The following is a 70,169-nucleotide window of genomic DNA, read 5'->3' on the forward strand; positions in this document are numbered from 1 at the left end:
TCCACCCTTAGTGAGCCAAGCTCAGATAAACCCGTAAGACGAAGGGAAGTGGTCTGGTGCAGAAGATCTTACCCTGCAGTTCAGAATTGATTAATTCAACCCCTGGCCGTGCCGCCGCCACCTTAGGTAAACCCAGGCTGGCTTTTTAAACATGTGTCTCAGGAGCGAGAAGGGCTGAGTGACCTACACATTGCCCTGCTGTGCACATTAAACAGTGCATGCAGGTATAAGGCTTGGTAATAAATATTTCAGGGGCTCAGCTATACCTTTTGTGCCTTAAAATCTGATGGTGATAATAGAGTAGACACCAATATTTGAGGGCAAAAGGAGGAGTTCTTGCAGCTCATAAGTTACAATGCCTCTGGCGCCTGTGTATCTGCAGTGTTATTAATTCATCTGTCTAGAGGGCATCTAGCCCTCCAGGAAACAAACAGACCTTCTGACATTTAAAAGTAAGATACAAGAAGGAAAGATACTGAATGTCTTTAATATCTGCAGCCTGCAAAGTCTCCGCAGAGACGGGCAGGTAACCTCAATTTTGCCCAAGAAAAACAGGCAGAAAACTCTAAGCAATTTCATTCCACAACACAGCCATTCCTGCTCCTAAAATGTTTCCTGATAAGTAAAAAAGCAAACAAGCGTCAATTAGACACTTGTCAAATGACATGGAAAACAAAGGACTGGCAGGTCCATCAAGGGGCTCCATGGGACAGGAGGTGGCCGGTGTGGAGCAAAGGCAGGAGTGTGCTGTGTCAGCATCAGTCAAAGCATTAACGTCATGGGAATATTAAAGCAAAGGAAGACTCATTTCATTGCTGTGAATTCTTTTAAAATAGCTTGATTTCAATCAAATGCTTTGAGCCCTACCTTTGGGAACATGGCTGACAATGATTTTAGTCTCTGCTTGGATTTCAGGCTGCAGACTTTCTGAGATGCTCAGTTCACCAAGGCATTGAGGAACATGCACGAACATTGACTGCAGCAGAAGATCAAACCTGCCGCAGCACTGGGACCCACGAGTGATGCTCTGCTGAATCACCTCGACCAGTGACTGAGGCTGTGTGCCATCAGCTGAGCACAGAAGGTCAATGCTAGCCACCAGGGCAGCGTACAGAGAGAGCGGGGCAGTGAAGATGAGTGGCTCCTCCTCAGATCCCTTCCTCTTCCCCCTTCACCGAGCAGAGAGTCACTAACCCTGGGCAAGAGGAAAAGCCAGGAGGAGCAGCGGGCATCCAGCTTCTTGCCTGTCCTCAATCCAGAAACCAAGCAAGCGGTAAGGCATAAGTGGGCAATAGCAGGACCAGCTGCAAAGGGAAGAGTCTCTGTCCCCAGTCAGGAGGGTTAATAAGGATTATTGTTGTACAAAGGAAGGGTAGATGCAGCAGTTGTAATGAATCAAGTCTTAATTCTTCAACCAGTGAGTACTAGAGTGTTTCAAGAGGTTCTAGAGCATACCTGTAATTAAATAATTTGCACCTGGAGAAAGATAACACACCTGGGATTTTGCTGGAAATTTGATTAGACTAAACTCATAGCTTTCCTCTTTGAACGTACTTGCAGTTATAAAGCCAGTAATAATATGTGCCAGGCAAGAAAAATATGAAGATAATGAAATGACTCTTCAGATGCATGGGAATCTCACAGTCGTGATGAGAATGACTTCAGGGGAAAAAAAAAAAGCAGAAGCCTACCAGATGATCTTGTTGTAATGATAATAAATGTACAGCTTGTCCTTTCTACAGCCCTCAGGCCAGAACCTCCATATAGTAAATGCAAGACTTCATTCTGCTTCTGCTGAAAGCAACTGGAGTTTTGCCACAGCCTTGAACTGGAGCAGCTTTGAGACCCTGGGAAGCAATAAGTACAAAATTCTGAGCAAATAACTGGTTCCCTGGAAACACACACATCAAAGGTGCATATCTTCCCTCCCACAGAAGGAATTCCTATCTCTATCTAGGCTCTCTTTTTCTCCTATTTACTAGAAGGATCTTCACTGGTTTCTCAAAAAGCCTCTGGCTGCTGTGGTGCAAGCTGGGGTGCTCAGTCTGCTTCACGGCAAACAGATACCGAAACTGGGGGGAAAAAAAAATAATCTTTAAATTATCATCCCTGTTTACTTGCCTTGACAGAGGTTGCAAACGTGGCTGGAGACCAGGGTGCGTGCCAGAGGCAGGACAAGCGATGCCAGCAAGACTCAGCAAGGGGCTGGGAGCACAAGGACTGATGGCTCCAGCCCCACACGTGGCTCCTCGGCTGCCAGCAGCTCTGGCTTTGGGCAGTGTAGGAGAGGACACGCGTTGAGTTACCTCTTCCCAGCATCACTGCAGCTTCCCAAGATCGGGGAACTGAGCTTGAGGATGCTTCTGGATTATTGTTTTTTAATTCTTGGTAGTAACAGCTATGGGAGACTAGTCCATCTTCCCAGAGAAGAACTGGGGACACCCACTGCTGACTTTAACAGCACAGAGAAAAGGTGAACTTAATGCCAGAGAACAGGACAGATGTTAGGAAGCTTATGTATAACAATTTAAAATGCATTATTGATTGGAATTAGCAATAATTAGATCATTTGGAAAATAAAAGTCGTCTTATCATTGTAACAAACAGGACTACTAACAGCTGCTTGTTGAATTGGACTGGACTGTTAAAACCTTAGACTTGCAATTAATCTCAATTATTGGCTCCACACATCAGTGTGTGACCTTTTTACCTGTAAACAAAATTCTGAATCTAGCAGAAGGCATGTTCTCTGTGTCCCACGTCTCTCTTGTGCATTCCCCATCCCGTAGTTGCTCCCCTGCCGATGACACGTGGCCCGGGAGCCAGCCTTCACCTTGGCGTGACGTGGCTGTAGAGGTGCCAGGCAAGAAATGGACAGTGGGAAAGGAGCCATGGGCAGGATCAGGAGATCACAGAGGCTACTGGAATTGGGCAGAAAACAGAACCTTTTTTTTTTTTTAAATTAGGTGTGAGTGACACACACAGCATATACATGAGAAAGATGATAATATCTAGTTTAAAAATATATTGTCTAAAATCTTTGTCTGAAACCTAAACTGTCTCTTTTTTTTTTTTCTTCACATTTTGTGTCAGCATCTGTCAAGAGGAGTCCAGACGTGGGAAAAACACTTATCTAAGAACAATCTGTCAGTGCTGAGAATCCACTAAAAGAGCCTCATTTCAGAAATCTGGGCTTGGAGAGATTTGTGAGGATTTTTTTTTTTTTTTTCCTTTTTCCTTTCATTACATTGCCAGCGTCTTTGCACACACAGATGCTCTGTACTAGAAAAGGCAGTGAAGGACCCACTCTCACAGCCCACCCAGCCTGGTTTCAGGCCCGCATCCTGGTGGCTGCTCTTCGGCAATTGCCGCATCCTCGCTGGGAGGCTGCAGGCACCGCAGCTCTGCCCGTGGACTTGATCCGGAGCCCAGAGAAGTCAACACAAAGATCTCCTCTGAGCTCACTGGGCTTTGAATCAGGCTTTTCAACAATCCCCTTTCAGAAAGGTGGCACAGGAACTGACTTTCCATACCAGTTGGTCTGGGACTTAACGCGGGGAGGAGATCAGACTTTCGCCCTCAGCATCAGCGTGTATGTGTTGTGGCAATCCACATGGAAGAAAAAACCCGAGGTATTATTCTAACTCCCGTTAAAGACTTTTGAGACCAGCCAAATCTCTTAAAAGAACCTTGTTCCTTTTTCACAAGAACTTACGAACAGCTCGTCTTCAAAAGGAACAGTGGCAATTTGCACTACACCTATCGAGCATCCTATCTGCTGTTTGTTACGCTTTTAAAGTGTAAGAATAACGTGAAACTTGTATGCCACTCTTTGCCCTGCTGAAACGCCACGGAGGAACACGTGAGTTGCCATTCCCATCGAGCCCTTCCCTATGCTGGAAACTTCTGTCTGTGCCTGGACCTCTCTTTCAGTGCCTATGAAGTGTACGCGAACCCTCGGCGCGGAAATAAACGCGGAGAGAATCGCTAGCCCGTGGTGCTGCTTTCCGACCCCGTGCGAACCTGCCTGCAGAGAAACCGTGCTCCCTGCGGCGCGGCTCGGCTCGGGACGGGACGGGACGGGACGGGAGCCTTGCGGGGCACCGATCCGCGGCAGGGGAGGGGGCCGGCGGACCACCGATCCGCGGGGGGGGGCACCGATCCGCGGCGGAGCTCGGCGCCGCGCCCGGGGCTTTTTTTTTTATGAATGGAGTAGTGACCCCCGCCCCAAGCCCCGCCCCGCCCCCGGATTGGCGGGGCGGCGGGGGGAGGCGGGGGGTGGTGGTTTGGTGAGCGGAGCCGGAGGAGCGGCTGCTGCCCCGCGGGACCGGGACCGGGGCCGGGACCGGGACTAGGGGGGATGCAAACGGCCGGACGGCGGCGGGGTAAGCGATGGGTTGGGTGGGTTTGGTTTTTTTTTCCTCCTTGGGTTTTTTTGTTGGGAAGCTGTGTGTAACTTGTGCTCGCAACGTACGTGCTGTTATGTAAAGATTTATCTGCTCCAGGGGGTGAAACGTTGGTTTCTAGTCAGAATTCAGAGCGCCCGGCAGACCGCTGTCGGGAAGAGGACTTTAAAGTGTGTGTGGGTGGCAGGTGAGCGGTTCTGCATCGGGAAGAAATGACTGCTGAAGCAGCTGGAACGCTCAGCCAGACTGTGTGAAGCAGGTGCTAGAAGCGCTGCAAAAAGTTGTACTGAGGTAGGCTCTTCCTCTCTGGTCCTTCAGATTATATCGTTATAAGAACGGAAAGGTAGACACTCTTGCTGTATGCAACCGTAGTATTTCAACTCATTAGGATAACCTGCGTTTACACACACCCTTCCTCAGGAAAACAGGCGAGTCCTCTCTGCCGCCCCTGTGGCGTGGTCCAAGGCAGCAGCCAGCGCCGAGAGCTTCGACGGTTACTGAAAGTAACGTTTTACTCGGTATAGAAAGATCTGAGGAGAAATTCAGTGTTAGAAAATCAGTTTACAGCTCCATCACCTTAAGCTCTTCCATTCTCCTTGGGCTCCCCAGGGAAGTGGTCACGGCACCCAGCCTGTCAGAGTTCAGGGAGCGTCTGGACGACGCTTTTAGTCATATGGTTTAGTGTGAGGTGGTCCTGCGAGGAGCAGGGTGTTGGGCTCGATGATTCTTATGGGCCCCTTCCAACTCAAGATATTCTATGATTCTATGATTTGTTCCTAGAGCCTTCCCTGGAAAGAACAAGGTTCAGCCATGCAGTGGGTCAGGTCAGGAAACCGATCCAGCTGAAAACACTTTTTATTCAATTTTCAGATGGATCAGCTTTTTGATTTGATTGTACAGGGACCTGGACACAGGCACAAGAGAAATGGCTGTTATGTAGCAAGGAAGGAGATGTCCCCATTCATCATCCACATTTAAGGCCATGGTTCCCCAACCAGTGTGAGCTACTCAAGAGTGCAGGTCCTACAGGTAGTCCTTGAAAAACGGGCTTCTCAAACACACAGGCAATTGAGAAAAACCTCTTTGGCTTTTTTAAATTGAATAATCTGAACAAGGTTTCTTGCCATCCACCAGACTGAAGCATACAGACTGCAAATCTCATTTGACCCATGCATTATAGCAGTTTCTTGAAACTTGGCCTCATCTGATGGCAGCAAAGACAAGTCTCCACATGAGAACCTAATGTAAGTTGATGCAGGGAGGGCAATAGGTGGTTTCATCTGTCACACCACAGCATCCTCTCTCAAGCTCAGTGACAGCATTTCTGTAGCATGAATATCCCAGCTGTGTTTGTTCAAAGTGGTTCAGTTGGAGCTGGCTAAAATCATATTTCTTTGTTACACACATGCTGCATTACCCGTAGGTCCCTCTCACTGCCCACTGAGAGCTGCCGTGCACCATAAGGAATGACATCCTCAGCATATACCACAGCTGACAATAAAGAGGTGTAGAGTCCTGCGCACCTTATCCCAGCATGGGATAAACATCGCAGGGCTGTTAAGGCCCTCAGTGCCCATCTGCTCTCTCACCCCAGAAGCCCAGAGGGATGTAGTTCTGAATTCTCTCATTATCTGTGTAAGCATTAAGTCCTTCCTGACTCGTGCCAAGCTCCTGGTCTGAGATGTTTTGCTGCAGTGAGTCCCGTGTGCCAACCATCTTTTTCAAACAAGGTGAATGATCCCTTTCCCCAGTTTCAGCTCTGCTCTCAGTTTCACAGCAGCTCCCCAGGTTCATGTCTTGTGAGAGAGTCAGACTGGGACCTGGTCTAGGGCTGGTCCTGATGCTCCCAATACCATCACCATTGGGAGAACAACAAGGAGCTGAATTGCCTGCTGTGTTACAGCTGCTTTGCTCTAGCAGAATCTGCGAGTGTTTGTCATGCTCTCTGTCCCACCCAGGCTTCTTTCACTTATAAATTTGCCCAGGAAACAGCCATAGCCTCTTTTCAAGATTTGTTCTTCTCTCTATCTTGTGGGTGATTCCTCCCTCCTTCCACCCCCACCGAGTTGCTTTAACATCCACTTGCTTTTGAGAGGCATCCCCTTGTAGGTCCTCCGGTACTCCCGACACTCCCCAGAGCAAGCAGACAAGCCAAAGCAGATTGTATTATGGGAACGCATGGGTACAAACACACAGTGCCCAGCACCTTATTTCCGTCAGAAAAGAGTTGCTCTCTGACTCATGGTGGTGTTTGCAGCTGAGGCGACCATCGTGACTGAGCGGTGTGTTGGTTTGGGGTCTGCTGGATATCTGCTTCAGGCTACCACCCGCCATGCAGTGAGCTGGCTGCCCCTGGTAGCCTGCCAGTCTGCTGTGTGGGAAGGTGTCAGGGAGCCTTTCAGTGCTCTGCAAGCTCTGCTTATTAATCCCTCACAGCGTGTGAGGTCCATTGATTTGTGCACACAGCCACAGGGCTTGATGGGAATGGCGTGTACCAAACAAACCAACCACCCTCTCGGAGAACCCGATAGAGCTTCTAAATGACTTTCTGCTCCCATATGTAGCATATCTGTAAATACCGGTGTGCATAGTTAATAGGTTCCACCTAACATCAGTAGATCAATGCAATCTAAAATCACCAGAAATATCTGAAAATGGAGAGCGGTAAAGGTGAGGAAGCAGAGATTTTTGTCTCTAGGGAATTGCTCTTGTGTATCTAGTGCTGTGTGTTGGTTTGTTTGCATACGGTGTTAGTGGCTCCTCCGTGAGTTGCATGCCTCTACTGCTAAAAGTCTCGCCTTTTGCAGGAAAGACTGTTTTCTCACTGAAACTGAAACACTGGAAGCAGAATTCAGTTGTTGTTTGGAGGAGAAAATGTGAGATAGACTAAAGTCAACTTTCTGATGTGATTTCCAGGTTCTGAATCGCTTTAGGATAATTGCTGGGGTTAAATGCAGACAAAAGCTACCTCTGCTTTTAAAAATGATCCCTCAAATGGCTCTGCCTTTACATTTCAACAGAAAAGAACTGGGTGTTTTGAAGTAGAGGATGAAAGCATCAAGAGTGCAGCCTTCTGTGGAACTTGGAGGAAAAATGGACTCAGGTGAGAACAAAGAAGAAAAAGCTGATGTGGGATTAAAAGAACTTCAACCCCCACCTGAGGTTTTCTTACATTTGCTACATGTAATAACTAGTTCTTCTTTCCAGCCCGCCTGTGGAGCTATTGCTCTTCTTGATATATGAAGGGGTTGACAGCGTGCGGTCCCAAACCAGCCCCTTTCCAATGTGCCCGTTGGAACTGCTCCCCAGTGCCGCCTCTGCCCCCGGGGAACCCACCGCACCTCAGAGGCTCCCTCCAGCTTTCCGTTCTAAGGTGGTGTTTGTAACAGCAGCTGCATCTTCGCCAGCTTCCCAGAGAGCCAAGCAGTTGAAGGTGATGGATCACTTGCTATATCAGCTGGAGCTGTGATCACAGCAGCCTCGAGCTGAGTGAAGACTCGGGTTAACCCACCATGCCTCGCTTGCTGCTTCAGTCACACAGGTCACAGATGATGGGGTTTCTTGAGGAGTTAGACCATTACTCGTCCTTGGCCAAACTCATGACAATCTACCAAGCAACCAACAGGACCACCTTCAACTGGACAGACAGCCGCATTGTTGAGTGGGAGAAATTTGCTGAGCTGGCTAAATACGAGCCGGAATCCCAGAAACCAACAGTGAAAGCTCTCCTAATCATGGCATACTCGGTCATTATCATCATGTCTCTCTTTGGGAACATGCTGGTGTGCCACGTGGTGCTGAAGAACAAGAGGATGCACTCAGCCACCAGCCTTTTCATCGTCAACCTGGCAGTGTCTGACATTATGATCACGCTGCTCAACACGCCTTTTACCCTGGTAAGTGGCCCGCTGTGCTGTCCCTTCAGCCAGGAGGGGACTCTCTCACAAGAATGCTGTGCCTGGTGGTCACACCCTCTCTGTGCATGCTCTTCTAGGACTGAGGCGTGAACCCAACACAATCAAGTCTAATAGACAACTCTGCCAGGCAAGTAAAATGCTGTTCAGCAACCTGTGGGCTCCCTTTGCTCTGTTAGACTCTGTTTCTCCTAAAAGTCTCTAAAGTCTCCCCAAGTGTGCCACCAAACCACAGCAAGAGCTTCTTGGGGAATGCAGAATAAGTGCCTGGAGGAACATGTACCTTTAACATACATGCAGGAGAGCACTAGAGAGTCACACTTAAAACTTAGTGGGTCAAAACAACTCGCATGCCAGTCATATTCGGGTGACTGGAAGAAAGTAGTCAAGGTTTTCAGAGCTGCCAGTTGGGTAAAGTCTTCAGTGAAAGCTCTCCAGACATGAAGCGGGGGGGATGATGTGACGAAAACTTGGTCCACTTTTTCCAAATACAGTTGTTAGTATAATCAAAAAGTTATTACCGCTGTTCACAAATAGTGTTTATACGAATAGGCCAGGAGGGCTCTGTGGGTTTTGACCTTATAAACTCTTATGTAAAGGTGTTTCAAAATACAACATAGCTAATCTTTCTTTGGGTTTCAGGTGGAGCTGTCCAGCCAGCCAAAACCGATGTGCCAGCTCAGGTGCAATCCAAAGGGTTTCCCCGTGGATTTGTTTTCAGCACATTTGCTGGCTGATGACCTGTTGTTTTCCCCTCAGGTTCGGTTTGTGAACAGCACGTGGATCTTTGGAAAAGCCATGTGCCACATCAGCCGCTTCGTGCAGTACTGCTCCCTCCACGTCTCCACACTGACCCTGACGGCCATTGCCCTGGACAGGCACCAGGTAAAACCTAGCCTGCCCGCCGTTCCCTTGCAAGGCTCTTCCCAAGCCCCTGTCAGTCTCGGTCGAGCCATGGGTTCAAGGGGGCTGAATCTTGGGGATTAAACCCACATCCAGTGAGAAGGCTCTAAAGCTAAATTCCAAGATGCCCCTCATACATCAGGGGTAGGAAGGCTTGATGGACTTCTGTAGGCTCCCAGGTACGGGGCAGGAGGGAAAAACCAAAATGCGGCATCACAGGTTTCACAGGACACTCCCAGGCTTTCAGTGGAAAAGGGTGAGGACACCTTTTTCAGGTAGTTTGAAAAGAGCCAGGTCCAACCTAGCCCCCAAGTACGGCAGGAGAAGTTGATTCAAGAGCTGGGGGGGGGCCTTGAAAGACAGCAGAGCCAACACTGAGTGCAAAGTCTTACTTCAGCTGTACAGGGAACTTTTCCAAGCTTTTTAGTTTACCACCCAAACCTCACAGAACACCAGTCTGTAGCATCCTGAGCTTAAATTCTGATTTAGTTTCCTGTTGGTTCTTTTGCTCTTTTTTTCCCATTGGGCATTTGCTACAGCATCAAACTGCAGGACAGTTGGAGTACAAAGGAATTCTGAGACTAAAGTCCCGTGGTATAACTATGGGACTGATGCTGGAGCAGTATAAAGGGGAGCAGCAGAGCGGGAAGTCTCTGTTGGAAATACTGGGAGGAGACTTCAGAGCTGTGAGAAGACTGTACCCACTGTCTGCCTGCAGCCCGGCTGTGTCAGCTGCCCACTGTGATAAACGCTTGCTGCATTACCAGTACAGGAAAGAGAGGGCAGCCCAGGCCACACGCTTATCTCTAGCAATCATTCTCCTTTCCTATCAGCCAAATAGTATCTTCCAGACTCTCAGTTTTTTATAAGCTCTTTACCTTTTCATCTAACAAAGAAAATTTCATAAAAGGTGAGTTAGTGCCTGAAACGAGGTGGGGGGGGAGCTCAGCTTCATAGGTTCAGCTAGAACAGGAGACATTTATTTATAAAAGATTCATACAAAATAAACAGGCATACCCATAAGTGAAGAGACTTGTGTAGATATCTTCTTTTTTTCCTACCTAATGTAACCCACAATTTAAGGAAAATGGTCCTCACAGAACAAAATAGAGGAAAAAGTTTATTTGAAAGCACTTCTGAGAAGACTGAAAAGTGCAATATTTCCCATTTTCCAGGTCACTGTAATAAGCAGGACATTTTCCTAATCATGGCTGTAATTTTCTTAACAGCATTAGATCATGTCAAAAAATGCCTCTGCTGTGTGTATTGGTGGAGAGACTTTGCTTTCCTGTGCAACAAAAGTCACAGTGAACTCTCTGTTGCAGGTCATCCTGAACCCGCTGAAGCAGAGGATGTCGCTAACGAAGGGAGCGCTGAGCATCTCTGTTATCTGGCTGATGGCAACCTGTTTCTCCCTACCCCATGCCATCTATCAAAAGCTTTTCCAGTATAACTACAGGTGAGTTATTTCCCCTTCCAAGCAAGCATGAAGAGGTCCGATAGCCCTCTGTGGCAGTGGCTCTCGGTGGCAAGAGCTGCTGGAAGGGCTCCCAAGCTTGGGCAAGGATGTAGTGGAATCAGTGGGAGTTTGTGCGTGGATGAAATTTCACTTCCCACAGCAGAGGCTTGGCCTGCTGTAAGAGCTGCCTGGCTCTCTGCAGGGCATGTATGTCCTCAGGACCTGGGTTTGCTTTCGCCATCACCCAAACACCTGGATGAGGGGGTTAGGCTTACCTCCCAGCCCCATGCTGGTGGCAGGCTCCGGGCACAGCCTGGCCAGGGCACGGCAGGTTGGTGAGACAAACCTCCTCCAGTGTCACGATACCGTCAGGAGGAGCTTTGTCCTGAGAAGGTCATTTTCTCCTGAGAGCCTTTCCTCTTCCTTCCTCACACTTGTGCAGGTCCTTAGACCTAAGACGACCATGTCTAGCCAACTTGCTCAGGAGGAGGAGGAGAGAGTCAAAGCTGCAGTTTGAAAAAGAAAGAAAATAAAACTCATGGTGTAAACATCTGGTACTGACATTAGCAAGACTATACAGAAAGAAGAGGGAGGAGAGGACAACCTTTATGAGTCAGCAAGGCCACAAACCCCAGATCTCCAAGACTTCATATGCTGATTCACGTGTTTTAGCTCCCTTGCATTTCATCCATCTGGATTTATGAAAAAGCACCAGCCTTCCTTAAAGCTTGAGGCTCCTCTGCCCAATGTTACATAAACAAGAAAAGCAAAAGAGAAACCTCCACCTGTTCCTCTGCAGTGAAGGGCTGGTGAGAGGAACAGTGCTTTGACAGGGACATGACATTGTCTCCATGTGCTGCTTTGCCTTGCCCAGCAGAGAAGGGAGCTCTTTGCTTGGCTGAACACAGCAACAGGAGCTATTAGAAGGAGATGAAGTGGAATTTCACATCCATATGAGGACTACTGAAGTATCAGAAGAAAATGAAGGTTCTTATCTAGAGGGGAAAAAAAGAAAAGGGGAAAAAACAAAGCAGTTTATCTCCCCGCCCCTCCATTCCAGCTGGTTGAGTGATGGCATTCATTGCTGGGAAGTTACCCTCTCCACCAGAGAGAAATACAGACCCAGAAGATTTGGGGTGGTTTGCCCTTGCAGTCTTTTGTTCCTCCATGGTACTCAACCTGTTCTGGCCCTCTTGTCCCCACCAGCCTGTGGCACTGCTATGAGTCCTCCTGGCTAGAAAACAGTCCATAATGCTACACAAACTGGTGTTTTTTGTGGTGGTGTGCCATGCTGTTGGTGCCTGCATTTCACTGGAATGCCAGGCTGGAGGCCAAGGGGATAATCTTACAGTGAGTAGTATTTCCAACCTGAGAGCAGTGTCCCAGTGCGCCGGGTAAGGAGGCAGTAATAGGCAGCAGGAGAAAAATTCCTATTGTAGATACTGAGCTTCTGTATAAAGGACAAATACCTTTCTTCCTACAGCACAGTCACTTCCCTCCCATTAGCATGGCAGGGAGAGTGTTTAACTCCCCGCACAGGCTTTTCATTGCTGTTTGTATACGAGATGTTACACAAAATGGGAGTGTAATCTGGGGCTTTGCAGCTCTTCCTTACTTGTGCTCGTGATATTGATTTGACTGAGAGATACTTCTGCAGGGGATATAATATCTTCAACTGCTGAGACTTTGTAAACAAAGTGTTGGGTTACTCCTGTACTTGCATTGCTTTGCAGCTGTGTTTGGGGTATTACTGAACAAATTGCTTATGAATGAACAAACGCCGCTATCTGTTTCGCAGCACCTGTCTCTGTTCATCCTTTAGCATGGCCAGAGGAAACCGAGCCTCGCATTGGCATGAGGCAGCTCGGCAATATAAGGACTTCCAGGACGTGCTATTCTCATCCCTGCTTTCCATTGAATAAAAATTGCAGTTGTAATATTGCTCGTAATAGCTCCTGCAGGGCCAGGGGCTCCTGAGAAGTGCCACCAGGGAGCTGTTGGGGTTCTGGGGACAGGAGAATGTGGGCTCCACCAGCGTCCAACCTCCCTGGCTGCAGTGCACAGCAGTGTGGCCGAGTCTGTGGTCGTACCAGAATTCACCAAAACACGACGTCCTGTCTGGTTTTGCTCTCAACCAGCCTCTTCCCTGAAATAATTGTGAGCCTCTCCTACAGCTCTGCGCCCCTCCTTTGGAAGGGGGGCAGCGAGGGCAGCAGATGGTTTTTTTGATGAACCTATGGGCTCGCTCTGCTGCCTGCTCAGTTCAAATAGTGGTTTTAAGCTCCGCAAGCACCAAAGCATCACCCTTGCTCGGCCTCAGCTGCACTCCCATGCCAATGGCTGCAGCCTAGACACTGTCCCGAGCTCAAGCCAATTCCCAGGGGGGCGGTGAGGGGTGACAGCCCTGCTCCTGCCCCATCGCTTCTGCTCTTTCCCTACGGCTTTGCTCTTCAGCCATGGCGGGTCTGACCCCAGGCTGCGGTGTCACCTTGGGCGCTGCGCTTGCTTCCCTTGCCAGACCTCCGGTTGCTTTGGCAGGTCCTCTTTGGCAGGCAGGCAGGCAGAGCTGCCTGCAGGCAGGGGCTGGCCTCGCCCGTACGAGGTTCAGAAAGGATGATGTTCCTTTCTGTGTCAGTTTGCCTCTTGAGCAGCATCTCCAAGGTCCTCCACGGCCGCATTCGGCAGAGCTCTGCTCCTGCGCCCTTTGTCATCCCTCCAACAGCCGCACGCAGGCCCTGTTCGCAGCCGTCCGTTTTCAAGCAATCTTCTATTTGTGGCACAAAAGCTAGCTCCAGAGGTTGAAAACAGGATATTAAAGATATTAATCAATACTGCAATGAATAATGCAGCTTGATGGGGACTACAGTCTGTGCTGAATACAAGTGAGCAGAGGACGAGTGTTGAAGAGAGAAGGGCAAAATGGAAAAAGAGGGGGAAAAAAGAAAAGAAAAGGAGAAAACATCACCAGAAAGAAATGTGCGAGTGCTCCTTTCTCCTAATGTTTCATCACTTCCAGTCATCTGCTGCAGGATGCGGAGGGGACAGGCGATGCTCTGCGGAGGGTGCTGGGCTGCGTCAGCTTGAGAGCCGCTGCCAGCCCGAAAATGCAAACAGAGCCTGGATCCGCTGGGTTGAATGTGACAGATTGCTGAAGTGCTGTTAAAATAAGCTATCATGTGTAGTTAAACTCAGTTCTTTTGTCAGTTAAGCATCAGAAGTTAAACTGTCAGGCTTAAGTTAAACTTGACTTAAATGACCGTGTTTTCTAATTACCACTCCTGTTTTAAGATAGGTTTTAACAGCCAGTCTCCTGAAAAGCTGATGGAAACGGGATGGTCAGTACGGGAAGGAAGGAGTGCTGTCCGTGCAGGTGGGGTCATGCCTGCGAGGCTTTCGCATGGCTCCCAGCCTCCAGCAGCCCCTTCCCCTTCAATCCGTAACAGCTTTGACTTCCCAGCTGCTGCAGCGGTTTTCTGCTCTGGCCGAGGGGGTCCTGTGCCTGCTCAGGGCACAGACAGGCGGGTGCACCCAGGTAGGGCACGGGCTGCAGATCCAGCCTGGCAAAGACAAGTCAGAACTATTGCAAGCGTGCTGCAGCAGTGATCCCAGCATGTGCTGTGACTCTGCTGCGTCCCGGGAAGATCAGGTCAGTTGTGCTTGGCCAGACCAACAGTTTGCGCAGCCCACATGCAAGAGGAGTAACACATCCCAGCTGGATTTCTGGGTGGGCACTTTGAGGGAAACCTGGGCATAATGTGTCCTTTTTCCAGGTGCATAGGAATCGCCTATGGGACTGGAGAAAAGCAGGAGTTAGGTGGGTCTCACCCACTGCCCTCTTTCCTTCTGCACTGGGTTTTTGGGGAAGAGGAGACCGGTACTGCCATGTCTCTGTGCCCATGCACACAGGGAAGGGGCAGGTGCAGCTGGGTCAGGGCTTCTTTCACAGTAGCCCCTTTTGTGAGAATGGGCCATTGGGGTGACTTTTGCCACGTTAAGGGGACACGAGGGACTCATTCACTTAAAATCAACTGCAGCTTCTAAGAGGAAACTCCGGTTTGTCTCTCTAAGAATTTCTTCTATCAGACAGCACAGCTATTTAAGGGGAAAGGAGATAACAGCACACAGTAGCCTGGCTTATCTTTGGCGAGACAGACACAGAGAACATCATGAGAAGCCTTTCTGGGAAACAGAGGTTTGACTGAGCTTTGTCTTGTTGAGATGAGCAATACCTGGCTCTCCTCTGTCCAAACTACAAATCTGAGGAGGTGGTTGTGGGTGGTGTGGAAGCCCCGCTGTGGTTTGCCAAATTAGCAGCTTCCATTTGTGCAGCGATGGCCACATGCTATATATGTATTTCTTTGTTTTTCAAGGGAAGCCACTGTCCGAAGTTTGTGCCTCCCTGATTTTCCTGAGCCTGCAGAGCTGGTCTGGAAGTATCTGGACCTGTCTACCTTTCTCCTTCTTTACCTCCTGCCTCTGCTAATCATCACTGTCACCTACACACGCCTGGCCAAGAAGCTGTGGCTCCGCAATGCCATTGGAGACATCACCACGCAGCAGTATATCACCCACCACAAGAACAAGAAGAAGAGCATCAAGATGCTGATGCTGGTGGTGGTGGTCTTTGCTGTCTGCTGGTTTCCTCTCAACTGCTACGTCGTGCTCATCTCCAGTCTAGGCATCAAGACAAAGAACTCCCTCTATTTCGCCCTGCACTGGTTCGCCATGAGCAGCACCTGCTACAACCCTTTCATCTACTGCTGGCTGAACGAGAGCTTCCGCTCGGAGCTCAAGTCCCTGCTCTGCATGTGCCAGAAGGTGCCTCAGGCTCAGGACAACGTGCTGCCGCCCGTGGTCACATCCTGCCGCGAGGCATGGACGGAGCAGGCCAGGTACAGGAAGGGACCTGCCTCGCAGACCATTTGCTCCACCGTGAACATCCAGACGGCCGACACAGACCTGTGAGCGGCGGGGCTCAGGTGAGTTAGCTGGATTCGGTGGACACCAAAGGGCATGTCCCCGTTTCTCCTCAGGAACCGACGTTGCTGGTCTGGTGTTTTACCACTGACTTTTGACTTGTATCACCCTTTACTCAGTGCAGTGGGAGCAGAGCCCCTCGAACACCCTTCCTGTGAGCCCACAGCTGCATCTGCTCCAAGGAGCAGGTATACGTGCAGGGGACATGGAGGTCCACAGACAGGGTGATTTGCTTTCGAGGCTTTCCCATCTTATTACTAGCAGAGGGAGTGGGACCCAGGTTTCCATCATCGCTTGTGCTGTCCCGAGTCACTGGCCTGTCTCAGCACTTGTAACACATGCCACGACACGGGGACTTTGCAGAGCAACAGAAATGGACCCGTTCTGACAAGTGTTTGAAGAAGGACTTGGACATCCAGGTTGACTCCGTCCATATGGAGTTTCAGCAGATAATTTATCCCAAAGCCTCCCAGCAGAGGTAAGGGTCAGTTGATAGCAGTTTCCCCTTCAGATGGTGCTGCTCTTCCTCCCCTCGCTCCTTCTGCCCTGGCTCTGTCCCACCCTTCCCTCTGCCGCTTCTGGAGCTGCAGAGCCAGCAGCTGGAATGCAGCCCCCAGCTGCGAGGGGAGTGGGAATGCATGCCGGGCATTGGTGGCAGCAGACTCAGTCGGCACTCAGGTGGACAAATCTAGTCCATTGAGAATTTCTTTTTGTTTTTATTACAAATGTATTAATTCAGGAAATAAACCTACACTGGCACTAAACAAAAGGCCACAAAATATTTCATTAGGGCTGTAGCATTCACTAACTGAAGAATGAAATCATTCTCCATAACTACTAATTGCTGTAAAAGAGTTTCATTTAAACAACGAAATTGACTCAGACTAAGAGGGAAGATTTTGTTTACAGTCCTTGAAAAATACAGTTTAATTTAGCTATGCTTGGGAGGCAGGTGAAAAAAAGGATACAGAACAAAGGAAAGATTTAGTAGATGAGAGAGAAGTAAAAAAAAAAAAAAAAGATGGGGAAAGAGACATTAAAGGCAGAAAGAAAGCAGAATTGCTACATGATTTCACAAGCAGTATGGAGCAGTGCCTGGGCACTGGGGAGCAGGAACTAGAAGGATCTCCTGGCCTGGCCAGCGACATCCCTTTCTCCATCATACCACCCCTCTTAAAAACTGCACCAAGACCAGCAAGGCCAGACTTCTCCTCCCAGCTTCCCTGGTTGAGTTTGAGCAAGGGACTTCTCTTACTTGGAGAGGACAGACAAAAGATGGGAAAATATTTATTACTTACCCATCCAGACTTTGGGTCGAGTTGTCGTAAGTCCTTTGCTGGAAAAAAAAGTTTTGTGTGTTTTGAGCCCCGGCAGTTCCTGGATAATCCTTCAAAACTCGGTGCTGGTGACTGGTACGTGCTGTGATGGTGACAGAGGGGCTCTGGTACGGACGCGCCGGGGTGGTTACTCTCTTGTCCTCAGACCTGAAATTCAGAGGGAAACACTGTACTCATAGCAAAAAAAAACCCAAACTGCTTTGGATAAAAAGTATTCAATGTTGGTGTGGCCTAACCGTGAGTACTGTGTGCAGTTCTGGGCCCCACCATTTAAGGAGGATGTGAAGCTGCTTGAACGTCTCCAGAGGAGGGCAACCAAGCTGGTGACAGCGCTGGAAGGCATGTCCTGTGAGGAGCAGCTGAGGACTCTGGGTTTGTGTAGTTGGTGAAAACCAGGTGCTGGTTTTCAGTAGTTTAAAGGGAGTCATGGCTGCTGGGGGTCAGGGATGTTCCTGGTCTACCCTGGCGATAGCCTGGACTGAGCTTCTGCCTGGGAAGGAGGCGGGGGGGGACATGGGTTGCTGACAAGGACGCGCTCCCACCACCTTCCAGGGGGAGGATAAGACAGACCAAAGAAGGGAAACTAAGGATTGATTTTTTTCCCCCCCAATTTGTGCAGTGAGAAGGAGCAGGACAGCAAGGAGGGGAGGTCCCCACTTCCAGGCCACTTGACCCCACTCGGCCACATCCCTGCATCTCAGGTGTACATTGCAACATCTGCACGAGGAGAAGACAGCAGAGCATTGTGAGCGGCAGCAGAAATGGATGCATACACAATCCCTGAGGCACTTCACTTGGAAACTAACAATTATTTGAACATGGGAATTTAAGGCAGCCTGCCACTGGGTGCAGGCACTGCCTTCTCTCTGTAGAGAGCAGGGTCCATTTTCAGTTGAAAAACATCATTGTGAGTTTTTCAAAATGTTAAAGCATCTCTAATTAATGAGCATCACCTCATTTAATTATTAAGAGAAGCTGTCATTTGCCTTTTTACTGTTCCTCACTTTCCATCAGCTCTTAGTGAATGGCCCTGAAACTACCACGTATTTCACTTGATCAAAATATTATTTCTTCCCTGTGGAAAGGTGGATGTCAGTATGGAGCTTTCAGTTTCCACTACAGAAATGCAGCAGCCCATTTCTGCTCAACTTATCTTCAGAAGTTTAAGAGACTTTTTCCCAAAAGTTGCAAAACCCAACATCCTTCGGTTGCTGTAGCACAAGCTTTGAGCATGAGCTGAGCATGTAAATGAGACACAGTTATAAGGCACAGTGGACAGGCTTCTCCCAGCAACTGGAAACTTTCCTTCGAGAGTGGAAACATGAGTGATGGCAGCCTCAGGGCAAACCAGGATTTGGCCACGAAAAGCCTGTGGGATGCCGTGTCATATGGGCACAGGAAGGAAAAAAAGTCCTGGGAGGTCCTACTTTAAAAAGACTACCTGGAAGAAGCTCCCCCCTCCCCAGAGTCCAGGACAGGGATGAAAAATCAGCAAAGAGAGTTCAGCAAATGTTGGGTAAAGCGTGGAGTCACCCAGGGTCTGGCCTGGGGGCAGAAGGGAACAGCCTTGTGGCACCAAGACCCCCACTTGGTGCTTGCTCTGGATCTGGAGGGCTTGATCTGGGCTATTGAACTTCCCTGACATGCTCTCACAGGGCACCTTCAGAAACAAGGTTTAAACTCACTGTTTGCCAGTAGGTAACAGGATTCATGCCAATAAGTGAAAAAAGAGTACCCATCTCTCATGCCATAGCAGCAGCGCTGAGTGAACTGTGATAGCAGCCTCCATCAGTTAATAAGGCAGCCGCAGAGCTTGGTTAGCTGTGTTTCATGGGCTTGTTTGCTGTTCACAGTTATTCAACTAATTCAGCTAGATTCTCATGAAAAACACCACTGGTGTCACCCAAAAAACCCATGCAGCTTTTAACAAAAACACTCGCCTAAAATTTCATCCTGAACGAGCGTATTCTTTGCTATGTTCTATTGCCGTGGACAAAACTTTCCAGGGCTCTTTGAATACCACTCGCAAAGCAAACATTTCACAAAGAAACAACAGAAGGTGGAAAATCACACCTTGCCCTCCCCAAAAGCTCCCTGTAATAGCTAAGGGAGCGGTGTGGGACCTGACACCCAAGCAGCAGCACTGGCATGGACTGCTGGCCCCATGCACAGTGCCGTGCACAGCCTGTGCCTTTCCATAGGCTGCTGTATGACGCACTGTGCACACAAAACTCCCACAGTTTCTAAAGAGATATTTCTTACTGTGTTTTCTTTCAATGTACATATTATATCCTGGGCTTTTATGAAATAACCATAGCAACAACACTAACACAGATATCTTCAATGAGAAATATTAAGCTATGGCTCTTGCTGTGATTCTGAAATGAAATCTGCTCTGTTGGCAAATTCTGGGGTACAAGCCAAGCCGGGGATTAAATCCCATCCCCAGGGCTGTTTTACAGTGCAAGATGGATAGATAGAAATTTTCAGTAATTTCTTGAGATGTTTGCCCAAGAATGCTGGTACAGACTGACTGCTGGTTTCCTCAGAAACAGGCAAATTTCTAGGAAGAAGCAAGCAAACCTTGGAGTCGTACCTGCCCATCATCCCTTCAAGAGGAAAGCTGTTCTGGGACCCCCTGTCACGTTTAGTGGCTATGGGTGAAGTAGAAGTCTCTTGGAAATCTCTTAATCTTGTATTGAGTCCATCTTTAATATTATGTAGGTTGGGGTTTTTTTGTTGTTTTGGGTTTTTTTTTTTTCCTTCCTTTCTTTCTTTAAATGGCTGCATAATCTTTTTCTGGAGGAATCAAAGACTGCATTCCAAAGAAGTGGGTCTCTTTGTACTCCCTTGATCTTCTGCTAATCCATGTAGTTAGCTATCTCTTGCTGTGAAAAAATAACCTAGCTGGTTTTCCTTGGATCTGTCAATCGTAGCATCTCTTCATTGCTGAATTTTTCTCCCCTAAATGGGCATGATGTAAGAGCTGACTGTATTGCATCTTCGTAATGGCTTAGCTATCTAGACTGGTAATTATCAATGCCTGAACGAGATTCAAAGCCTTGCATGCTTTGCCTGTTGCCTGGAGGCTCTTGTATCACTTGAGGATGCTCTGACTAACATGGCAGCACTCTCTCAGCAGCATTCAGGCAAACAATAGAATGCACAACATAAAATAAACTGAGCTATGTTGTTTGATTTGAGCAAGGCACAGTGACTGAGGGGCAAGAGATTGCATCTCTGCTGAACTGCAGGTGCAATCAGAGCGCTTACTTAGCCAACGTCTGGAAAAGAGAATCTAAGAAATTCTGCTTTTGCTGAAACAGATCAAGGTCTGAGCCAACTCAGCAGGTAAATAGATGCTTAAATCTTCTTTAATTTGTCCTCAGACATGCCACTCACCTGTGGGAATGGCTTCCTGAGCAGCACCGGAGGTCCATGATCAATAGGTCCAATGGAGAGCTTCCAGAAATGGGACCACCACTTCCCGCTGGGTGTTTTCATCCCCGTTCCCAGCAGGGCTGTGCTAGTGGGCTGCTGTGGGTTTTGTGCCCAGAGCCCTGCCCTGGCCGGGGCAGCAGGCAGCATCGTGCGGGCAGCCGACACGGCACAGTTTGCTCTCCGCAGCCCGGCGGTGTGGCAGCCCCGAGGCTGAAGGGCTGGACGGGAGCGTGGGGTGGGAGAAGAGTCCCCCGGGAAGCCCGTGCGGTCCGGAGAGCCCTTATCCTGCTCAGGCGCTGTGGACCGAGCCATCACCCTGCGCCTTTGGCGGCTGCGGTGCTGCTCGCCTTGGCAAGCAGATGACTTGAACCTGTCCCTGGAAGGCAAAGCCCCAGGAGGCAAGACCCCGAGGGTGAATTTGGAGGGCAGATTATTAAAACACTGAGTTACCAGAAGTCTACTCCAGAGAAACTATTTGAGCACACACAAATCAGTATGCAAAGATTCAACAGAGACATGTCTGAGTGATTAACAACTCAGATTTATTAAGGTTAGCTCATGCCAAATGCATCTAACTGCCTTCAGCATAGTTGCTGATGAAGACGATAACAGAGAACACAGTGCAGGGGATACCTGAATTCCAGAGACAAATCCCCTTATATAGCCCCATCACATAATGAACAAAGAAACCACAAAATGCCAACTAGATTAGCAAAAAGCAAGCAGAAAAAAACCCACAATGAGTCAGAAAATTAGCTCAGGAAGGAGAAACAGAATACAATTATCATCAGTTAGCTCTTCAAGTGGAAAACAGTACCGAGGGGCTGTCCAAAGCACACTGAAGGAATAAATGGAAATGTCCTCGATTAAGTCCAGATCAAGCCCTGGGAAGTGGGGCTATAGCTGGCTCAGTGTCAGAGACGATCCTCTTGCACTGAGATACAACTCAGCAGATTGGATCACTCCTGGACCAGGGGAAGACGAGGGAGGAAAAAGCCCAAACCTCGCCCAGGAGGCTCGGATGCAAAGGCACACCCAGAATTAACACTCAGAAGGTAATGAGCAGACACCCCCTGCCACCGGCAGCAAAGGAGAGTCTCTCCCTCAAGTCAGGGCAGATGGCTCTACCCTCTCACCGACTGAGGAGCAAACACGCCTGCTTCCCTCGAGCCATCGCCTCCTGTGCTGCGGTAGGGAGAAAAATGCTTCTGATCTCCCCAGACTTTGGATGAAGCCCAAGCAGGAATACTGACAGGGTAAGGGCAGGTTTATGACACCAAGCACAATGCTGCAGTCAGCGCTCAGTTTAAAGATTCAAGGCTTTTCGCAAAGCTGCCCTGTCCCACTAGTGCTCAGCAGTAATCCCCACCCAAATTCCAGCAGATATTCCTAAACCGCTCCCCTGAGCTCGCTGTCCAAGCACTCCCAGTGCGCACACACACCTTTCCAACGATGACCGCACCACTCGGCTCGTCCCGATGAGCTTTCTGTGCAAGCGGCTACGTCAGAGGCGATCTCATTGCCGAGACGTGTCGGCAGTGCCGCGTTTGGGGTGTCTGCGTGGGAACAGGACTGGAGTCACTTGGGGTCACCGGCTGATGGGACGAGGCAGGAGTGAGTGCAGCAGCAGATGACCGAACGCTGCTGCAGCTCAGGCGAGTGCCTGCGCGATGCTCCGGGCTGGCGAGGGCAGGTGACAGTGGGCGGGAGGGACGCGAGCTGACACGGCCGGAGGAGGGGGGTCTGCAATGTCTGTGCCTGGTGTGCTGCACTGAAGCAAACCCGTCGTTAAGGGATTACTGGAAGTCTCCCCAGAAAGGAAAGCAAAAGCACTTGTCCTGGCCCCGGCCCCCTGTATTTTTAACTTTGTCCCAGTAATAAGGGTTGAATTAACGCATTTGGCCCTTGTAATGAGGTTTTATTCTCCCATGAGCCCATACCGGCTAATAATGCCTTGTTCAGCAATGCCAAATCACATGAGGACCCTGCCCTCCGTAATGAGCTGTCAATGAAGAGCAGCTGTCACTTATCAGAGGTGAGAGGAAAAAAAATAGTAATAAAAAACCAACAGGCCGAATCCTGCAGAAATGATGTGTCTGATTTTACAATACAATAGTCTGTCACTTGAAGAGACTTTTCCATGACAGGCCTCATAAAAATTTCCTTGGCAGATAAGAACAGACAAATTGCTTTATAAAATCAGATTGATGGACCATCTAATTTGTCTACTGGAGACAAAAACAATTGCTTTACGGGACACCGTAAGGGAAAATTATAGGGAGTGTCCCCATTAATGGAATTTCTGCTTATTGCCTTGCAATTAATGCTGCTTCAGAGCATAAAGGTTTATATCCTCCCCAAGCGTCATCTCTGTCTAACATGCCCATATGCTTTCATTGTATATGTAAGTATCTAATACATACTGTGTCCTGGCAGGTTGTTGAACTTCAGTGGCTTCTGGCCCCAAGGATTTCCCCTCTGCAAGGATCTTCAGTTGGTGCTTGTAGCTGACAGTAGCAACAGTAATTTTCAAAACATCATTTCTGACAGTTTCATGCCATTCTACCAGAACTGCAGCATATTCCTCAGCCAGGTCTGCGGAAGTCATTGCTATTTCAAATCCACACTTGTAGCCAACTTGAGTACCATAATCAGTGTGAATCCAAGGTGGCCAGACTTTGGGTGTTGTTACAAAATAGTTTATGATACATAATAAAAATGATGGCAGGCCAGTTTTAGAGCAACAGATTTTGTTCTGTTTTTTTTGAGAGGGAAGTAATGTTTGCTTGCTGCCACATCTTGTCTCAGGCAATTTCCAACAGGAATTAAGTGATCACTTAATCAATGACCTAAACCTTTTGCAGCTTATTTCTCCTTCCACTGCTCATTTTGATCTTTTACTGGTGATACATGTCAAACAAGGCAGAATTCACAATTGCAAGGAGTTCCTGGATCACCCAAAACTTCCATGATGGCTTTACAACAAAGTTCAGTTAATGAGGAGCTGCAATAGACTGGATGACTCTGGGCTATTTAGGAAATTTTTGTTTCCTTCTGAACTGTGATACATTGCTTGGACCTTTCACATTAAGGTTAATAAGCCAAGTCCCTCCTAAAGACTGGAAAGGAATCAAGTTTTAGTTTTTACCATTACAGTATTTCTAGGATTCCCTTCATAGTACATTGTCTTTCCTGAATCTGTGTTTACAGGTCAGTTATTTAATAGACTATCTTCATTTTCTACCCTGTTCGTGAATTAAATGCACCAGTGGCTCTTGCTTACGAACAGGGAATAATGCCAACAGTTCCCTGCATGGAGACGGCAATAGCTACAAGTCCAAATAAATACTTCAACGCAGTATCCCCTCTTTATGTTCACATTTCTATTGCAGGCTATACATTTTTTTTCCCTTTATTAAATTTGAAGGTTAATTTTAAGAAACTTAAAGCTAAAGCTGACTTGAACATAAGGTTACCCTGCATTCTGTTTAAAAGAACTGTATTAAATTGCACTACCTTGCCTTGTATTTAGTGGAATATAAGTATTCTGTTGTCCTTCACAGCTTGCAGGGCACAATGTAGAAATATATTCATCCTCTGGGTGAACTGTAATGATTAACACAGCTAATGAAGACCACGAATATTTAGCAATATATTCAGACATCTCAGCTATAGATGGGAACAGGGTGAAAATGAACCTTAAGCTTGTTTGATCCCCAGCATTCAAATGCTGCAGGCACCATCGTGGTCCTCCTTCAGCAGTCTCCAGGATGAGCCACTTTTAATGACTCACTGGTGCCCTTGTGAAATACTTCTGGTGAGAAGCTGGAGGATTGTGTCTTTAAACTGTGCATTGCAGATATGAAGTTTAGTGCCTTACATTTCTGGTTAGCTCTGGGGGCATCAATTCTAATTTAAGGGCAGCTTTTTATTTCATTTATGATGTGATTCATGGTGTGGATGGATAAAAGGAGGGACAGAAAATAAAAGAGGAAAAAAGTCGCTCTGAGGATTAGTGACAAACCCAGCTTGGGTGTGCAAGACCTTCCAGTGGCAATTCCTACGATCGTTCTTTCAGTTCCATCCACGCATCCCGGACGAGCATCCCTCTGACCCCTCTGGGAGCTGATGGGCCGGTCAGAGCCCTGTGCCCAGCCTGAGCCCCCCAACTGCCTGATTTCACAGGGGGCCAGACAGAAACAATGGGTTCCTGGGGTTTTGGCCAGGGAATGAGCAGCTAAGACAGACACTCATCTTAATCCTCAGTGCAACCCTGCAAAGCGACCCTTGCATTTTAAAGCGGCGGGGTTGCTAAACCCTGCAAGTGAGAGTAAAGGTCCTGGTGACCTCAGGAAAAAGGACCGGCTATGTTTTGTGCTCTTTTCCTCCAAACTCAAACATTATAAAATCCAGCTGGCTCACAAGTTCTTTCCACGTGAAAGATTGTTTGTCACTGCATCCTCTAGGCCTTATCCGAGAATGACAGAAGAGCTTGCTCAACAAGAGGACAGACACTTCAGCTCTACAGCAGGCTTTAAAGGAAGATTCTCTCCCTTTCGCTGTGGATGGTTTCGCTAATCAATCAGCCTTACCACCCCACTGCCATTGCCCTCAGCACAGCACAGCCAGCTGTGGCACAGCTGTCCCCAGGGGACCCCTGTGCCCAGGGCATGCCTATGGGAGAGGCACCATGGCGCAGGTGTGCCCAGGTAGTCTGGCCCACGGCACAGCTGATCACTTGCAGACTGGTGTAAAAAAAAAAAAAGAAAAGGGAGGACACTGGCAACATCAGCTTCGCTAATATCCCTTGTTATAGAAACTTAAAATAGCACAGAAAGCCCAAATATCACGTAGTTTTCCATGATTTTTATTCACCGTATTCTTGGAAAAACTAAAGGTCTTGTAGAAAATTTGAGAGTTCTGTTTACAACCTTTTATCTGTTTGCTCCTTTGAGCACTTATCATGGTGAGACATAAATCAAATCAAATCAAATCAAATAATTAAGTTTGGAAAAGACCTCTAAGATCACCAAGCCCAACTGTTAACCCAACACCACCATGCCCACTAAACAAAATGTCCTGAACTGCCACATCTACATGTTTTTGAACTATAATGTTTGGTAAGCGAGGAACACTCATTGTATTTTCATTATCTTAGAACACTGGCATAGCAGCAAATTAATAGAATAGGAAATAACACACAGGCTGTGCACAATGCTGGGGAACTCAAAGGAGGAAAGGCAGAGGGAAGGGATGCTTTATACTAAGGTATCGTTCACAGGAGTGCATTGTGCGGGCAGCTGGACCTGAAGAGAGACGCGTTCATCTGTGCAGGCAGGTGAGGAGCCTGGCCAGAGCCAAAGGTAGCACTGACAGTGTTTTGTTCCTCGCCTCTTTGCTGGCCCCCACATGGTGATTCCATGTTTGGCACTGAGCGTGTGGAAACTAAAATGGTCACACCATTTAATGGCAGTCTAGTTACTGCTTGTAAAGGATACTGAGATCTTCTTGGAGCTCCTCTCCTGGGCTGGGGGGGGGGGGGGGGGGGGCACGTGGACACAGTGTCTTGTACCAGCACAAATGGAGCAGGAAGGGGAAAGCCTGCAAATGTTGCTGCAGGTCGTGTGCTCATTGGCACGGGCTGCTGGAACCTCCAGGGAATCTACCGCCAGGAGGGTGAGAGCCTGCGTCTCCCTTGGCTGGCAAGCCAAAGCAAAGTGTTCGAGGAAGTTATGTTGGGTTTTACTGAAACATTCTACTCCAAAACATTCTAAAACATGGCTGTGAAGAACATGAGAGTTGGAGACTCCAACAGTAAAAAAGTAGGAAATTAAAGCTTCCTATGAAAATTGGCATTCTTGTGCCTATGCATCATGCTACAGGTACTGCCATTTTCAGCTAAATGTCAGCCAGATACGATTAATGAGATCTTGCATGTGTACATCTGTATGAAACATGTTTTCCACTAACCTCATTCTTGGGAAAAGCTTAATTCTTTCATGTGGAGTTTTCCAATAAAAACAGGATTACTCTAAGGCAGACAGAATGTGGTAAAAAAATCCATGGAAGTTACTTACATGAGGCAAAGTTGATGGCCATGCAAACCCGAGCACTTTGCTGGAAAGTAGTGCTCGTGGCATCTCGCATCCAGCCCTGCCTGGAACGATGGTGTGCAATGGCCAAGCGACGACGTGAACCTTAGCACTCACAGCTCTCCCGCAGACGCCTCCTGCTTCCTCCCCTTGTAGCCTCCCAGCAACTAGAGCTTTCTGCCCCAGTTTGCCTCTCCTGAATCCCACATCCCTCGGCCTCTCCTCCCATCTCAGTTTGGCCAGCCAGTCCCAGCTGTCCCGCTGCACTGGTCTCAGCTTCTGCCAGACCACAAACAGCCTCAGTGGCCAAGCAAGAATTACCTATTCTTTCTGAAGCCAAGTTGTCAAATTTTTGTTTTGCCTTTGCATTTCCCCTGATCATTGCAAAGGAAGGAGAGACTGAGGGTAACGGTGGGAGGAACTGCAGTATTTTCCTGTTTGTTGTTTTAAGCCTTGCTAATACATCCTCTGCTCCCCCTCCCTATACAAAGTGGAGGATATGAGCCTTTCCTCCATTACGTTTCATTTATATTGATATATACCTATGTATGCATACACACACTGTGGGTGCTAGGATGCCCTTTCAAATACCTTTCTGTGGCGCATGTGCCACGGGACAGGAGCACATGTCCATCAGTGCCTGGGGTGAGGGGGTGCACGCTTCGGGAGGACCCTCTTGGACACGGCCAGGGTGAGACCTCAGGGAGGGGACAGCACAGCTCACGACCCGCCAACGGAGCGGGCCTCGCCGTGTGCCCTGGGTCCTGCGGCGCCCGCCAAGCAGCGTCGGGGTCCGGGTCGTGTCCAACTCGTCCAGCCTTTGACGGTGGCCGGGGCGAACATCCCCAGGCATCATGTGCTCACTGCTCCTACTTGTTTTAAATTAACTATAGGAGGTAAGAAATTAGGAAAATGGGCCCTGTTGTTATTGTATTTGATTGGGGTATTTATTTGTAATCCAATAATTCCTTAAAACCAGCTCAGAGGAGGATGTGAGGGGGAGTTTGAAGATGTATTGACCGGGTTGCAAAACCACTTTATTCTTCTGCTAAAACGCTGTTCCCCAATGCAGCTGCATTCAAATCCAAAACCAGCCCATTAGCCACTCTATTGGCTCCCGTTAACATAATAATTGTCACATAGAAATAGGCTGGCCAGTCTCAAAAAGCTTCATTTACCACCAGGTCTCAGGGAAGGACTACAGGAATGTCACTGGGATAATAATGTATTTTTGACGGATAGTAATAACTATTGGCATTGGGCTGTTCCTGAAGACAGACTGTTTGTTTTTCATCAGCAAGGCTTTGTGATTGGAGCTGCAATATTTTCCCTTAAAAATGAACTTCTGCTGCCAATAAAAGGAATCAGGCTCCCATTTTTAATCTTTTCTTCTTTTCTTTGGTGGTTGTTAGTCCCAGTTTGGTTCCAGCTGAGAGCGTTTGCTCTCAACAATGTCCCCCTAATCCTCTAAACACTATGCCCAGTTCCCCAGTGCTCCATGTGCACAGCCAGGGCAGCGTGAGCCGGGGTGGGGGGGATCCCTTCTTCAAATTTGGGGGGAATCTAACGGCAGAGACAGTCCCTGGGCCTGGGTGTGGTTTCATCTGCCCAGCAAAGCTGTGGGGTGATACTTGCACTTACGACACAGGTGATGCAAAGCAGCTGCAGACGCTTGCATCCCAAACATACGCACTGTGAAGATTTTCAGCTGCTTTTTGAAAACTGCATCTGGAGAGACCCTGTGAGCCTGCCCACAGGTTTAGAAGGTAGAAGAAAAATAAATTTCTGTCTCCTGGCAAACCCATTCAATAATTCAATAATGTGCTGTAAAAAGTGTGTTTTCATTCACTTGTAATTGCCCTTGTGTCCTGCAGAGAAGCAGTAACATGAGAACTGTGCACGCAGGGGAAAGCCTGTGGAAAACACAAAATGGGAAAATCAGAGAACAAACAATAAAAAGATCATCTGTGGGGAAGGAGAGGAAAGCAAAGAAGGAAAGAAACTTGGGACTGGAAATTCAGTTCTCTCTAACGGATTTAAGTCTTCATTTTTAGCAACCAAAATTCAATTAACTGTCCTCTAGCCCCCTATGCAGAGGAGACAGGAGCACACAGAAATTGGTGCAGACTAGATTTAAAAGGGTCAGTGCCACCATCACTCTGTCAAGGAGAGCACGGAGGTATAGGGCTGAGCAAGATGAGCCCAGCGGGAGAAGTGGTTTATTACAGTGCTAAGTGCAACCGGCACTATGTGCAACCGATGCCTACTGGGATGAGCTATTCCCACACGAGGAGCAGTGGCGGAGCACAAGGGAGCTAAGTATCACCTGGGCCTGTCCCTCCTGACATGAAAACGAGCTGAAATTGAATTACTGGCTTTCTCCTCGAGTTCACTGCTGTGAATCCCCTTCTCTCCCCACCATCGTTCCCCCGGGGTTTCTGCTCGTAATGGATGTGCACGAGGAAGCTGGAGCGCATGGCCGGACCCTCTACCGCAGGCAGTAGGAAACTGCATCGCCGTTTCCACCCCTCACCTAAAAGCCTCCACTGCCGCTGGGCGTGGGGACAGGCGGATGCTCGGAGCACAGCCCTGGCTCTGCTCCCCCCGCCAGCAGGGTCTGCGCGGCCAGGGACAACCTCGCACACTGGGGCACTGGGCTGAGAGCAGGGACTAGCCGCAGGTGCCAGCATGGGGAGAGCCAGCAGCACATTCCTCCTCTCCTGCATGGCTGTCCCACCCTCGGGTCCAAGGACAGCCTGTCGCAGGTGTTTGAAGGAAACCTTTGGAGGAATGTAGTTTCCTTACTGTTCAGCCTCCAAGTCCAGGTGCGGTTTGGTGCCTGGCTGCCTACCTAAATTCTGCCAAACTATTCATGCCATGTCAGTAGATGTTAATGACTTGGCTTAAGGTACCCTCTACTGACATAAAAATCCGATGGGACAGTTTTCAACCCACCTGAAACACGGTCTGAATGTTTGTGAAAGATTCTTCTAACTGTCACGTAATTGAATGCAATCAGGCATCTGCGTGTGCTAATGGAGTAACTGTGCCAGGTTAAACCTCCACCGAGCTGCACAGGGCTCGCCTCCCCTTGCTGCCGCTGGGTTTTCTGCCTCTCCTATTCATGGTGGCTCACTTTTCTTCAGACCCTGTTGGTCTGTGTTCAAACATCATAGCTTTCTATAGGGTAGGCATGAAAATGAAGTGCAAAAGCAGGAGAGCTGCCAAAGCACTCTTGATGATTTCTGCTATTTGCTCGCTCCACCCCAGCTTTGCCATTTAGTCAACCCCCGCCACGCACCCCCGCCAAGGAGCACGTGCTTCCCTCTTCTGACCCTTTCCTACAGAGACAAGGGCAGCCTTTCTCTGGTCACGCAGTCCCTTTTCCTGCCCTCTCCTCCCTATAAGTACAGATTTTTGGTCTGTATTTTAATGCAATGTTTTTAATCCAGATCATCCCAGACCAAAGATGGAGAAGCAAACACAGGGTTTCAGGAAAAAGGTCTTTCTTACTGTAAAAGCACTTGCTCTTTGCCTCCAGAATCTGCACGAGGGAAACCTTAGAAAGCTCATCTGACTTAACTGTTCACAGGTCATGCAGTCACCGTTAATACAGGGCTCATTAATTAGCCTGGCTCTTGCTGTAGGCTGCCAACCGGGATCACACCCAGAGCATTTCATTAGCGGGAACATTTCCTTCAGCGTGGCCAGACTTCTTCATCTGCTCCCCTTTGTGAATCTGCTCACTGGGCAGATGGACATGCCCTCAGATGGGAGTCCCCTGTGAGAAGGATGCAAAGACCCCACTTGACTTGCAATAGCACCTCAGCAGGTCTTGGATAAAGTCTGCTCAGGGTTTACTGGTCTGCACAAGTCACTGTTCTCCACCTCTGCAGTTACTTTGTCAGGGGATGCAGGTGATGTATCTCAACACCCCACACGTTGCAGCCACGTTCTTTAAAGCAAAAACCAATCGGTCAGGAATATTTGGCTTGGCAGGATCACTGGCTGCAAGCTGTGGCTGCTGTGAAAGGCAGGGGACACGTCTGCATTCCTGCTCCAGAGACCAGCTCAGGAGAACGCCCAGTGCACATGCCTCGTGTGGGTCAAATGGCATTTACTGGCATCCTCCTCTGGAACTGGAGGCTTGTCAAGCAGTCGGTCCGTGTGCTTTGAATGCCTTTGTACAGCTTTGCATCCCAGCTGGAGATGTTCCTCCCGGAGGCAGTTGAGGTGAGGATCATGCGTACCCCAGCATCTTGCTATGCTGCCAGCCTCTCTGCAGATTGTGGCTGATGAGGCACCAGGAACTGGAGAGGGTAGGAGTCAGCCTTGTTCTGACCACCTCGGAGCTGGTTTTCAACCCCACACTTCTCTGCTTGCATGGAGTACATATGTTCCTTCTGCCAGCTCTGCTTCACAGATGTCTACCTCTTATCACAGTGCTGAGAACAAGAATCCCAAGTACTTTGAGGGGAACGTGGCTTATCATCGCTCCTTGTGCACCAGCCAAAAATGAGACGAGACCAGACGACACAAACGCTCTGAGGCAAGGAGCAGTGCGGGGTGTAAACCTCTTGTTCACAGGGAGCTCCTGGTTTGGGTGTAAGCATCTGCTTTGCATGGGAGTGGTCACCCCAGGGACTTCTCCAGAAGAGCAGACCCTTGAGGTAGGGCCAAAACCACCCACACCTTACCTACTGCAGCGTGTCCAGTCCTCAGACACCTGGGAATGCAAAGTCCTGGATGGTTACAGCCCCAAACCCAGGAATCACTTGAAGGGAAGGCAAGGCGTACTCGGAATTCCCATCCCAAGAGCACGCAAGAGGCTGCTCTCCCAACAGACACCTCCAGCGCTCTCCTCCAGACGGCCTTCCTGCAGTGTGCCAGCGGCCCCAGGCAAGCTGTTCGGCATGGACTGGGCTCTCAGCCCGCGTCCCAAGACCTGCCTCACCCGTGGGAGGGCTGGGCTCCTCCCGAGCCTGCAGCACGCCTGCCTGCACCATCCACCCCCGGTTTTACTTGGCGCAGGCAGAGACATTAGGATCACTTACCCCTTGCAGACCTTCAGTAAGGCTGGTTGCTCTCAGTACAGCAGCAAGTTCATTTCCCTGTTAACTCGGGGTGTACTATTTCAAGCATCTGCAAAACCAGAGGCCCCACGCACCCAGGGAGCTCCATGGAAAAGGCTTCTTTGGAAACCACACATGCTAAATACCTCTACTGACGCTATGGTTTTGCATTCGGTGAGGAATGACTGGTTCTTCTGGGCCTTGATTTCAGAGGCTGCTTTATCCACACCTACTGTATTGTGTTAATGGCAGAGGCACAGCTAGTGATGCAGGACTGCACACACCAGCATCGCATGTGGGTATTCTTCACACTAGGAATCAGTTGTAGTAGTGCAAGCACCTATAAAGCCTGCGAGAGTTCGGAGAAGTATAATAGCTTTAATTAGAAAAGAAAATCATCATATCCTTCATTCTAATAATTATTTTAAAGAACAGACCAAGTGTAAGGGCATGAACAGACTTAACGAGCACTGTAATTACCGAGCCTAAAGAACAACTGCTCCTCAGCAAAGCTTCAGGAACAGGAGCTCCTTGGGCATCATTTATGTGGTCTCTGCCTCCTCCCCATCCCCAGGCCACGCGATGTGCCCCGCCTGGGATCTGACCCTTCTAAGGAAGATTAAACCTGTGCAACAGACAGCAGCCGATGCCCCCTGACCGGGGCTGGCACCTCATGGGGAAGGGGCTGGGGGCCGCAGCCGCTCCTCTCCAGCCGTTCCTGCCCCATTCCCATACCAGCGTCACGAGGTCACGCCGGACTCAGCTGCAACAGCATCTCTCTTTGAGAAGTGCCGCCTGCCCCTGCCAGACAGACCCTCCGCCGGACCCCGTGGCCAGGGCACACGGCTGGGTCTGCACTGCGTGGCGTTTGCCCGTACCCGCGGGCGGGCAGGGGGGCTTGGGGCCACGCTCGTCCACACGCTCCTGCCCAGCGGACAGACCCGCAGGCAGGAGGGGAGAGGAATCAAAACTCAGCGAGCATCACCACCTCCGGCTCTGAAATTTATTCAACTACAAACATAGAGCATTCGAGAGCACCAGGTCTGGGAGGAATATGGGGCACGCACACACCCCTTGTTTAACGAAAAGGGCAGGAGCTTCAGCTACTGCTTTATTTGAATACAGACATCACCCCCAAAACAACAGGAACAACTCTACTTCAGAATTACAATGGTAATGACACGGAATTTACAAAAATATAAATAACCTATTCGTAACCTTAAAGAAAAATAACATCCACCATAAAAAATACCATGTATTCCCCTAGGTAAACCATGGCTACGAAATGTATTTATTATTTTCCTAAAAAAAGCACCAGAGTCTGCATTATTAAGTAATCCAAAACACACAGGGCATTTCCCCCTAACACTTGCAGACTTTTCTGAGAAGTGTGCCCAGATGATTAAAACTGAGTTTTCTTCAGTATTGCCTGCTTCTCTAAGAGCATATTGAAGGTACAATTCTTATAAGCAACCTGTTCAAGAAAAGCACCCAAGGATGTACTAATTGTTCATTTTAATTAACACTTTAATAGGATTTAAGTATATGCCTATTTTAAGTCTACACTTAAGAGCTTTCCAGAACAGGCCTGGATTTAAACTTATCATATAAATTCCTCTGCAAATCAGACTTCCAGACAAGACTGGTGTCAAAACCAATCACTTGTAAAAAAATAATCCCGCTGCACAAGAGTATTTCCACTGTTCAGCCCCAGCTAAAGTTTGCACAGATGCTGAATTATTTGATTTCTTTCAACTCTTTTTGAGCCATGCCAGCTTGGCATGAACAGCTTCCTGATGCTGCAACGTGAGATCCAGCGCTATGGGAATTTCCTTCCCTTACATTCCATGTATTGTGCTGAAAATACTATTAAAAAAGCAAAAGTCAAGTATCAAGTCCATTGGTTCCCAGCTAAAGAAATTCACCGCCCAGGGACTGCCACCATTTCTGATGTCCAAATTGCAGCGTTATTGCCCATTTTCAGGCTCTCATGGTTCCCCGTCTCCTGAGGGCTTTAGCTGGGCTTGCGGCAATCCAGCCAAAAGGGGCCCCAGGGGGATGAGTTAAAGGCCACCTGTAGAAGTTTTGGCCCATGTAAACACAGCTGATTTTCTCACCGCAGCTGGAAGGAGGGTGCCCGCCACAGACACCAATGAGAGTGGGGAGCAGCCCTTGGGTGGGAGCTGGGGCTGTAAAATATGTCATGTAAAATGTAAAATTCCACAGCTGAAAATCCCTGTCCTGCAACGCTCTCACGCGGGGTCAAGCCTCCCTGAAGCACCAACCGCGGTGACTTGCACCAAGATCACATATGAGGCTCTGGGTGGGACCGAGAACAGTTAAAACACACTTAAAACCACCCCTGCCTTGCACTGCCAGCTCCTGCCACCCCAGCGTGGCAGGCAGTGTGCCCAGCGGCACGGCTGGGGCTCAAGGAGCAGCACCCAGAGGGGCACAAACCCACCCTATGCACCGCGTATGTCACAAACCCACCCTACACATTGTATGTGACGTGCACAAACCCACCCTACACGTTGTATATGGCACGGCACATGCCCACCCTACGCGCCACCTCCTCAGCCTCGAGGCAGAGGTTGAGTTTTGATGGTCAATAATATTGCTCAGACATAAAACAGCTGAAAAATAATAGTTTACCTTAAAAACTATGAAGGGAATGGGGTTGATTTCTTTAAAGGGAGAAAAAAAAATTAAAAAATAATCCATCCAATGGGTCCAGAGCCCACCCACAGGCACACCAGCAGAACTGCTCAGCATGTGCAGGAGGGACAAACGTGAGGACCTGCAGCACACACGTGGGACGATTTCCTCATTATTCACTGTTTTTAATTTAACAGCCATTCCTGCCCATCCCTTGCTCCTGATGCTGCCGTGGGACAGGAGGAGGCCAGCTCGTGACTCTGGGCACCCTGAGGGACCACCCACTGGTGGCACCAGTGACACACATACACAGGGACACACAGGACAAGCCACCCACCCAGACCAGTTCCAACTTCAAAGCCAGAGCTGGCAAGTTGAGCTGCATGAATGCTCTGACTCAGACACTGTAGGTGAATTTATCTTCGCTCCCACTGGAAGTGACTAAGCGTGTCCACAGAGGGATTAAATATTTATTCGATTTTGTTACGTGATTAATCCAAATGCTCTCTCCCTGCCGCAGATAAACCTCAAATGAAAAAACCCTGACCTCGGGCTGTGTTTGCTTTAGCAATACTTTTCCTGACTGCTCTGTAACAGACCAAGCATGTAATGAGCGCCTGACTAACCCCAGCCTAAAAAGGGTACAAGGTCTAATACTTCTGGGTCTTGCGGAGCAAAGAGCAATAGAATGACCTTGACTTTGGAAGAAACAAACAGCAGGGGAGAGAAAGTGTCACATCCAGCTGAAACTGCCCGTGCCTCCCCTTATCTAACCACATCCTGAGCGTGTTCAAGTCTTAACAGCATTTAACGGGGAAAAGAAAAAAGAACAGCAGCTATTAATACCCGCGTTCGGGCAGATCTGAGGAAAGGGCTGCCTTCCCAGAAGGTCGCCCGCTTTTTCCGAGTACTGTGGACAGATAAAAGGCAAAAAACTTGGGAGCTCAGCCGTGGATGCCCGACGGGTGCCCGGGCGGGCGGCAGGGTAACAGTGCCGCTTGCTGGCGACCGCCGCACCGCCGGCACGGCCACGGCCACCGGTGACAGGGGAGAACGCAGAAACCGCTCGCCGGATCCAGCCGCAGCGTTGAGGGACAAAGCAACGAAGCGAGTACCGCTGGCTCAGCCCCGGCGATGCCGCCCGAGGGTGCCGGGACAACCCAGGGTGACGCTATTCGGATGCTACCTGAAAGTGCTCGGCACTGAACGGCCGGTCACGGAGAGCTGCGGGTCGCCGGCGCCCGCCGGCTGCTCTGCCCATGACCTCAGCAGGAACGGCATCCGTGGCCGGGTGCCGGCACCGCCGCCTTGGCCCCATGCCGGCTGGCAGCCGCGCCGGGGCAGCTCCCCACATGCCTGGCCGCCCCCGCGCCGCCTCACCCTGCGCGCAGGCACTCGCCCCCGCCAGACATGCCAAACTGCAGAGAGACGGGCAGGAGCAGCGCTCGGCTCCGGCACGGGCTCCCGCCACATCCCCCCCAAGGCCCGTCCATCACGGGGCAAAACCCCGTGTAATGCCCCAGAGGCTGGGGGCGGATTCAGGAGAACAGCCCGGAGACCTGCAGCCACCAGCCCCGGGGCACGACACCCGAAATCAGGGGCGCCCGGCACAGGCGGGACCATTGCAAGCTCCGACAAATCCTCCAGGAAGAAATTAAAAGCAGAAGGGTGCTCCTCTCACTAGCAGCTACTCCCAGAAATGAGAAAATTAGGTCATTTTTAGGCAGAAAAAAAAAAAAAGATTTTAAAACAAGGCGGCTCTGCCATGACCAGCACAGGGTCGTCACCACTGACTGTGACGCAGCCACGGTCACGGCTTCAGCCTCCAGCTGCTGCCTGGTGCTGGCTGCTCCCCAGGGCATGGTGGTGAAGCAGCCGGGTGGTTTGCGAAGCCCCGGCGCACGGAGGTGGCGGTCAGCAGACGTCCACGGGACCAGGGTGCACGGCAGGAGCCTGGGGACTGAGCCAGCACCCTCCCCAGGCCAGCAGCCACAGCACCAAGCTGCAAGAAGAACATATGTCAACCTGCCCCAGGGATCAGTCTGAGACTCCTGCAAGAAAACTGCACTGCTTCAAAAAAAGGACACGAAGGGGAAGGTGCCAGAGTGGCACAGGGAGACCGAAGGCCGGAGCCTGGCACAGCAGCCATGGCCAGGTCCTCTGCCGAGGACTGTCTTCAACACAGAGGGAGAGGAGCGAGTGAAAAGTAAACTGGGAAAGTGGCAACCGGCACCTGGGAGAGCAGAGCATGGGCCAGATGAAGGACGGGAAAGTGGGAATGGGAGGCAGGTGATGCCCCACAGGAGGGTGGCTGCCTGCGGAGACCGAGCCCCGTGGCTGAGGGACCCCACGCCAACAGCAGGGGCAGCACGGGGGCTCACTGCAGAGTGAGAGCACCGCGGCGTGGGCGGCACAGTGACCGATGGCACTCTGCTGCCGGACAAGGGGGTCACCGCAGCTGGAGAAAAACGGCCCGCAGAGGGGTCTGAGCGAACCCTCCCATGGGGAGGCTGGGAGGAGGCACGGCTGCAGCCCCCTGGCTCTCCCCCGAGGAGGGATGCTCCCCCGAGGAGGAACGCTCCCCCTCGCATCCTTCTGTTCTGCGATGCCAAGACCATCTCCACGTACTCCCCACGTGCACACCAGAGAGATTATGTGACCGCAGGGCTAGCGGATCCTCTCCCGTACCAGTACACACAGTGCCTGGAGCCTCCTCCGTCCCTTCCCCGTCCTCTCTAGCGCTGGCGGCCCTGAGCCTGGCTGAGCGCAAAGTGGTCGCAGAGCAGGAGCAAGGCATCAAACCGCTGGAGCCGCTGCAGAGCTTGAGCCAGGAGTGGGATGGTGACTGCATCTCCCAAGTAGGTGAAGTGAGCGACAAGCTGTTCAAATCCAGATATCCGTCCCAGCAACTGGGGTGCGACCCCCAGTTCCAGGGCCACGTGGCTGAAGTTCTTCACACCGTTCAAGGAAGGGTCCAACAAGAAGGCAAGTGACTGCACCAAGGAATGGGGCAGCTCTGCTACCAGGAGACCTGGGGGCAGCAACACAGCAAAGCGGGGTTAGAAACCAACTCATCCGGCTAGGATAAGGATAAACAGAGCAGCCAGACTCCAGCCCCTTGCCCCTGCCGAGTAGGCAAAACGCCACCCTGCCAGGGCAGGTACGTCCTCCAACATCACCTTCAGCGCTCAGCAACATGGAGCTGGCTCAGTCCCGGGGAGGCTGGTAACTGGTGACAACTGGGCATCCATCCGCCACCCACCCGCAGACCATTCAAGGCAGTATCACAGAAAATCTACCCTGTGAACTAGCACCAAAGGCCACGGGAGTCAGATAAGTCCCTGTGATGAGTGGCACCTCCATGTAGCCGTGGTGGGCTTCTGGAGGAGCTCCCTTTCGAGAATCTGCTTCTCTTCGCTACCCCAATACTTGGAGAACAAAGGCGAGGCTGGAAAGACACTTACCCTTCGCCGTGCTGCTGATCTGAGTCACGAGGCTCTGGGCATCATCCACCTGGCAAGACAAAGACCCCAAGGTTGGCGGCAGTCTGGTGAGAACAGCGATGCCCGTCACTGCTCCCAGGGCCATCACACAGGCTCAGAGGAACGGCACTTCTCTTTCCAGCGCTGCCATCCCACAGAGCCAACAACCTCCTTGGGATGCTCCAGGGCCTCCCAGCAAACTGCTTCCATAAACGGTCACCTGGAGCTAAGCTGTTAAACGCATCTCTCTGCCAGACATTTTCTGAGCCTCAACGATGTTAGTCACCGGGTTCATTACAAGCTCACCAGAGAGGGAGGAGGAACCAGCTCCCCCCACGGCCAGGTCAGCTTTCTGGAGAGCAAGAGGACTCAGCAGAGCACATCAGTTAAAGATACCCTTATACATTCAATAAACTGACTCATCTTTTGGGTGTTTGAAACCGCCCCAGCAGGTCACATCTCCATGGCTGACAGCCTGTTGAGTGACACATCACTAAACATCTGGCAAATCATTTTTGGTAATTACCAGTTAGTACCAGATATTAACGAACCTTAGTCTACGTCCCTAATCCACTGCAAGCCCAGCAGCCTGTGCCCAAGCCCCGAGTGTCCAGCGGCGGTTCGGAGGAGCAACAGGGCTGGAGGAACTTACCGGCTGCTCCCCACTTTCGGCTGTGGGATTCGGGAAGGTGGAGGGCAGGTGCCGGGCCCCCTCCTGCCCCGTGCCACCGCTCTCTGCCGGGTTCCTCTGCGCCGCCCGGCTCGCTGCATCCTCCGGCCGCTCGCCGCCCACAAACTCCGCCTGGGTGGAGAACTTCTGGAGGTCCAGCTCGGTGCACTCCACCGGGGCATGCGGCCACTTGTGCTGCATCTCGGAGGCGCAGGAGGAGAGGGGGGCCAGTGCCTCCGCTGTGCCCGCCTGGCCCTGCCTGGGGTCGGAGGGCGGCAGGACCCCGGCCAGGCAGTCGCCACGGCCTGATGCCCGGATGAGGGGCTGGCTTTCCAGGAGGCTCCTGCCCAGCTGGGCTTTGGAGGCAGCGCTGACCGCGATGGCCGGCGGCAAGTCCATCTCCGGCTGGAGAGAGGGGAGCTGGAGACCCACGGCTTCCCCATCCGAAATGAACTGCACCGCTTCCACAGGGCCTGAAACCAGAAACCGGCACGGCTCAGCGAAGCCCCAGATCTGCCCCGGCCCCCTCCGGGGGGATCTGCCAGCCCCGCCGTTAAACCCACTGGCCCAGCGCCTGCGGGCAAAACCGGGAGCACCCTGCCAGAGACCAGACCCCCATCCCCTGCACCACCACTGAGCAAAGGCACGTTTGTGCCTTTCTGCAAAGTTTTGAGCGGGGTTGATCCCTCCCCCAGTCATGGGAAGAGCAGGAGCAGGCTGGGGGGGGGCTCAGGAGCCACCAGGGGTGCACACCAGCATTTCTGGTACAAGGTCTGCAAGCGTTCGTTAAGAGAGGTCCCAGATTTCATGTTGGTGGGACTCGGACGCCATCCAGCTCCATCCTTCCTGCCTACGGGCATCTCAGTAGGCCGTAGGACCGTACGAGCCGGAGCCCAGCACCACCCTCCCTCCCCCAAAGAAAGAGGAGGGCAGCAGGAGCAGGTACCTTCCGCCTGCCTGTAGCAGGGGCTCAGGTTCTTCACACCCAGGCAGCAGGGACCAGACATCTGCTCCTCGCACAGGAATCTGCCGGGCGCCGCCGCCGTCGGGAACATTGCTTGCTGGCCCGAGAAGTTCTGAGTCCTCAGGAAGACTTGGGAGGATAGAGGAGAACCAGTCTGAGCGAAGGCTTGGCTTCCTTCCCCAGCACGTCCTCAGCCGTGCGGTATGTCTGCCGGCAAGGAGCCGGGAGCCAGCAGCTCCCTGGCATGCTGCTGGATGCCAAGGTGCCCTGACCCCAGCCACCAAACCTACTGCCCTCTTCCCTCACCAGTCCTCCGGCTCTGCCCTGCCAAGAGCCACTCAGCCTCAGCCCACCCCCCAGAAACTCCAGGAAGAGAGGATCGCCAGTTCTGACTCTGAAACAGCATTCTCCTCCAAATTCTGGTACTAAGGAGGGAGGCTCCTCCGTGTCTTTGAGCAGGCAAAGCACAAGAGAGGTCCTGCAGATGTAAGCAGCAGGATGAGGCGTTTATTCTGCGTGAGCAGAGGAACGTTTGGGTCGCTGTGTGCTGCAAAAGCAGCAATGCTAACGGCAATGCACTACACAGCGAGAAGGGGGCCATGGGCACGTGTGACCAGCAAAGGGAGAAGGAGGAGAAGCGCTGCAGGCATTGACTCACCTCGCTGGCACTGGCTCTTCCAAAACCGCTTGCAGTAGATGATGGAGAGTGCCAGAAGCACCAGTACGATGATGACCAGGGCGCTGCTGGTCAGTGCAAGAAGGGCTGTGTCCTGTGGCGGTACAGTAGGAACGGCTACCTTCACCAGGTTTGTTCTGGACCGACCTGCAAACACACCAGCCACAAAACATTGGAGCCTAACCCCGAAGCTTGGGCCACCCTCTCACTGCCCGTCCCTCTTCATACGCAATGACCATGCCTCCTCCAGCAGGTCTGCGGGACATCAGCTTGTGTTGTGGCCGGCGGAGTAGGCTGGCCAGCAAGCAGTGTCGGTGAAAGGATGGTGCACATCCGAGTGCAGACCTTTGACACGGTCACGATGACTTTGCGTGCACCATTAACCTGCTCCACCGTGCCCGCACCACCCGCCCTGCCCCAGAGCAGCCCACCCCGCCGCCAGCGAGGGACAGCACGTACACTGAGGCTCGGAGGAAGGCGTCTGCTTGGTGCAAGGGATGCATTCCCAGTCCAGCTGCCCGCTGATCCGCGCCTTGCGGTAAAACCTGCCAACAGAGCAGAGGGTCTCAGCAGCTCACGGCCTCACGGCGAGCCCCGGCCAGCCCGGCTCTGGAGAGACAGGAGTGTTGTCCGCCCCACGGCAGCGTGGGGAGAGCCAGCCCCCCACGCTCCTGCCCTGGCAGGCTGGGACGCACCAAGGCAGCGGGTCTCTCCATCGCTGGCTGAAGCCGTATCCACAGCTACTTCTTCATGTCTGTTGCCACTTTGGCCAAGGAGTGACATCACTCGAACTGCCTCCCCCCCCACCCCACATCTGCTAAAGTGGCTGATAGGGGTCAATAGCTCCACGAAGCCACAGAAACACCCCAGCCTACAACTGCGTCTGGGAGGAGGCTCATAAACCAGAGCCCCAACTTGTCGCTCTGTCCCGAATCCCACTGCTCGCCAGCACGTGGTCTGCCCCCCTTGAGCATTTCGCATGCTGGTTGTATGCAGCAGTCTTCACTTCAGCAACTCCTTAAACCCATCACCCAGGCATGGTCTGTCCTTTTCTTTGGGGACCACCAACTCTGGTGGTCTGCAGCCATTCATCTTCCAGGGCTTAGCCACCCTGGTGTCCACAGGAACAACTTGGGCCTGGAAGGAGTTTTCTTCCACTGCTCATTCACGGGACCCTTCAGGTTCCCTTCTTTGGAGCTACACAGGGGCCATCGGATGGGTCCGATTTGCACGTCATTAGCAGTGTCCTCAAAAAGGCAGCCCTGAGTCACCAGGCCTCCTCTTATGTCCCATGTTCTGGGTGGCCTCAGATAAAGACCCCTCTGTCCATCCCCCCCCGCACGCTCCCAGGTGCAACCCCCACGGCTCCACTTGAGCCAGGATCCAGCCCCACTCACCCCGGCAGGCACTCCCCACAGATCGCGTTGGTCGTTGCCGTGCAGTTGGACTTCTGGACGCGGTTGATGAGGCTGCAGGAGAGGCAGGGCTTGCAGCCGTGATGCCCCCAGCTGTCCTTAAACTTCCTGGGAGGGCAGGCAACGCACTGTGCATCCCCCCCACTGCCGTCGCCACAGTCCTGCAAGACACGAACGAGGTCGGGTGCGTGGCTGCGGCGAGGAGCCGCTTCAGGTCCCGAAGCGGTACCAAGGGGAATGGCGTCCCTTCTTTGGGGGCAAAGGGTGGAGGGGTTACCGCGCATGCCAAGGGTCCTCAGAACCCAGCCGAGAGCAGACGCCACCAGAGCAGCTCTGACGAAGACACGCAGGGAAGCCGTTTGCTGCCCATCCATGGCCCACCCGCAGTGTTTAGGGAGGAGGAAAGCTCCGGCAGCGACGTGCCCTGGGAGGCATCGCTGGCGGGGGGGGACCCCGCTGGGCGCCTGGGTGGGAAACGTGACTCCCACCACCAAAGCTGGGCTGGACCCCCTTGCAGCAGTGTCCTGCTCGCACCCATCCAGCGTGCAGCCTGGCCAGGCAGCGCGGCTTCGCTCAGGGCCGCGGACTGCGGGGAAATTTAGGTTTCCATTGGCAAAAAGGAAAGAGGGCAACCCGAGCAGCAACCTGAAATCCCTTCCCACCTCCTACTTCCATCGTCTTGCCCTCCTACCCAGGGTGAGTGAAACTGTTCACCATCCCTTCCCACCGAGTTCCAGCTCTTCCCAACATGCCAGGACCTAAGATTATCCTTCCGAAGGAAGGCTGGCAGAGGATTCCCCTAGCACTGTAAAAGCCTCGGTGCTAGATGATTCCCAGTCATTCCAGAGCAGCTGATTTACCTTGGAAAGCTCCTGCCCAGGCATGCAGTTTCTGCAGGGCGTGCATTTCCGATGCTCATCCAGGTACTCGCTCTCTTGGCAGACCATCGGGCCTGGAGAGGGGCAGGGAGCCTGAGGAGGAGAGGAAGAGAAGACGGAGAGGTCACAGCCAGCCCCAACACTTTTAAGAGGAGCAGCATGCCCTTCCCCGGGCAGAAGTTTCCGCTCTGGCCAGGATGGCAGTCTGCATTTCTCGTGCATCAGGGGTGTCACTCTGCCAGGAGGAGGCTGCCTGCTCCCACCACAGGGCAGGCTGCTCCAGCAGCTCAGGAAGGGTTTCCCAGCAAGGCTGGCATTGTACCACCTGCTTTTGCTGCCCCATCACAGCCTTCACAACGGAGCAAATGAAATTTCATTTCCACTATTAAGGCAGACCCACTGATTGCTCAGGTCACCGATTCGCAGGAGGGCAGTGGACTTTGCCAGCACCGGCTGTAGGTCTGGGTACCCCAGGCTATTGGTAGAAAGCTCAGTCCCAGCTTCGGGATCTGGCAGCCCAGCTCCGGCCAGCGTGGCTGCGTTGGTCTGACATGACCAAATGCCGGTGGCTGGCTGTGTCCCTGGCAGAACAGGACACACGCCTGTGGCCCCGGTGCACCAGCCCGGAGCCATGTGGGCTCACTTGCAGTGATCTCAGAGGACCGGCAGAACAAGCACCCACCTCCCCCAAAAACACCATCCAGAGCCTTCCTGAGGTGAATTAATGGCTCAGCTGAAGTTAACAGCAGAACTGCCCCAGCCTCAGTGGAGCCACAGTTTGCGCCTTCAGTGAGTGCGGCTCACAGGGCAGCACAGGACTGGCCTCTCGCCGAGAACAAACAACTTGGACTGAAGCTAAAAAACTGAGCAATTTATTCAGAGTTTTGGGGCTGTCTGCTCATTTCTGCATATTCTAGGTGGGTTCTTACTGTGACAACAGAAATGGGATAAAATCCACCCCCAGTAGACCAATCTTCATTTTGCTGTTCCCATAACTTTGTGCAGCAAATCAAGAGAGAAACAGCGTTCAACCAGCCTTGGCAGCAAAAGCTGTTAACTTCTAAACACCCACCAGGAATAGGGACCACCTGAAAATGCTCTTTTGAAGACCACCACCCTGAACAGCCTGAAGCCCCTGGGAAAGCCTGGCATTTCAGAGCCGTCCTGCTCCATGGCCTCGGGAGGAGGAAAGGCTTGGCCGGGATCCCCATCCCCTGCAAGGCTCTAGCAGCAGAGCGGGGAGCGGACTGCAGGGCCCCCGAGCAGCCCCCGGCCCCTCCTGCCACGGCCCCCTTCCCCTCCCATCCGCACGGTTCCCGGGCACTGAACACAACGTCCCACAGCAGCATTCCTCCGCATTCGCTCCTCTGCCTAATCCCCCACCACTCCCTTGCCGGCTGCCTTTTGGAAGCGGACACTTGGACGGGCTCCCCAGGCTCCGAACGACCGAGATTCATTTGAGATGAAGTCTTCCCCGGACGAGCATAGAAAGTGAGTCACCCCTCGCCGCAGCTCCCGCGCACGGCTGGGGCTCATTAGCTGTTAGAAGGAAAGGCAGCACAAGCCAGCGAGGACTGGCGAAGAGAAGCAGAGGGAGCTAAATTTATCTTGCAAACATCTCGGGAGGGGCATGATCACAGCCTATAAATAGCGTAAAGGTTACTGACACTACCAAATAAATAAAGGAGATTTGTCACTATCTCAGAAGGTGGCAAAGAGGGAGGTCAGTGTCAGTGCCCCGGGAGAAGCACAGGGTTTGGTGTTAGGGCTCAGCTGCAGGCTGAATGCAGTAGGAAAAATAAAACGGGGGGGGAGACAGGCCCCAAAGGGGTGATACACAACTGCTTCGGAGGGCTGGCACACTAACGGCCTGAACCCAACCTCTCGGTGAGCTCAGTGCCCGCACCCCAGCTCAGACCCCACCCAGAGGCGGGTGCCTCTGCCCATTGCGGGGGGTCAGCACCATTGATGTTCTGGTCCCGAGTCCGGAGTTTGATTTAGGCTTTCACTCGTAACAAGAGCACGAGATGTAGGACATAGCGTTGCAGGCAACAGAAAAGGAGCCAAGACACCACCAGGGTCTGGAGAACAAGGGGACCGATTTTCACCCGCTCTCCAAAGCGCCATTGTAACACAAGAGAAAAGTTCTGGTGGGAAAAAACAACAACAACAAAAAAAAAACCAAACCAGCAGGCTTTTTAGTGAAAGTGCCCTGCGAACACAACGTGACCGCTTTCTCTCATATATTTACGGACTTCTCTGCACTTCAGAAGGGCCTGCAGCTAGGGATACGTCCCTCACAGCCTCTCTCTCCAGAAGAGGCACAGCTTAAACCAGTTTCCCAAATAGAGAAAGTTACACAGGCAGAAGGAATCTCGTGCCAGTGCAACTCCACGCGCGAGGACATCTGCCAGCATGACAGTATCACTCCGGGATGGTGGGGGAAACGGCACACCGCAACCGTGCCAGCAAAACTATTAAGTGTAGAGCAGGCCTGCTGTTTCTCAAGCCACAATATAATGATACATGGAATGAGCGCTTTGTTAAATATCTGGCATGAAATTCAAAGCTGTGGGATTTTTGTACTTCTTATTTTAACAATACCAGAACCAAGACATTTAATTTGTAAGTGGAGCATACATCCAAACCACACAGCACTGCCCTGGTAAAGCAGCAATTTCTGATAGTCTAATAAGCGACAAAAACAACTGGTCCTAATTAGCCAAAAGTAAATAACAAAAATAAACAACAAAACCCTCCCACCTCTTTGGAAACTACACGGAATCTCAAGGTGACTGCCAGAGCAACAGATTTTATTTGCCAAAGAGGAATATAAACATGACACGCTATCAATGCACTTACAGGTTGGAGGGAAGCAAAATGTACTGCCATCATTTTGAGATGCATGAAATCTTCTAGCTTAAAAACACCATAATTTGTTAAAGGACTCTTCTGTTCTCTTAAAGAGACATCTTGTCTGAGCAAGGTAAGCAGGGTGTGCTCCCCACTGCGTTATTACTCAAGACAGCAAAACCATGAGTTGCTGAATGAGTCTCACTGCATGAGATAAAAAGCATTTCAGCAGAGCTACAGTGCAAGTTGCGGTTCCTTCACCTCCATGACAGTTCTGGAGCTCTGTCATTTTCTTTTTCCCCATGAAAATGTAATTTTCCAAAAAGTTAGACTATATGGGAATCTAAACTATTTCTTTTGCATCCAGCTAATGGTTTCTGGTAGGAAAAAGAGAGTGAGGAAATCAGTAAGTACAAAAAAAAAATCATCAGTGAAAGCGTTAGTGCTTCTGATTCTCCCCATCTGACCATAGCCCAGCAGGTACCAGGGGACAGGCAGGGCAGCACAGGACCCGCAGCAGGAGATGGGTCAGGCTGGTCCCTGCCCCAGGCGCTGACCCCATCCCCTCAAGCCGTGGGTCTCTGCTGGCCCGGGACAGGGGGGTGCCAAGACCCACCTTCAGGGTTTCTGACACCCACACACTGGCGGCGGGTCCCCCACATCACCGTGCAAACCAGTGGGACGTCGCAGGATGTTTCTACTCTGCTGCATGACAGACTAGCACAGCCAGGCAGTAACTGCATCTCAGATGAGGTACTTGTATACATTGGAACATAAAACTAGAAAGCCGAAATCCTAAATAAGAACTGCAAGGGAAAAGGAGGGGAGGAAAAAATGAAATGTTATCTGGAAAATATTACTGCATGCCTTGCGTTTGGCAGAGTCTAGTGCCAGTCTCTTGCTCAGTCATTCCTCTGCTCCTGCACTCATTTGGTCTGGACAGCATCTCTGTGCCTCCCTACACTACAAACCATGCTGGGAGTGACTCTGCCACCCCTGTAGGATGCCTTGTAGATGAAGGACTGCTCAGAGAAGCAAAAATAGGGGAAAAAAGGTAAAATCTGAATCTTTCCACGTGGCTTAAAAATCAGCAGGTTTTCCAATATATTTGGAAATTCTATTCACAAGATTGCCCACTCATTGTTTAACGTGGAGTGGCTGGGAACTTATGTCTCCTTTAGGTGAAAGCACCCCAAGCTCAGGCTGGAAGCGCTCTGGGCTGGTCTCATCTCCTGTTACTGCACTGCAATAGCCCCCAGGTTGCAACGCTCACTTTCTACTCAGGCTTGCTCACTCCAGCTGCAGATGGAGGCATCTGAAATACTATCAACCCTGCCCCCCCCCCCCCCCAGTAGGACAGAGAGCATCCCTCCTGGTTTTGCTGCTGTTCCCATTCAGCTTTGCAGAGTACCACAAGGCACCCACCCGGACACGGGTTTTTCCCTGCCCAAACGAAGGGCTGCCCCGGCACCACGTGCCCGTGGGGAGCGCCGGTTCCCCCGCAGCAGCAGGAGCCAGGCTACAAACAGTGCTGGACAACCCAGGCTCGAGAAAGGAGAATCTAGGGTCCTGGAGGAACAGGACATCCCTCCAGTACGTGGATGACTTGGGTTACGGCTACAGGGCTATATTCCTATATTCCCTGCACAGAGGTTTGAGAAAGAATTACAGATTGGGACCATAACTACCGATTTTTGTCAAGTTCTGGCATCCACACTCTGCCTTATTAGATATTTCAAGTAAGACTTCCAAAACTCCTATCAGTGTTTGTAAAACCTCAGGTTTCTGTCTGGTTTTTGGCCCACATCTACTTTCTAGCGACTACCACTGTCTTGCAGGTGATAATAATTCAGTCTCTTCGGAGTGCCTGGGCTTCTCCTCAATTCTTAACACCACCATAAACAAACTTGCACAGATTACACCGAGCAGAGACAATCATCGCCTAATTTCAATAACGACCGTTACGAATAAAAGCATTTGCAACCAATACTTGCTGTGAACCACTTCGGTGTGCCCTCGAGAACGCTCGAGCGCTTCACGGGGGGAGCACACCACCCTGCGCCCCAACACCCGACCCCAGCAAGCGCTGCCCGGCGCGGCCACCAGCCGCCAGCCCCTGCGGGACCGAGGCTCCCCGCGCCTTACCTCGGACCTGAAGGACCGAGTGGGGGGGTTTGGGGGGGGGGCTGCGAGGCACGGGGGTGCCGTGCTCCGCGTCCCACACCGGCTGCCGCCGCGACGCCTGTGGCGGGTGCCGCCCACGCGCGCGCGTGCCGCCCACGCGTGTGCCGCCCGCGCGGTGCGCCCCGCTGTGCCGGAGGGTTCCCGCCGCGCAAGCCTCGGCTCGCCCGCCGCCTCCCCCGGCCCCCCACGCGTGGAACCCGGCCGGGCCAAGGCGGGGCGAGTTGCCGAGAGCCGCCCGGCCCCGTCGGCGCCCCCCGCCGCCCGGCCGCGGGAGGGCGGGCAGCGTGTGCCGGGATATGCCCGGGCACGTCTCGGCGAGGGGGCTCCCCGGTGCGCGGCGGCACGACGGCCCCGCATCACCCCCGCCGGGGCACCCCCCGGTCTCCACATTCCCCGGCCGCCGCACTCCTCGGCCCGGTACCCCCAACCCTCTCCCTCCCCCGCCAGCGCTCGGAGGCGCCCGCCGGAGCCGGCTGCGGCCCACGCGTACCGCTGCCGCCGCCCTCCCGGTTGCGGGACCCGCCGCAGCCCCCGCCGGTCTCCCCGACCCCCGCAACCGCCGCCGCCCGGCGGTGACACCGGCACTGGGCAGGGTCGGGACCACCGCCGCGGGCGGGCGGGCGGGCAGGCAGGTGCTCGGACCCCGCGGCGTACCTGTGTCCCGGTGCCGGCAGGACGGTGCGAACCAAGACCGGCAGTGCGGACCGGGACCGGGACCGGCAGCGCAGGCAGAGCGGTGCGGACCGAGACCGGCCGGACTCCGCAGGAACCCGCGTGCAACGGAGCGCAGCGGGCAGCCGGCAGCGCCCCGCCGCCACGCCCCGCCACGCCGCGCCCCGCCGCCTCCCATTGGTGGGCGCAGTCGCCTGGGCGGGGCTATGCAAAGAAATCGGCCCTTGCCGGGGCTCCCGGGAGCGGCGCCGACCTGCCGCGCCGAGCACCGGGACGAGCGGCAGGGCGGGGGAACGGGGGCCGGGGAACGGGGAACGGGGAATGGGGAATGGGGAATGGGGAATGGGGAATGGGGAATGGGGAACGGGGAATGGGGAACGGGGAACGCGGAACCGGGGCCAGGAGCCGCGAGCCGCAGGGCCGGGGAGCGGGGGAACGGGGGAACGGGGGCCGGGAGCCGCAGGGCCTGGGAGCGGGCCGGCGGGCAGCCGCGCAGCGCCACACGGCGTCTGGGGAGAGCAACGACGGGGCGTCCTGGTGTTACCGGCCGCGATGTGGAAAAGAAAAGAGAAAAAAAAAAAAAAAAAAAAAAAAAAAGAGACCCCGGGCCACTCGTGTCCGTGTGGGCTCGACAGCCACCGGCGGCAGGGGAGTGGGTGCCGTGGGGTGGGAAGGCAGTCGGGAGCCACAGGTGAGGACCATCTTCCTGAAGAGCTGGATTTGTTCGGCATCTCTTCCACAGACGTCTCACAGCCGGTGGAAGACCCCCCGTCCAGCCGCCCCTCGCCATTGGCGTGAGTGAGCGCATACGTGACGACACTTGCCATTTGGGAACCTGCACTCTGCCGCACCGTGGGCAGGTCCAGTGTGCCCAGGCAGACAAATGTCGGGCAACACAAACCAGCATGGCCAGGAGCTTCTCTCGCACTCTGAATTAAACTTCTAACAGGCCGTTTGGCGTGACCCCCGTTTTGGGGTGGTTCGGGAGAGTTATCCTGGAAGTATCCCAGGATTGTTGTGCAAAGACTTACTCCACCACGGTGTTTACCAAATTGCCATGTGGAATATAACTTTCTTGTGCAGGAGGGAGTTTATTTTCCCAGTAGCACTGATCTTGGCATTCCCTCTTCAGTTTATTGTGCCTCCAAACTAGTTAGCTGTTAAGTGTTGATCTGCGCTGTTGCACGAGGAAGTGTACCTGAACTGTGTTTGGTTTTAAACCTGTTATTTTGAGACATTCTCCCCCTTTCTCTCTCTTTTTTTCAAAATTTAAGCAATCTCTCTCCAGAAAATGCTTCTGAGAAGTCCCAGAAGTTCCCCCCTATCACTGCATAAAAGCTTCTAGAGAAGCTAGACGGTCAGATTGGAATAACTGGAAGGATTTTATATGAAACTCAATTAAGCAGTCAACTTCCTCACTGCTTCCTCACCAAGTCTTCTGATTTTTCACAGCTTGGTGCTTCAGCCAGGTTAATGATGCAATCTCTACAGGAAAAAAGCTCCACAGGAGTTGTTCTGTAGGGGGATGAGGATGACTTCATCTTTCACATGCATGCAGGTCCGTGTCTGATGCAACTGGCCTGCACTGTAACGCTGCTGCCCCTCTTGCATCATGCAGACAGCAGTGTGCGAGCGGCCAGTGGTGACGACGGGGCTGCCTCGCATCGGGACTCTACGGCAGGCAGGACAGACAGGGACATAAACGCAGCTCTTGCACTTTGGAAGGCTGATACAAGAGTTAACTGAGCAAAATTACGTCAGCAGAGGTCACATGTAGGATTATTTTCCGCTAAAAAGGGGATTGAATCAAGGTGAAAGATTTGCAGTAGAGCATCCGGCACACAGCGCCGGCTGACTGATGGGCGGTTATTCACAGAGCTGCCCCAAGCCCATGGGGTTTGTAGGGGTTTGTGGTGGTTCCGCCAGTGGCTAATGCGCAGCCCTGCTGAGGCGCTGGAAAGCTGCACTGCCACGGCCAGCCTGAGCCCACCGGCGCTGGGGCCATAACCGAAGCGGGCAGCCCTGCTCTCATCCCAGTTCCTTTCTGTGGTGTTCTGGTGCTCCCCTTTGTGGCCTGACGGGAGCCAGAGAAAACTGCCAGTAGAGCTGGAATCGCTGTTACTGCGGTGGGTTTTTTCCCCAGTCAGATCAGCACCTCACAGCCACACACATGAGCACCAGTGCTGCCCCAAGGACGGCTAAGAAAGCCTACGGTAACCAGGGGAGGTGGCAGGGCTACGCTTTTGGTGGCAGCACAGACTTAGACAGGCTTTAGTGGCTTGCCAAGCTGCACCAAGGAGCGACTGGTTGTGTGATGTTTCCCAGATTTCTGATATTCCAGCTGCAGGGATCGTTGAGTCGGGTAAAGTGCTGTTCATCCAACGGATTTGGGTGTATTTTGCAGGCTAAGACCTTTGAGATGTTAGCTTCAGCCTACAGAAACATGTCCTGAGGTATTTGGTGGTGTGACTGTAATTACTCGATGTGCTCAGGGTCAGGTTATCTCCATTAAGTTGTAACTACGTAGCATAATTAACAAAATTACTGTATTATGAGTTAGCAAAAGCCTGAATTCTGAAGCAGGGAATCTATGTTTTAAGTTTTTTCTCACATACTGGAGTATTCACAACACTAGAGGGCACCAAGTCCAGGCACGAACCTATCGTGGGAGCAAAGCAGCTTGTAAACACCCCACCCGCACACAGACACACACACAACTGCCCTCCACTGACACAGGGGGATCATCCACGTAACACATGATGTGGTGAAGAAGTCACACTTGCACAGTCATCTGGACACCTTCCACCTTCCCCTCTGTTTCAGATGAGTGCTCTGCCCATCCCTGCCTAAGGCATCACAAAATCATACTTTAACCAGGCGGGGAGGTTATAAAAGGCAATGGGAGCAGTGCGGAATTCCCCTCTGCAAATGCTCTGATGCACCTGGCCTCCCGGTAAGACCTGTTGGAGGTGCTCCATGGAAGTGCCCAGTGCTCAGCTGGACGTGATGTTCAGCTGAAGTCTCACCCCTGCCAGGCTGATGTTTCTCCAGTTTTTAGTTCTTGCTTCATGGTCAAGGCCACCTCTTCAGAGCCACCTTTGTTGCTTACCTTGTGAGAAAAGCTGCTTTGGGCTGAGATCTACTGAATTTTCCCTATGAGAAATTTCCCATGATTGCCTAAGACATAGCTGAGCAGTAGAGTTTTGAGGTGATTTGTGACTTATTTGTTCTTTGATTCAGTGCCCTTTCCACTTACAGTGCTCAAAATAATAGGATGTGTTCAGAGGACCTTTTTCTCTGGCCTGATCATATGGCATTTACTGCACCTACCCATCTAACTCAGCGAGCAGGTTTCTTTCCAGGGCCATTACATAAATTGGGTTTTTCACATGCATGCTATGACTCTTCTGTACATGTCAGTTAGGATTTGTTGCTGACTTTTTTGTAAAGGTATTTAGAAGACATTTGGCTTCTCTAAAGTACTGTCTTGTGGTGCTCCAGGGCTTGAGTCAGGAAGCCAGGCAAGCCTTTCCCAAGGCAGGAACGTGCTTCCCAGTGCTCATGGTGTGTTCCTCCTGGTGTAAGCCTGGGACATTGGACACTGCCTGGAGGTACAGCCCAGAGAGAGGTTTTAAGATTCCACTTAAATCCAGGTTCAGCTGACCAAGAGACTGTAGCCCTCCAAAACTGAGACCCGTGCCTCCAAACCCATCCAGGCTGCTCTGTCTTGACAATGATTTAGCATCTTCATACCGCTCTCAGAGGCAGCGACACTCGCTTTCTGGACACAGCCTGAGGGAAAGGGGATGGGCTGTGGGATCTGCTTTTACATCAGCCCCCATTGGCTAAGTCGCTTTCCTGGGAAGTAGAGGAGGTAAATGCAGCTCCACTCTCAGCGTGAGAAGTCACAAGCTCACCTAAGAACAAGTATTGCTGGCCAGAAGTCATCTGGCCGACAGCCTTTCTCTGGCAGGCATAAGGACAAAGCTAATGCAACACTTCTCCAAGAGTCTTCCAGCCTCCCAGCAAACTGTGGTTCAGGGACAAGTGATGATTTTGCATTAAATAACACAGATGGCTTATTTTTCCAGTGAATTTGTCCAGCCCATAAAATCCAGGCAGGCTTTTACATCCTCAGCCTTCATGGGCAGAGTATCCAAACTCACCTGTGCAGGGCACTGTCAACTCTCCTTTCAAACCTGTGCATTCGCTCTTGGGTACGGGCCTGTAAGAGTTAATGCCATAGCATCTCATTTGCCAATGCCTGAAGTCTTTACTTGGACCTATAGTACCCATCACAAATCTTGCTAGGGCATTAATCGTTAAAAATGTTCCAAATCTGCTCACCTTCACATTTGAAAAAAACAGCCTCCAGAATAAAGTTTATAATTTCTGTGCCTGAAAGCTCATTTGTTTGGTTTCCCCCAGCTACCTCAGCCTGTCTCGTGCTGTAAGCCTTGCCTTTGTACCACTCTCACAGGACTGTTTTTCCACAGCATCTCATGAGGCTGAATGATGGGTGTTTCCATGGCCATTGGAGGGTGTGAGGATGCACGTTGGCAGGCAGGCATGGGCAGGACACAAGGCATTGCTCGCAAAAGCTTCGCGAGGGCCAGGCCAGCCTTGATTTCAGCATTTCCCCAGAGGGGAATTGTTGGTTTTTCTTGCTGCCAGAGGAATTCAGAGCTCAGAAACTCACCATGTGTTTGTGAAGCTGCCTGCAGCTGAAGCCATGCAGGCTTCCAGCAGAAGCTGCTGCTCGGCCTCGTCTCAGCAGAGGGCACTGGATGCTGCTGGGAGCAGCCAGGGCAGCTCACCTCCCCACAACGCGAGGTCCATCAGCGAATTACCCTCTCGTTCCTCGCCTTAGTTTATGAAGGTCACACAACCACTGGCATGGGTTTCATTTTACTTTGCCTTAGATTCTCCTTTTCTCTCCATCTACCCTCCCACCCAGTCTCACCCATTTTCTCCAGTGTTTCCTCACTACTCTGCTGTGTTCCTTCCAGACATAAGACGCAAGGTTTTCTGAGTAACTGAGACCTCTTCCCCATGATCTTGTTGACCATGCTTTGCCCCCTTGCAGTCCACACAGCTTGCTTATGTATGACAAGAAGCTTTGGACCTCTCTGTTTCATACAATTATGTGCAACAACCTGCACTTTTAACTGTAAGAATAGAAGCAGGCAGTACCCCTGGCGACAGAGATGATGTGTTCAAACTCAACATTGTACAAGCAAATGGTCCTTGCTTTCACACTATTCTTCTCAACAGCAAGCCCCAAATGAGTTGTGCTTTGCCTCACTCCATTGCTCACTCTTCTCGATCCCATTGCTCAAAGCCCCTTTTTTCCTACCAGGCCTTGCACCCTTCAGACAGCTAAAGATGGCTCAAATATCCTTACTTAAAATCAGCAGGAGAGGCAAGTAGGGGGACTCAAACCGTTCTGTCTGTGCTTGGTTTTGCTCATAAGCAGGTGCTATAGTATGGCCTTGGGGTGTCATCACATCAGAGATGGGACATATCAACTGAACTTTTACAAAACAGTAAGTATGGTGAGGAGACTGCTACATCTTCTGGAGAAGGAGCCAGGGAGGCTTTGGAGGCTCTGGGTGAATCAGGGATGCGGTGGATCTCTCCCCGACTTCTCGTGAACTCACTGCTTTCTAAGTGATCCAACAGAAGAGAGCTTGGGATCCATCTTTGGGGGACAATACCCTGCCAGAGATGCTGCAGTGGATAATGATCTCTGGTACTGCCTCGCCCCCACCCTATTACTGTGGGACACTGGACATCCTTTCTGAGAAAGATGTCCACAAATGGTGTTGGAGGGCCCAGACCGTCTCCAGCCCTTTTCCACTGCTTGAAGAGAGAGGGCTGCCTCAGCTCTGCAGGGAGAAGGTTATCACAAAGGCACGCAGAGCCAGAGGGCCTGGGCTGGGCCACCACGCTACAATCACCGACATCCTGGTCAGGCAGCAGAGCTGACTCCTAATGGTGCTGGTCTCCTCTACAGCATGGGTGGTTTGGCAGTGGCACCCCTCTCCTGCCAAACAGGAGCCATCACTGTGCCTGGGCCATGCCGGGTTTCCTGTACGGGCTGGTACGGGACTGCCCAGCCAAGAAAAAAGAAGAGAGCAGACGTCCTTTATGCCTGCCCCCAAAGAGAGCCTATCTCTGCCCCCCAGACCTGGGATCAGACGTGGGAACCCACCCAGCACTTGCCCCATGGGCGGCACTGCTGCCCGCAGTCATCCTGCTTTTGCCCCCTTTCCTCGGCATCCTCCAGCTTCCCGCTTCGCTTTGTTTTTCCACACTGAGGCATTTTGCTCCTTCCCTGCTGTGTCTCTCACTTGTCTTGTGTAACTCACTAGTGGTTTCCAGCTGTCCTTTATTTTCTTCTCTCCTCTAGTGGAAATGTCCGTAAGTGGCTATTGATTCTTCTCCCACTGGGGTCACAAGGCAGCAGTCTTGCTGCCAGACTTGCAGTGACCCTCTGACTGCCCCTGGCTCTGGGCTGCCCACCGAGCCTTGCTGTCACCAGCTGCCATGCGTTACTCTTCCCTGCAATCAGTACTCTTCTCTGAGCAACATCTTTGCACAATCTCTTAGCTAGGGAAAATGACCCAAATTGGCCCAATTCAAAGTTACATCAGAGAAGGCAGGATCAGACCTCTTGGGAACGATGGGAGAGACTCAATTGTCTTAGGGGACTGGGTATATCTGTCCGAGAGTAACAAGCAGGGAGCCCACTGCTTGCCTAAGAGTGGTAAGATGCAATTGAAAACTCTCAGAGAGAAAAACACTACTCCTGTACCTGACCCTATTGCCTACATCAGTCTTGCTGGACTTAATGTGCTTGGTTTTGGTTCTTCCCAATGCTCTTCAGGTGGTCTTTCTTAAAGGAAAAAGAATAGGAGTATCCAGAGTTCCATGTTGTTTCACACAATTAAAGCCATTAGCAAAACTGTATTTACAACTACATGAGGGAAAAAATCACACATATGTGGGCAGTAAAGCAGAACTGTTCTTGCTGGAGTTACTCTAGCAACCTGGAGCCTCAGAGTTATCACCTTGCCGTCGGCAGTGTGCCGCTCTCCTGACACAGCAGCGTGCTCTGTGCTCCTCTGCACTAGCCAGGTTACAAAAGGAAGGAGGCATCATCCATCAGATTTCTTGCCCTCCGTCAGTGCCTCTGCTGCAGAATGAGCCCCCCGCAGGCTTCCCCAGCCTTCGTCTGGGGCAACGCTGTTTTGCGGAGCACTGACAAAGGTGCAGAGGGGCCTGGAGGTCTTTGGCAGCAGGGAAGAGAACAAAAAGAAATTCTAATTTGAGAGAAAAAGGGGAAAGAATGATTTTAGCTTTTTCACATTCCCAGCTGGGAGGACGAAGAGCTCTAAAAGGTAGAGACTGCAGTGAGTCACAGCTCCAGCTAGCTGGGTCGTGGACTCTGCCACAGGGATTAGGAGAGTTAAGCATTCAGCTTCCTTGCCTGCATTGCAGTTAAGTCTGGAGTTCAGATTTTGAGTCCTTTATTAACAGCTGACATTTACTTAGGGACCACTGCAAATAAGAACTGATTGCAGCTCCCACTGCAAAGACACTATGCACAGAAACCACATCTGCTGTTGTGTTCCCTGAGTATGTCTGGTGGGTCATCACCAGGATGCTCTTAACTATCCAGAATCATTACTGCCTGCCAGTGGAAAAGGCCTAAATAAATAAATAAGTCACACAATCAGAATGAATGAGTTGGCATGCCCCAAGCAAAAACTAACCTGGCAAAACAAAAAGTGCAGAATATCCCCCCAGTAGGGAATTACTATTCTCATGTGGTCTTTTCCTTCCTTCCTTCCTTCCTTTCTTCCTTCCTTCCTTCCTTCCGAAACAAAACCAAACAGAAACAAACCACATTTATGGTCTTTTCCGTTCACCATTTGACAAAGGGAGTCAAGGAATTTGCTGGTGGTCCATAACCACACTGAGGGCTGATATTTCTTCATTGTCTAAAAAGGCATGAGAATCACTGTATTAGATTGTTTTTTCATGGAAATGAGATGCAAGAAGACAAATGCCTCTAAAGCTGTTTCAGAATAACTTTTCCAAGGCATTCCTACTCCTCATTGCTAGTGTTCGTTAAAAAGCATGTTGCCTATTTACAGCTGTGTGTTCCTGAGGTACTGGGATTTTCCTAAAAGCCTCCATCAGTTCCTTTAGGATCCTCTGGCAATACAACTCTGAAGGATTCCTTTGGTTGCCTACCATGCAGAATGGGCTACCAATGCTAGAATGGGTTTCATCTAGGAGGACACACACTATTCTGCTCCTCATAAGTGTCACAGGGATCTAGGTGTTGGTACAGGGTGTTAAGAAAAAGCAGAAAATTCAGAAGACACTCTGGAAATCTTTGAAAGAAATAATGTGGCAAAATATTTTCCATCTTGAAACACTTCTTGTGTTTTCTCATAGCATTTTCAAGAGTAGTTCCACGCTTGTTTTGGTTTATAATAAAAAAAAATTAGTTTGTGTGTTGATTTTACCCTGTTTTCATGTTGAAGAAGAAAAGCAAATATATCCTGTGTCCATCCTTTTCACAAATGACTGGATCACAGGAAGCAAAAAGAAAATCCTTTCATTTGAAGTATTTGATTTTTACAAAGCTATGTGGGAATGAACACGTTGTGACTTTCATGGTTCCCAGGATATCAGATTCCTGCTGTCCATGATCAGTTCTTCTGGAAGAGACAGATCTCACCAGACATATGAAACCTGCAAGGCATGCTAACCTGACTGCTGTCCTGGGAGCAGAGGGAGGTTTGGTAGCAAATTTCAAATATGCCAGATGAGAACAGGATGATGTTTTGTCTTAGAGCACGAGAAGCTTCTTGAAGCTCTATTGGTTTGCTGAGTGGTTGTGTTTTTGGGGGGCTGCCATCAGGGGCTGAAGAAGAGGTCATCGGTGGGCTATGAATGCTCTACATTATAACACTGCAGACCCGAGTACATACAGAAAAATGAAGGGCAGAAGTAATTGCCCCGACTGCAACTAACAAAAGCTGTTGCTGGTCGTAATACCCACTGCAGCTTAGGATCCCTGTCTGCCCTCAGGCAGCAGTGCATCAGGTAGCACTCTACTAGTTTTTGTGGGTTTGGTGGGGTTTTTTGTTTAAGGCGGACTGTGCTTCTCTGGTCACTCCAGGTCAGAATCTAGGAGGAAGACTCCCAGATAAACGGGGGCTGTGAGAACGACAGAGTGCCTCCTAATTTCAGAGGGGAAAACAATAACCAACAGGTGGGCGGAACAACTGACTGGGTGCTTTGCTGTCTTTTGTGGAAGGAAATAGTTCCGGAAGGTTGGCTGTCAGCAGGTTAATATCCTCCAGCTGTCTTCTTCCCTGAGCCAAGTTGTGCAGGGAGGAAAAAAACCCAGGAAAGAAGATTCTGCTGGTGAAGGAGGTTCACCAGCCAGAAGGCTGGTCCTTCACTGGACACATGAGGAAATACACCCACTGTTTTTCATTCCTCAGTTACACATCCTTCCAGCACTTTAAGAAAAATCTGATGGGAACCAGAGTTTTGGGCATTTAGCAGGAAAGAGGCAGAGTTTTACTTGCAGAGTGAAAACAGTTCTGCAAAATCCCTAATGCTTTTCATGGCATCCATTTTTGGCAACCTGTTCTTTCAGCGTGATTAAAAGTAAAAACAGAACAGATAGAAATTATTGGCACACATATTTCCCCTGCAGCATTTAGAGGACATTACAGTGTATTTCAGGAGCTTTCCTTTGGCAGGACTGGTAGAAAGTTACTGGCAATCTTTCTGGCAGTCCCAAGATGCTGTCAGAGAATAAGCAAGCATGTTGTTGTTACGTACTCCTAATAATTGCATATTTGAGAAAAGTAGGAATTATGTGCTTAAAACTCATTGACTGTTGCTCCCTAGTTTGAAAAAAAAAAAAAAGTTTGGATATAATATTGTTTGTTCTTTACTGGCTCACCATCTTAGCTAAGGGCAAGCTGGCATCACTCCCAGAAAGAGTAAAGATGGCATAACTGCTTGAGTAGCACTGAAGCTGCCCTTATGCCACAGCCTAGGCAGCTGTGGGATGCAGAGCACATCGGGGCTTGTTTCAGTGTTCATACGACTGGGCCAAGTGCTCCTGTGCCTTTGCCTTCTGGAAGAAGGCACCACGGAGATACTGCTATTTCCTCCTCGCCCAGGTCAGTTTTACAGGAGGAATCAAGTAGATAATAAAAGCTACAAACTCCCCCCGCCACCTCTGAACAAACCTGGTGCATGTCTACCACTATCCTAACTCCCTCATGTAGCACTTTTAGCTTGTCAGACAGGGGTTTCTTTGTTCACTGTTTCTGCTGTCACAAACCCAGCATCAGCCATCACTGGGCACCTCTTCCCTGCTCAACCCTTCCCTTGTGGTACTGCCTCCTTTGCCGGTGACACACTCTCACTGCTCTCTTGACCCTGATTAATGATTATTCTGTATTGTTGGTCTTTTGCACAGCACCCAGAAGCAGAGATGTTCTTCCAAACCCCAAGGCCAGACCCTGCCTTGAAGATCTCTCAGTCCAGATTCCAACGGCAGATTAAAAATGGCAAAGAGCACAGGCAGCCTGAACCAGGCACTGGAGCTGGATTGCGTAAAGCTGTTGATGTGAAAACCTGGCAAACAGTGAGCTGAAGCTGAGAGCATTGGCACAGACAACTAGCACAAAGGCAAGGTGGCGTGAACCTGACAAAAAGGACCATTTGCAGATGACGAGAGCTATGGAAAGATTTGCAGGTAAAGACAAGGACTCGATTTAATGGAAGGAAAGACTCCAGAAAGGGAATTATTGAAGAATATCAGAATGAGCTTCCCGGGCCACACCAAAGGACCCTCCAGCCCAGTACACTGATTCTGACAATAGCCAAACATGGGGACAGGGAGAAGAGAATGAAAACAGAGCACAAACATTTATTTAGTAAGACTTGATGGACTTCTTTTCCTTGAACTCACTAGTTTGCTCCCAAACCCATGGACAAATGTAGCATCCACAGAATCTTTTGGTGAGAAGTTTCGCAGCTCAACTACCTGTTACGTAAGGAAGCACCTCCTTTTATTTGTTCTGAACTGGAAACCCAGAGCTTGTTTGACAACCTCCAGTTTTTGTGTTACAGGGGAAGTGAGCAATCCCCCAGCATCCTGACCAAGCTGAGGAGCAGGAAAGAAGAGATTACTTTTTCAGGTACACTGCAGCCTAGCCCTACTTGTTTGCCATTTATTCTTGTTTCTTGTATGACTAATGCTCCTAGATTGCAGCTGGAAAAACAGCACCGCTTTTCATATACATCTTCCAGTCTGCTCACAGTGAAGAGAAGAGCTTACACTTTCTGCAAGGAAGGATTTCACTTGTTGCCACTGAGTCCATCTGATTTTGCAGACATGTGTAACTCCACCAATTTCAATAGCATGCAGTCCATTTGCAGCTGAATAGAAGTCAACCTTAAATGTGTCTATATATCAGGTGCCAAAACTGGCAGTCCAGAATAAATAATTAAGCAGAAACTCAGCAATGGCAGTAGAAACCTGCTGCCTGAAGTACGTTTGTAGGCATTAATGCAAATCAACTGTTCTTAACCACCTGGCAGTAACTATGGTTGTTACACAGCTACAGTGTTATTGTACAACTAAATAACATTTCAGCCTTTGACAAATGAATATTGCAAAGAACTGTTTCAGAAGGGCAGTCACAGCATGAAATCAGCTTCAATCAGTGCAATTCTTTAACATACCAGGATCTTTGGGCAACCTTTTGCTCTCACTCGTACCCACAGTCTCATTGTATGTCAATTGATTACATTCTTTTAACTGATTTTTCAAACTTACTTTCAAATCCATGAGAGACCTTCCTCTCTACAAGAGACTTGGCAGTGTTCAGGGGCTGCAGGCATTACTTACTACTGTTTTCCACTAAAACTTGAGCCCTGACATTGCATCTTAATGTTGACTCATGGAAGCTAAGAAAAGCAGATTCATTTTTTTTCAATCACTAAAAAATTTCTGGTCAGAAAAGGCAAGTTCTTTTGTCAAATAAAAAAGTGTTATTAGCACTAGCTAATATACCTTATTTCTAAGGATATATTAAATTATAAAATGCCAGTGAACTGGTGCTGGCCCATACTTTGGGAGGGTGGATTACACTGCAGACCAAGTCACTGAGCATCCAATAATCATGGGGTGCACTCAGCTGTGAAGCTGCACTGCCGCAGTTTTCCCTGGAGCACTAACAGTGGGAATTAATGTGTGTACACAAGACAGTAGCTGTCCAGATGTCAGGGTTAGAGGTCTGTTACATCCATTAAAAAGCAGATCCTGCTTCTCTCTACCTTAAATATTCAGCTGTTTTCACATGCACTAGAAGGAAGACTTAGTTTTCAATTTTATGTCACACACAGAACCCCCAGAGCAGCTAAATGCAGGAGCAGGCTGTCTTTTAGGCAGGACTGAGCACTGTCAGCGCCTTTGAAATCCACTGGCAGCTGGGAGCATTCAGTAAGTAATATTTTTGTTGAAAAGTATTGTTTTATTAACATGAAAATACTGCTAGGAGTCATACTTATTTAGAAGGAGTTTTTATCAGCTGAGGTACTCGCTTTCAGTGAAGGATGGATTCAAATTAAAACACTGGCTTTTTGCTTTTCTTTCTAAAAGAGGTATTTCAGCACAATATCACATCACAAAAACACTGGAGAGATTTTAGTTTAGGATTCAGAATGGACTTTTTGCTCCCTGGAAGGCAGCTTACACCATCACTCCAAAGCTTGGGATCAAAAGCTTCTACATCACATGCAATATGAATCTGCATTCATTTGTAATGGAATAATGCAGTGAAGATTCAGCTTCCCCTGTTGTGATACCTACTTGGGGTCTGTTGGCTTGTTTGTTTGTTTGTTTTGCCACTCAGTGCATTACATCTTGGCTGCTTGGCTGCAGTAACATAACACATCTGCAGAGTCATTCCTCAAAACCCCCTGAACACCCATGGTGGGTTCCATGCAAGTGTGTACCTCTGTAAAATCATTCAAAAAGATCATATTTTATCTAATTTATGTATCTTCTTTCTCATTTAAAAAGGCATATCCTAGCAAAATCACGCCATTTATACTGATCTGTAGTATTTTGTACATAGACCAAGTGCTGCGACAAGCAGGGGTACAGCTGGACTGCTCTTGTGAAGGCACGAATGGGTAGGAGACACTCCGTCAGGGGGGCATTAGTCAACCTGCTTTAATACAGAAGAAAAAGAGTCCCTGTGAAAAATAGAAAGACAGCTACAAGCTTTGTTTTTACAAAGTCAGCCTTGAGTCATTCCAACTCAGGTATCAGTGCTGGTGCCACCAGCCACCCACAGCTGATAGTAAAGATCCCTTTTTTCACCATTTTCTGAAGGTGGACATGCTTTACTGTGCTTTTTTAAAAATACAATATTTAAGTCAAGAAGCACCAAACCAAGGGCCCTACAAAGTCCACATTTCCCAAGGAAAGGGAAAATGCACACAAAGCATCAAGGCTTCTGAATAGTTGCTCACAAAAGGGTCTCTGGTGGTAACCTACACATATTGCAGATTCCAGTAACGGCCTCTGATAGGTTCATTCAGCTCCCGCTCAACAAGAGCGTTCATCCTCTGTCAGTGAAAAATTGCACTTAACTAACAGAGAAAAAGTGTAACAGCAGCAAACCTGAGATTTGTACCCAAGTCTCCCAACTCCAGCCCATTCCCCTGTACACCGTGCCACTGCCTTGCAGGAGGGTAACCAAAACTAACGTATGGTAGAACTGGATTTAGTACTTCACTGAAAGGCCAACAGGAATGCAAGAACAAAGCCTTTTTCTGCCGTTCTCTGTGTTATGCTTCTTATATGGCTATACTGACATGCATAAAGCCAGAAGGGTTTTAGGCCTCGACAGCAGTTCTGCTCTGCTGTTCTGCACCCTCAGCTGCTGGGACACACAGCAGCTCTGCTAGAGCTGAAGTGCTGGGGAGCCACAGCTGAATAAAGGATTTAGGAAAAGTGAGTGACGGTCATGCCACTCTGAGGTGTCACCTGAGGAAGGGTTGGCGGCCAACACCTCACCAGATGGGTGATGTAGATAGCCATTAGGAGTCACAGAGATGGACAGACCTTGGTTCATTTTGGACTTTGAGCAGGGCTGGAGGAAGGTTTCCAGAAATGAGACAAAGAACTTCAAAAGGCCTGCACTCGCCAGAGGGTCATAAGCAAGGACAGCCTCTTATTTACTGGGCCCAACTCCTGCGTCCCACTGAACAAGCAACAACTTGACCTACAGGACACTTTCCAAGCTGGATGCCACATGAATGAGAGAAAGCCTGTAGTTATCTACTATCCATCTCCGTATTTATAGCCTTCATTTATGGCTGTGTTGTTGTTTGGTGGCCTTTTGTCTTTTTTTGGTAGTGACAATGACTTTTCTGCTGAAATACAAAGGAGAAGCCGAGTCCCTGAGCCTGTTCCAGGTCATTTTCACAGTACAGTGGTCACAAACACTGGGCAGGCCGCCTGCCAGGACGTCTCCGCTGGCCTGCTGTGGGGCAGGCAGCTCCAGCACTGCCACGCTCGCCGGTATGTGGGTCTGCAAAAATAGAAAACTGCTTAAAGATGGGCCTGGGCCATAATTTCCCTCGATACACTTCATGGAGGAAGCAGTCAGAGCGTGAATCTTCTCTGAAGGTCAGGTGGAGATATTTGCACCAGGACCTAGCACACTCAGAGCTTCACATATTTCTTGGCCCAGGCTATTGGAGCTCCCAGGAATGTTGCTTAGGAATCCAGGCAATGTCACTGCTTGATTTGTTTCTTCCTAGGCTCATTTTCATTTGGAAGATAGAAGCAAACCGATGATCTCCTTTTCCTCCTGCCTCCAGCCTCTCCTCTGGCTAGCTTCAATTTGAGCACTTTTGACACCACTCTTATTTTGCTTACCTAACTGCAAACTTCAGCTTTTCCAAATTCTCTATTTTCCCCAGAGGATGCAACATGTCCATGGACAAGCACAACCTCAAAGACTCCCCAGAACAGGAGGACTTGGTCAAGCCCAGCTCAGCAGAGCCCAGCAGGCAGTGTGAGGAGAGTTAGGCACTTCTAATTAGATGGCCAGAGGAGACTGACCCGAGACCCTCGTGCCTGGCTTGTCTCTGGCGGCATAGAGGGAGGTCACCCTTCGTAGCTGCTTGCACGACTCAGGGCCCCGCTGATGCAAGAAAAAACAATAGATGAATCTATCACTTCATTCACTGCAGCCAGTTTTGCCCTTGACTCTGTTGATCTTTTCAAGGCAAATATCAAATAAAGCCATGGTGAAAACAAACTGCCACAGATTTATGACTTCAGTTCTTAATTAAATTTTTCTTTTGTAGCTGCTCGCTCACATGCAACACTCTTGGCTCCATGGTGAACCTAGAAGAAAGTAATAAATACAGGTTTGCTCTCCTGATGGGTAACTCTCCCTTCTGGCCTGGGGAGAGATCACTCATTGTTTCCCTGCTGGAAGCAGACAGGGTAAGGGGGGCCGAGCTGCCCACGATCCCAGCGAAGAGCCAGCAGGGTCTCTCAGGTAGCTGGTGACCGACCCTTGATTCTGACTCAGCTTCAGCTCAAGGTTTTCCAGCTTGGTTTGACCTTTGGCAACAAGTGAGTCATGACAAGGAGTCTGTATGTGACATCTGCTCAGGTGATGGATATACCTCTTTGCCCAACGGACGCCCTCTGTGCAAAAATCCCCAGCAAGGAAAGGCAGCCCTGATTAGTGCTCTTATCTAATGAGAAGCATTTCTGGGTCTTGATAGCCTGCCTTCTGATTCAAGGAAAAGCACAATTACGAGGTAGTTCAGAGGACACATGTAGAGCAGCTGTCCATGCTGCATTTATTCTGGGTTTTAGCTTTGCACATTTTCTATACACGTTACAAGAAGAAAAAAACCAAAGCGAGTCCAGGGCCAGGCTGCACCCAGAAAGCAGCTCGCAGCAGCCTGAGCAACACGCGCAGCTGAGAAAGGATGAAGTGTGAGCACCTTCTCCTTGGCAGCTGTTGAAGAACAAGATCTGAAGCAGGCTCAGAAAAAATGCCCCTAAGAAATGGAGAAGTAAGAGATTGTGAGAAAACAATTCTGACTATGAAATATTTCTTGCTGTAATTTTTGGCTTGTTGAACAGGGGACCTCCAAAGTACTCATGCCTTGGACTGTGTTTTATCGCATGGATATTTTTGTGGATGTATCTCCTCCCTTTTGTGATTCTGGGCACAGTTTCCCTCCCAGTGGAACCCTCTCAGCATTCCTGAGGACTGCAGCTATTTTCTACACAGAGAAATAATATCAGAGGAGCTAGCCAGCTAGATGAGAAATAAGGCAATTATCTTTGGAGGATAATACGTGTTGGAATTTATTCCACTTCTAAGGGTGCACTATCATCACAAAACTGACCCTTCACAAAACCGCTTACCCTATTTTTCCAGAAATGTTCTTGAATCCAAATTTTAATGAGGTATGTTGTCTTTTTAAAACCCCAAATAATGACTCCCATGTTTAGAGTAATAAATTTTCTCATTGTGAATTAGTAAAATAATAAATGCAATTATGAGTTCTGAAAATAAAATATTTTCAAGGAAAATTTGGCAAAATATACTGCAAAACTATTATAGTGCAATACTGCAAACTGTTCTAAGGTAAACACTACCTAAAACATTTGCATTTAAAAAAAAAAAAGTTTTTTAACTCAAAAAAAGTGTGGAAAAGCAGCAACTGTTTCCTATAAGAAGTATGTCAGTGGCTCTTTTTATCATAACAACTGAAAATCAGCAGAGAAGGCAGCAAAGGAGGACGTTTCTCCTAGTCATCTATCTTCCCTTGCTACAGGATACATTTAAAACTTACTTCACCTGGTGAAGATTTTCTCTGTTGCCACTACAGTATCTTCCCACACTCCTGACCTCATACTTATATTTCTCCACAGCATGGTAATCTATGCCATGCAACCGACTCCCTTGCACAACCAGCAGAAATGCTCCTAACCATATGCAATGCTACCGGGGGAGCGCTGCTTTAACAGTGCTGTCGCAGGGTACTGCAACTATCCTGCTACATGATGCAGGTGGCCAGGGCAGTGTATGTCACGCTATCTTTAAGGCCTTGACAATTTTACAATCTGCAAAGGACAATGTGTGCATCTTGCATTATACATTGACTACATTTCAATTTGTGTTGCCCAGGGAAAGCAGAGTGAAAAAAAACCCGAAGCATGAAAAGACTGCTCAAGATAGAGCAAAAACGCGTATGTGTGAGATCAAACTGATGTATACAGGCATATTAATGGAAACATGGAGATGCTGATAGCATCTATTAGCAGGTAGTCCTTTCAGGTCTATCCTAGCTATTGACCTAGTGAGTTAGGATTTCCGTCATACACATGACCTTATCCTAGATTATTTGTCAGTTCGTTTCCTGTTTCAGCTGGCTTCTGTTGACAGCAGGGAAGGCTGGATTCAAACGTAAGATTCCTCTGCAAATTAAGAAAACCAACAAAACAAGATTTCTTTCCTAGAAGCCCTTAAGCACAAGTATCCTTCATTCTTTCCACTCTGTCCTGCTTGTCACACCAGGGAGTATATGTGGAAAGCAAAGTATGTTTTACTGAGGGGAAAAAGGAAACAAATCACTGTGTGCGTACAACTAGTAACCAGTCTCCATCCTTCTGCAGAGTTTATGACTGCAGTTCCCCAGCTGTCAGCATTATATGCCACGAATAAATGTCTCTCTAATGTCACTTTAAATGTCACTCTTCTTCCACTCCCTGTTCCACTACTGACTTTCTTGTAGGAAAAATATCTTCGCTCAAGGGATGTACCTGGCCAGTCTCCAGCCTCCTGGAGAACGAACTGCTCCCTGCTCTCTGTACAAGCCCCCACACACCGATACCCCCGCCCAGGCAGAGTCCAATGCCCACTGTCCATCCCACTCGAGAGCAAGGTGTCATGAATACAGCCCTGTAACCACCTAGCAACGTGGCAAGAGCAATGGCATTGTGCTACCCTTATGCATCAAACTGAAATGGATCATTACCAGAAGGGTCCCTCTGGGAGGACAGCTGCCAGGCCTGCAAAGGAAGGTCTGCCTCTCTTTCTTTTGATTCCTGCTCTTTAGCTGAGCAATAGATGGTGATAGAAAGCATGTTCCCTTAAATCCTCTTGCCAAAATACTCTGTCAATATAACATCTGCAGAATAGTAGCAGTTACACAAAGGAAAGTAAAAGTGATTTCTTACTGCATTTACTCAGCCAATTAAAAAAAAATCAATCCTGTTTGTGATAATCCTTTTGAAGACAAAAGTTGCTGTGTGTTTCCAGTTCCACCTATTTGTCTCTTTCATTTCCTCAGTGATATGCACATTAATATGGCACTGTCAGTTTTGTCTGTGTTTGTCTGCTAAACTCCTCAGTTTTCCTTCCATTATTTTCATTACAGATAAAAAACCAAACAAACAAAGCTTTTGGCAATTGTTTTGAAAATAAGAAAATGCATTTAATGACTGATTCTATAGCGAAATTTATATATAAAGAATGGGCCAGATTTTAGCTTTCTTATTCTCGACAGGCTCTCTATTAAGCATAAGTGACGTTTCCTTTCAGAGGAGACTAAGCTAGATTTTTCTTTGCCTTGTTGCATGGCAATAACTATGAAAGATACACAGCAATTACCTAAGCATTTTTCCTTTCTCAAATCCCATCCAATATATAGATATTACTGGCAACAGTCATGTAAGAAAATATACCAAAGAACGAAGCATTACTGACATCAAAATATGTTAAATGAACAGAACAGGAGATCTGAGATACTTGTGGTATGTATTTAATAAGAAGACCATTTTTAGTCACATGTAGCCCACTAAATAGGCAAGTTTGAGACTGATGATGTCAGTGTGCCTTTTACAGAAAAGTTTTAAATGATCCAAGTGGTGGATTTTACAATAGATACTTTAAGCCCAGGTTTCTGACTGTGTATTCAGATCACTTTCTTTCATAGCCAGCCTAGTTTCCTCTTATCCACCCTTTCACTTGCATGTTTTAATCTTCAGGTTGTAGCCAAAATGAATTAAATTGACAAATAGAAATTGACCCAAGTATTCAGTTAGTGGCAAGTTTCCTTATTAAGAAAGAGAATGTGAAAATATAGAACAAATTATGCAGATAAGTATCAGAAAAGTCAAAGCTAATCAGATCTCAGCATGTTCATGTGAGAGATTGGCACAGAATGCACTCTCATTGGACTGAAACATCATACTTCCATACAAGTTTCTATGCCTTTTTCTTCTTCTTCTCACCCATATACCATTTAATGATCACATTTGCTCTTGGAATTTTTTTTCGTTATATTTTCCAATTGAAAAAAACAGTGTTAGTGCTTAATCAGTATCATTTAGCTCGCAGTAACACATTTCTACAACTTCATCACATAAGTCTTTAAAACCATGTCAGTTTTGGAACCACAGTCTAGATGAGAATAGACTGAAACATCAAACAGGCATAAGCCAGTATACAGCATTTAGACATACTTAAACTTCAAATAGGAGTGGCTCTCCTTCACTTTTGTTCTGCACTTTGTCCCCAGTCACAAGGAAGGAAAAGGAGGATTCAATTAAAAACAAGTCAGTCAAATACAGAACTGAGTACAAAGACAACTAACAACAGATACTACTATTATCTACAGCAACAGACAGTACAAAAAGAAGAGTTTAGAGAAGGACATCAAACCTGTTGCTTCAAGCTTTAAACTGTTTTATATATTATTGGAATATTTCACTTCTGCTTTCTGTACAGCTTCTTTCACATGTTTATCCTCCAGTGTTGGATACAATCACAGGTACAATAAGTAGTAGTCGAAGTATTAACAGAATTAGCAGTTGGAGGAGGCAGTGGTTGTCCCTATCCTATTAGCACTAATGGGCACAGCGTAGGTTCTGTGCCAGGTGATGGGATGACGGGGTACCACTGCACAGCACCTCACATCACAACTGCTCCCACCTCCAGTCTTTCTTTCCCTTTCCCTTCCTCTACTTTTAGTATAGGATCCCCATCCTTTAATCAAACTGGTAAATGGCAACATCTACTGTATGGTCTAGCGTGTGGTTTAGTATATGTTTTAATATGCTAAACTTTCCACGTAACTCTTTTGGAATGGCCACCAACATGAAAGCTGGAAGCCATAATCCCAGCTTTGGTAGCACGTCTACTACTGTCTACCCAGTGCAGCAAATATGCACGCAGTTTGTGATGGTCACAGTTTTTTACTGCAAGCCTGAAGTGTCAGTGAAGGCACAAGTGGCCATGTTGCACAGAAGTACAGAAGACATGCAATTCAGACAGCCGCTGAAGATCCAAATGTCAGTCTGGTGTCACTGCAGGACATAAATTCATGAAATGAGAGAAAGTGGCTGCAGAAATTAATTATCATGAAAATTACTATTTTTCTTCTTTTTGCATTTCATGTACAATCAACAGTGCAGAAGTTTGTGAGGTGGCTGATTGTGGTTCTTAGTTCTTCAAAACAGAAAACGTTTCACAGCAACAACTCTCTAGGTTCATCAGAAATACTCTTTTTATCAGTTCAGAGGAGGAAACCATGCCTGAACTCCATGACTGGCTGCACCTGCAAAATCACAGGAAAGCAAACAAACGCAGGCTTCAGTGGAGCTCATCTGTGGAGACCACAGCAGAGGGATCGTCGTGCAACCTGGATGACAACAAAGGGAAACTTACCAAGCATGAAGATGGTCTGATAATACCATAGATGGTATATAATGATAACAAAATCAGAAAACAGCCCAATGAAATGTAACAGGATATCCTAGGAGTGTACCACTTTTTACAGGCAATGACACCAAATCACAAAGTGTGAGTAAGTTTTATTAACCTCCTCGAGTGTCAGAATCAAATGAATGTCACCTGCTTCAGTCATGTGCCTTCTTCACATAGAACAAAGGCACTCATTATTGAGGGTAAAGCTAATGATAATCTCTCTTGGCCAAGGCACTGAAGCATGCTTCTGTGCTTTTGTTGAAAAGCCATTAAGAGAGGATGTGGAACTTGAATTCTAACTAGGCTGGGTTACTGTGTATCTTACTCAGTAACTGAAGCAATTGATAGATCCCTTGGCTTCCAGAAAATACCATCAGCTTCTTCAGAACAGCACTAAGTTGCCAACTACCATTCCCTCCTAGTACAGATGCCAACCTAGCTTGAAAGAAAGTCGACAGGCTTGTGGAGGCAAGTTGCTGTAGAAGAACACTGTAGCATGAAATGAAACTTCCCACTCGTGGAGCTACTGCATAAACAGCAGTGCAAATCCACTGTTCAGGCTCCAATAATCTATGCACAGAAAACTGATATCCACATTAATTCAGGTGTTGAATGGATGATGAGAGCAGTAGAATTCAGATGTGTCCTGAATTTCCTTAAGAACTGGGAATATCCCTGCCAAATCATGGGAGGTGTTTGCATTGGTAACATGCTCAGGAATGTGCAAGTCACAGTCTTGTACAAAGGAAAGACTGAAAGGATCTTGCACGCTATTCCCTCTTTATTATAAAAAACTAAGAAGAGACAGAAGAAAAATAAGATGCTTGAAAAGACTAATGTCTTCCAAGTAATGCACAATATATTTAATTGCTTTCAGTGAGGGTTAATATTGTTTTTTACATTTTGCATAAATGTATAGATTAAGAATCTGAAACCAAGGAGATGTTGTGCTGCTGGCAGTGAGTGGCTTCCTCTCCCCTCCTCTGGTAAGAGGGATTCCAGGAGTTCCATTATTAGCGGGAGATGCATCAACGTGAGCCTAACAGAAGTGCATATAATGAAAGATGCCCAGTGAAGGTAAAAGAAGCAGAGTTTTTCACTCATCCCATCACAGGATGAATTAACACCTACACTAATTGTTCTTATGGCAGTCACTGATAAAGACAGTAACATGGGAACGGTATGAAACTGCAAAGAACAAAATGTAGGAAGGGGAGATACTTGCTGCCATTAACAACAACAGATC

General features: G+C 49.6%; 2 protein-coding genes across 5 annotated transcripts; one reads left to right on the top strand and one right to left on the bottom strand.

The window, feature by feature from the left end:
* The first annotated feature begins 4,283 nt into the window (after positions 1-4,283).
* Positions 4,284-23,177, top strand: LOC115333820 (probable G-protein coupled receptor 83). Of its 3 annotated transcripts, XM_029997292.2 has the most exons (9): positions 4,284-4,385; positions 5,307-5,435; positions 5,541-5,650; positions 7,427-7,509; positions 7,614-8,302; positions 9,080-9,205; positions 10,549-10,682; positions 15,053-15,661; positions 17,616-23,177. In XM_029997292.2, exons 5-8 carry the CDS (start codon positions 7,919-7,921, stop codon positions 15,645-15,647), a joined length of 1,239 nt encoding a protein of 412 aa, XP_029853152.1. In that variant the 5' UTR covers positions 4,284-4,385; positions 5,307-5,435; positions 5,541-5,650; positions 7,427-7,509; positions 7,614-7,918; the 3' UTR covers positions 15,648-15,661; positions 17,616-23,177. The 3 variants fall into 3 exon arrangements, with proteins under 3 accessions (XP_029853152.1, XP_029853154.1, XP_029853155.1); XM_029997294.2 differs by lacking the exons at positions 5,307-5,435; positions 5,541-5,650; XM_029997295.2 differs by lacking the exons at positions 4,284-4,385; positions 5,307-5,435; positions 5,541-5,650 and adding an exon at positions 4,422-4,697.
* A 6,694-nt stretch (positions 23,178-29,871) lies between these two features.
* On the bottom strand, positions 29,872-48,160 carry EDA2R (ectodysplasin A2 receptor). 2 transcript variants are annotated; one of them, XM_041119094.1, is made up of 10 exons: positions 48,036-48,160; positions 42,327-42,437; positions 41,449-41,627; positions 40,511-40,596; positions 40,034-40,198; positions 39,358-39,504; positions 38,394-38,884; positions 37,724-37,772; positions 36,948-37,290; positions 29,872-31,950 (listed from the first exon to the last, which is right to left on the bottom strand). In XM_041119094.1, exons 2-9 carry the CDS (start codon positions 42,411-42,413, stop codon positions 36,995-36,997), a joined length of 1,500 nt encoding a protein of 499 aa, XP_040975028.1. In that variant the 5' UTR covers positions 42,414-42,437; positions 48,036-48,160; the 3' UTR covers positions 29,872-31,950; positions 36,948-36,994. The 2 variants fall into 2 exon arrangements, with proteins under 2 accessions (XP_040975028.1, XP_029853184.1); XM_029997324.2 differs by lacking the exon at positions 29,872-31,950 and having other exon boundaries at positions 32,591-37,290.
* Positions 48,161-70,169: the final 22,009 nt, after the last annotated feature.

The sequence above is a fragment of the Aquila chrysaetos genome, chromosome 21, assembly GCF_900496995.4.
Source record: "Aquila chrysaetos chrysaetos chromosome 21, bAquChr1.4, whole genome shotgun sequence".
NCBI lineage: Eukaryota > Metazoa > Chordata > Aves > Accipitriformes > Accipitridae > Aquila > Aquila chrysaetos.

Excerpts from the sequence above, each read along its gene's own strand:
- LOC115333820 (XM_029997292.2), top strand. The coding sequence starts at position 7,919 with ATGCCTCGCTTGCTGCTTCAGTCACACAGGTCACAGATGATGGGGTTT. Across the intron at positions 8,303-9,079 it reads TCAACACGCCTTTTACCCTG|GTTCGGTTTGTGAACAGCAC; the intron begins GTAAGTGGCCCG and ends TTTTCCCCTCAG. Across the intron at positions 10,683-15,052 it reads CTTTTCCAGTATAACTACAG|GGAAGCCACTGTCCGAAGTT; the intron begins GTGAGTTATTTC and ends TTGTTTTTCAAG.
- EDA2R (XM_041119094.1), bottom strand. The coding sequence starts at position 42,413 with ATGGTCTGCCAAGAGAGCGAGTACCTGGATGAGCATCGGAAATGCACG. Across the intron at positions 40,597-41,448 it reads TGTGGGGAGTGCCTGCCGGG|GTTTTACCGCAAGGCGCGGA; the intron begins GTGAGTGGGGCT and ends CTCTGTTGGCAG. Across the intron at positions 40,199-40,510 it reads GCCTTCCTCCGAGCCTCAGT|GTCGGTCCAGAACAAACCTG; the intron begins GTACGTGCTGTC and ends GTGTGTTTGCAG.